Genomic DNA, 72,089 nt, shown 5'->3' with positions numbered 1-72,089 from the left:
CTATTTTTCCTAAATTACCCCCTCTCATAATGTGTAGCTATCCTAATTGACCTGTGCCTGTTTTTATTTATTTATTTTATACATTTATTAATTTTAATTATCTTTTGTTTTCCTTTTTCTTGTTTTCCTCCCTTTTTAATTTAATTTATATTATTATTTTTATTATTATTATGTAAAAGAGATCCAACTTTTTAATGTATGTTATTGTTGTATTATACTGGCATAAGTTGTTGTATCTCAATACTATTAATACTAGTATTAATAAAACAAAGTATTAAAAAAAAAACATGCAGACTTGCTGCTGTGCAAATGGGTACATTAAGCCAAACATGATGATTGCCCTAATAAGTTAGGCAAACTCCTAGTAATATGCAAACTACAACGTCATACATTTTGAATAAAATCCTAGTTATCTCGGTAATCAAATAATTGATCCATTATTATAATTACTCTAAAACCCAAATATGTTTTCCCCATGTTAATAAAATTTAACCTAAGAAAACATAATTTTTAATGATTTAATAACAAATACATTGGTCACAGTGTAAAAATCAAGTAAATTTTTTATTTGATTAAAATCACCACTTATACACCACTGATAAAATAGAAAATATCATATACAAAATGAAAACGATAAATACCTGAAGAAACATCTTTTTTTGTGAACCCTCAAATAAAATGTTAGTTTAATATTAGCCAAACATTTCATTCTATTATTCACTTAATATTTTGTTTCACCATTATTTACTATACAAATACTATAATCAGTGGCATTACTTAAAGGAGCTGTATGTAAGAAATCTATTTCAATTAATCATAAAATTGCCCTGATGTGTCACTAGACATTAAGAAATCATGTTCATTTCAAATACTTATATCACTGACAACAGTAGTATGGCTAGGATATTGTCATTTAAAAAGTGGACTTGCAGCCCTCAACTGATGTTGATGTTGTCATTTTGTGTTTTGGCCTGAGCGCCTCCCTCCACCTATCGACCAATCACGAAGTCAGTAGTGTTTCGGGATCCGGGTTGCCAGCTTTGCTCTAACCTAACCTACCCTAACTCTAGTCGGATAAAAATGTCTAACGTTACTAAATCAAAAAGACCTCGTTATAATTCAGAAATTCGTTGTGACAAAGTCCGAAATAAAACCAGAATTTGTATAGGAGATGCTTTTGAAAGATGGAGACGGCTGAAAACGGAGAAGAATTTGAACACAGACGCCAACGTTGCTAATTTTCTCCTAGACAGGTAAGATTCATCTATGCTTGGCTAACTTGTACTGGATGTCAATGGACATTTCATATATTCATGACAGTCGAACAAAGTTATGCGTGTTCAAGCAACGTAACGTTAGCTCACATGGACGTATGCATTTGCAATGCATTATAGGAGCCCGTTTCTCTGTCATTATGCTGAGACGCTGATGAAAACATTAGCACGACCATTATGGCAATTTGAAACGTAATTGAGACAAGCCTAACTTTACCTCAGAAAAAAATATTCGTCATTCGTTCTTCATGTATATCGTGGACTAAGTTACACATGCTGCAAGTTGACCTGTATGACCATTGCTAATGTAATTTAGTTACTCTAACAATATTTTCTGATGGGACTGAAAACAACCCTGTGATAGCCATTGGTGATATTGAATTTGTCCCGTGTTATAATTTCTGTGGCAAATGTTTATTCTGTTTTTAGCCTATAATATGACAAAAACTTTAGCACTTGTAAATCAAGGTTTTTTTTTTCGTATTGAAAATTAAGGAAGTATTATTTTGTTGTTTAAGTCTATGTTTTTTTGTTTTCTTTTACTATTATCCTTTTTTTTTTCTCAGATTTTTTTTGAATTGTAATTGTATTTATATGTTCAAAATAAAGAAATCAAATCAAATTAAATATCAAATCAAAAACGCTTATCTCTTCAGCTATTATGGCCCCAGCACCTCAACAATTAGTAATTTTTTAAAATAAGTAATTACTCATCAAAATATCTCTCATAAAGCATAAACACAATTGACAGAAAAAAAAAACTTACTGTGTACGTCTCGTCATCACTTGCCATTGGAAGCTCATTGAAGCAGCCTACGTTTCATCCTGCAGCTTATCTGGCAACCTCGAGTCAGGGGGGAGGGGGAGGGGATACACGGCTCTACAGTATTTTTAAAGTGATTGCAGTACCAGTTTTGTCCACAATCCTACATACGGTACCTTTAAACAAGAATATTTAAGCATTAAAACATGAAACAAAGTAAAGTTGTAATTTTTATTTTGAAAAACAATGAACAATTATTCTCATATTTCAAACAAATAATCCTCACAAAACAAAGAAAATATACATAAATATATGTATATACTATATATATTTAAAGGTGCATAACGCAAGTCTCTGAGTTTTTGCAGAACTATGCCCTCCTCTGGCGACAAATGAAACTGCAACACTGCAACTGAACGCGCATGACGTCACGCCCAGTCTCAAATTCGGCCCGAATCCCTCTTATTTATTTTACTGTACAGGATTATAGAGGCAATCGCAGTGATCAGAGAAGAGCTCATTCAGCCCATCAGGCAATTGTTTAAGCATGTATGGGTTAGAAAAACGGGTATTTTTAACATGAAAAGTTGCATAATGCACCTTTAAATATCAAATATAACTAACAATTGACCATCCTTTATAAATGCACCAACTCTAAATGTACATCCATTTAAACATTTAACATTAAAAGTTACAAATACAACTGCACATTTATACTATGACTAATTATATAAACTTAAATTAACTTCACATTATCATTATATAAACATTTGCAAATTCCTACATTTTAAACTTTTATACTTTTTTCCTCTAACCTACCTACCTTTAACTTGAACCTTTAACAAACTCATCCAACTCAAAAAATGTTTTACAACTCAAGTGTTTAACACTTTTCAATGAATATCCATTTTACTAAAATATTTACAACTTAACAAACAAGATTTTTCACTTTTTCTTCACTGAATATTTCACATTTCGGTCACATTTGGCATGCTTTGGACGGACTGATGCTTCCAGCTCTTTTTCACACTTCCTTCAACAGACTCTTCTCTTCTCATTCAATCAATCATGTTACCTTTTCCATCCTCTTCAACCTTCTCAGTCTTTTCATTAACAATGTCCAGGGAATGCAACTCTTCACCACTTTCATTCCTAAAAAAGTCCTCCAACATGAGATCATCTTCCACTGACTCCTGAGGTGCTGCAACTTGCAGTTGGGACTGAATCTGGTGCCTGATCCATCTACTTGGTAGTCTCAGTACATGGAGGCAGAAATGCAGCTGTGTTAATACGGTTACCTCTGCCCTTCAATTGGATTCTGTCCTCCACAAGCAGCTTTGACACAAGAAGATCAGTTTCAAAGAACCTTTCACCTCCTAAATTTAGCAGTTGGCACAGCACATAGTCATCAATGACATATTCAATCATTTTGCCAGTAGAATCTTCGACAGTCACATTAGAACGCAAAACTGCAACAACAGCTGCAGTTTTACAATACACCCCACACTGTTGGCATCTTGTGATTGCAGTTTTGAGGTTCACATTCGGCAAAACATGTTGATTTGGACACAAATAGTTCACTTTCGCCTCTGTGGTGACAAGGTGCCCTTCAAACACCTTCAAGTTGTTAACAACTCCTTGTACTTCAATATCAACATCTTCTAGCAGTGTTGATTTTGACTGAGCTGTAGTGGTTATATAAGTTTCCCCACTGAACTGCCTCACAGACACATTTTTCATGTTATAACACTCGCCATTTGGCAGAATTTCGCCGACCCATACGCACAGAGATACTGTGTGTTTTGTCTGCCACGTCATAACATCGTTTCATCTTCTGATGGGATCTTGTGACACACTCCCGATCTTCTGTCATTTGAAGAATCTTCACCGTCACATTTACCTAAAAATTCCACACAAAAAACCATCGAACCACTTAATCCATGTGACAACAACAAACACATATACAAACTTACACATAACTAAAACTTTACTGCCACACAAATGCAAAATACATAACAGATTTTGTGACAAACGATTCATTCAGTTCTATAGGACATTTAAGACCTATTTTATGATGTACATAATTATTTTTTGTTAATTTGTTGCTGTTTGTAATCAATGTCATTGTTAAAAAAAAGTCAATATAAATAATCAAAATTTCTGCACAAACCATGGTAAATTACTACAGTACATTCAAGGTAAATATTTGTAAAAGTGGTGATTAGTCTTCTAATTTTCATTCATGGCACAATGTTTTTCCTGCTTTCCTCATCAGTCTTGTTGGGAATGTTGAGGCTGTTTCATCCGATTTAATACTAGTTAAATCATCGAATGATTTGTGGTTTGTAACAAAGAGGTGTTTATCAAATTGAAACGCTTCTCAGTAGTTGTCGCAACGCTGTTTAATAATAGTGACTGGGACCCGGTAGCGCTATTTGTTGTTACTGTACTAACCCGAGAAACCACTTCAGATAATTCAGTGACCAAGCAGTCCAAACGAATTCGAATAGTTTCAGACCGTTATGCAAGCGTGTTTAGAAAGAATCGAGCCAAAAGAATGATTAAATCATGAATGATTAGTTTTGGTTCAGTCGACAAGAATATGGGACACGCATAATAACTGCTGAAATTCGCACGTCAAATGTTTCTCAAGTCGCATATCAAACTAAACTAGATTAAAAAGTTTGTTGAGACAAACTTTAAGTTGGCTTGAGAAAGCCGGACCAACAGTTTGAAGAAGTTCGAAGTTTAAAGTATTTTGAAATTTAAAGTAGTTTGTAGTTGTTCAAAGTTTAAAGTATTTTGAAGTTTAAAGTAGCTGAAATGGTGTTCCTATGCTGTTGCTAGGGTACTCTGGGTGGTTGCTAGGCTGTTGCTATGTGGTTGCATTCAAAAACAAGCTTCCATATTTTATGCAGTCCAAGACTGGTGCAAAAGATGTTTCTTTGGTGAAAACCCACAACAATTTCTGTATTTTTTAAATGAAGGAGCGGGTGTTGGTAAATAACATTATCAAATCTATTTTTTCTATTCCCCTACATAATCAAAATTAATCTATTACGACTGTCACTATTGAAGTGAAATGTGAAAATAAAGGAAAAGTGTTGTGGCATTACAGTTAAAGATGCTCATGTGGCATGCAAGTTTTCTTTTTAGCGTTGAGCATTACCACCAATCACACACATTTCTTTTGAGCTCATCAAGCAATAACCAATCAGATTTTAAATATACCCCTGAGGATTACTTACTCCCGCTGGAGTTTTTGCTGCATTCAACACCATGTGCTGCTCACCTCAGTCAGTCAGACTTGGAATTATGTTGTGAATTAAATCAGTGTCAAAATTAATCTTTGCAATGCTGAGGAAAAAAAAAGATTTTAAAAAAGTCTATATAAAAAAAGATACCTTTTTATATATATATATATGCCTTAAATAGTTATATTTCTGATCATTTCATGTGATAGTTGATTAGTCAAACCTTTAAGAAAATACATTTTCCCACCTCAGGCATGAAATTCTAATCGATATTGAGTGTTCTTACTTAAAGTTGTTTTGGAGTTCAACCCTGTCACAGACCACTTGGACCCTGTTTAAATATGATTTAAAAAGATTTACAAGTAAATTATTGTAGAAGCTTTTCAATGAGATGTCCCTTGTTTGATATCATTTATTGCATGTAGAATTTTATTTTTAAATACTTACCATTTGAATACCAAATCAGGTCATGAAAACTGTATCTAACATTGGTCTTCATATCTTATCACAAAATATGCATTAACATTAGGATTTAATCAGGCTTCATATTTTTTTCTGACTGTCTGTAAATTCTGCACACAATAAAACTATCAAATAACAGGGTTGAACTCTGCATAACGGGGTTGAAAATGATAACGGTTGAAGTGATGATCATTATTTCAATATAGTATGGATTTCTTACCGGTAAAATTAATGAATTTTAATTTTATTAAAGTTGGCAAAAAACAAACAAACATTTTAGTAAGGATTTAACATTAAATCAAAAGCATTAAGCATTAATTAATCAATCGATCTTTCCATTTGGTCCAAAAAATCCCTTTATAAAAACAACATAGGCTATGGAAAACTACCTTGCTGCGATCTCATTTTGATTAAAACTTGTTTTTAGTGCTTAACATTGAACTTTGTAAACAGGACTGTAAGATGTCCATTAATTCATTCTTTATTCAGAAACCCTGGCCCAAACATCTTTTTGAATTTCCATGTGCCGTGTTGTCACTGGCTTAGGAGGTGGGATGAGCTCAAGCACATCATCAAAAACATACCAAAGCACATCCTCACGAGCAGGCCACGAGTATGGTACGACCGTTTGATTGACGAACTTACTGTCCAATGATTCTAGGTGGTCTTGGAAACGATTGGCTGGAGTTTTTCGAGTCCTGCCCGTTCCACAGATGATTAAATTGCTTAATTTTCATTTCAGTGCTTCTAACTCAGTGGCTGTAAGTGGGTTAGGAATAGGATTTCAAGTGATTTTGAAAAAATTGACATAAAAGAGAATCACATACCCCACCTTTAATTCTTCTTAAACCGTTGTTTACTATCATTTAGTCATACAACAGAGTTGAAATGTTGAGCCTGACAATCTTAATCTGACAGTGAAAAACATGAAATATAGGTAAGAAAAGATACGGACACGTGCCTTTCTTTGCAGCATGTTCTTCAAGAGACTTGTGTGATGTCACTTCCTGGATGTGATGCCACAGGGATTGATCCATTATTTTTATAGGGGGATAAATAGTATGGCGTGACGGGGTTGAAAACACACTTTGAGGACGTGTATAAATATTGCAATTTTGTATATAATTAATGCATTTATATATATATATATATATATATATATATATAGTGTGTGTGTGTGTGTGTGTGTGTGTGTGTCTGTGTGTGTGTGTGTGTGTGTGTGTGTGTGTGTGTGTGTGTGTATATTTTGGTTAAAGTAGACCAACTTTATATTAGCAGCAACATTTTGGTATTAATTGCACTTTTTATTTGTTTGATATTCAATGAAAATGTAATGATGGTTAGTGAGGACATGCAAACATGCTTGTTGCCTACTACTTAGACAAACCATTATCTTAAAAAAAAAAAAAAAAAAAAAAGCAATTGTGTTGCATTATAATGCAAAGGCACCTGGTTCTATTAATTGCCATCCGTTAAAATGCATTTTGTGATTTCCTTCAATTGAAAATCTTTGAAGTAAGTTTGGGGGACTTGAAGGGCACCCAATTCAGAGAATCGAAATAGCATTATTTAATGCAGCTCACATGGGAATTAGTATAAATTGGACATGTCACAAGATAGCCCTGTTTTCAGTATTTCTGATGCTTTCGATTATTCGAGTTTTTGATATGGGTGTGTGTAATTTTACTCCTAAATGGAAAAACCCCATTCTAAAACACCATAGAAAAATCTCAAGGAACCAGTGGGGCGGGCGGGGATTTTTACTTAAAACATGCACCACTCTGCCCTGCTCGCGGAAAAACACCAGATCACGATGTGATAAAAGTGCACTTTGTGAAACTAGTTTTAAACAATCTATGTAGGATTAATTCACCTCCATGGAAACCTTCATTACATTGCATCGCAACAGGCAAGTAAACCATTGTTAACCGTAACTGTATTGTTACTGCATTTTGTGAAAGGATGTTGGTGTTAATTCTAGCATGTGCTCCACAGTTGGATATGGGTAATGTTTAAATTATGTTGGTCAAAATATCAGACTAACAACTTTTGGAGTACAAAATCTTTTATAGAACATATAAACAGACAATAAATAATGATTTTAAAATGAAAACAAAAACATTATTAAATTCAAAACATTACTACTACAACTATTAAAATCTGAAAACTAAATTACTACTAAAATCGAAACAATATGAACTGATTTAACTAATAAACAAATGAATAAATTAACTTGATTACTAAACTACTTTTTTTTTATATATATATATTTTTGAGCAAACCCAATGTTAAGCACACGTTTATTAATGTGCTTAATTTGTAGTGTTGTTGGCAGTGTTGCAATTAGCTCATCTACGCTTTCCGTGAACATTGTGGCTGGTATGGTGCACTCTTCAAAGTTGCCGCAGAGAAGAGTTAGTGAATTGTGGTCTTCACAAACTCCAACCACTTCAATCACCTCCGTCAATCTAGTTAATGGGAAACACAGGGACAGTTACACCACCCCGTTAAATGCATGACAAATACGAGTCTGTTGATATATCTCAATTAATGCGTTTTGAATTATATTAATTTACTTTCACAATTATGTAGCTTGAAAAGTGTACCTCTCTGTTTCTATTCTCCAACAGTGATGCCTTTAAATGAGTGACAGGGAAATGTCCGCGAGTTTCTGGCCACACCTCTATAAAACCTTCATTACATTGCATCGCAACAGGCAAGTAAACCATTGTTAACCGTAACTGTATTGTTACTGCATTTTGTTAAAGGATGTTGGTGTTAATGCTAGCATGTGCTACACAGTTGGACATGGGAAATTATTAAGACTGTTTTAATTATGTCTGTAAAAATATCAGGCTAACAACTTTTGGAGTACAACATCTTTTATAGAACATATAAACAAACAATAAATAATGATTTTAAAATGAAAACAAAAACATTATTAAATTCAAAACATTACTACAACTACTAAAATCTGAACACTAAATTACTACTAAAATCTAAACAATCTGAACATTAAATTACTACTAAAATCTAAACAATCTGAACACTAAATTACTACTAAAATCTAAATCTAAACTGATTTTAAATGTGAACTAATTAAACTAATGAACAAATTAATAAACTAACTTAATCACTAAACTACATGTTGTTGTTTTTTTTTTTTATTGTTCTTTTTCAGTAAACCTGATGTTAAGCACCCGTTTATTGATGTGTTTAATCTGTACAGTTGTTGGCAGTGTTTTTATTAGCTCCTCCACGCTTCCGTGAAACATTGTGGCTGGAATAGTGAACTCTTCGAAGTTTCTGCATAGAAGAGTCAGGGATTTGTGGTCTTCACAAACTCCAACCACTTCAACCACCTCCGTCACCACCTCCCTCTCGGCAGTCTGAAGATTTCAACAAAAATACAATATACAGGTAGGTTTACATCCCCTAAAAAGCACAGTGAATGTATGAGCGTGTAGATATCGGTGACATTGCACCCTATTCATTACACACACACACACACACACACACACACACACACACACACACAAAATATTGCTATAGCAGAATTATTGATATTATATCAACTCATGTAACCATATATATGGTTAATGCTACAAATGTAATAATATTAATCTAAATATTTATTTGGTGCTTATAACTTAATGTTGGACTGAATAACCTTCCTTCTAAATTGTGTGAAGATATAGCCTAATTGACGCAATCCTCACACCCCAAAAAAGATATGTATATCAGCCTTAGCCAAAATTAGTTAAATGTTAAATATTGTGCATCCCTAGTTATGGAGAAGAAGCTAATGTGTTTTTATTATGTTTGTGTACCTTGACAGTAGTGTATGATGAGGAATTCAGTTTCCCCCTCCCACCGTCACAGATGAACGCCTTGAGGTGAGTGAGCTCCACCTCGTCTCTGAGGTAGAGCTCACTCACGGCTTTATCCTGCCAAAGGGAAACATCCAGGACAGTCTGGCCACATCTGAGGGGAGAGGTCCAGGATGGGGACACGGTTTCCACAAACCTCTGTCATCCTCACTGCTTGTATCTGCAGAATAATAGTTAAAGGTAAGTAATTCAGGTCAAATCACCCTCTTTCAAATGTATGGTCTAGATTTGAGTTGTGCAAGTAATCTGTTTATGGTTGAACTGTTCATTTTTACTGACTTAAAGAGTTACTGTTTCCAGCAATTTAAAAAATAATAAACTGGCCTTTTTGTAAAGATTCTCATTTATCTTCAGTTATTCAGTTGAATGTTTCCCTGTTGCATAAGGACCCGGTTTCACAGACAGGGCTTAGCTTAAGCTAGGACTAGGGCTTACATCTATTATGATATAAAAAAATAAAATAAAAAAACATTACTGGTATCTTGAAACAAAACAATGGCACTGACATATTTTAAGATGTCAGTGAGCTAATTTAAATTAAAGGGATAGTTCAACTAATTTTTTTTTTTCATTTACACACCCTCAAGTTGTTTTAAACCCGCATATATTTATTTGTTCTGCTGAACACAAAGGAAGCTATTTTTAAAAATGTTTGTAAGATACATTTGTTGACGAAATATACCAAAATGTAAGTTTATCAAACTGTTATATAAAATCAATATCGCATTTGTAATCATGCTGAGTTTTGAAGGAAAAACTACTCTTTGTGTGAGTTAACTTATAACCTTTTGAAGGACCTTTAATCTTTTGATATTCATTGATGACATTAAAATAACTCACTTTTTCCACCCACCCTTGCAGACTCAGATAGTCCCCCCTTGCGAAGATGTCCGCTTCATCGCACGGGACATGTTGTGATGATGGACACAGGGCCTCTTTGGCAGCCTTTTCGTCCTGCGCTGTTAGCGCTAGTGGAGCTGCCCTGAATTTACATGATGACCGGCAAAATGTCGCCAAAATAGATGTTCTGCCAGCCGTATTTGTTGTTCATTGTTATTTTTATTTTAAAAATATGTTGCACCCTCTTCAAAATTTGCCTCTCCACTATTGGCTGTGGACAGATAAACTACATGTCCATCACTCAGCGCACTAGTGGTTCTTATTTATAGATGATCTTGTCATTATTTTATCCTCTGTTTTAAAGCTTGCTGCTTTATTGGTGGCCCTGTTTGCCACACATTTGCAGCGAATTTGGTGCTGGCCGTTAATATGGACTTGGTGTTGCCATCTTGAGGGTAAGAGAAAAAAACTGAAAATGCTTAAGAATACTCATTTTTATTAAAAACAAACAAACATGTATCAGTGATTTAAAAGAATAGTCCTGTCAGAGATGACAAAAACTATAATTGTATGTCATTAGTCTGAACAGTTATCAGAACAATAATATTTAAAAAAAGCTTTTGTTTTTATAACATTAAATGTATTATGTATATAAAAAAATCCTATAAATTAAAGCTGTTTTTATGAATAACAACTTTCAATTAAATCAATTACGTGAATACAAATTTACCTCAGAAAATGAACTTTACTGTCAGGAAGTGGATTTTTTTAACTTCATATTTCACAGGAATTTATTCATTTACTCATAACACCTATAAAATACATGTAAATACTACACAAGTGCAAGAAAAGAAAAAAAAAATCCAAGTTACAAAAATCCATGTACTGTCTTGTCAGAGGCCCTTTTTCACTGCCTGACAGTTCTTTTTTTTTTTTTTTTTTTTTTTTTTGGTAAATTACTTCACAAGAAATTATCAATGTCTTTTAATTAATAAATAAGAAATTATGTATTGAAAGTCATTGATAACATTTCTTTTGAAGTAAATATTTACCTCACAAACTGAACTGTTCTGGCAGCCACTGAGAAAAAGTCCTCTGACAGGATTTCTCTCTGTCTCTTTCTTACTTCAAACTGAGAGAATATTTTTTTACTTCATACTTCACAAGAAATGTTATCAATGACTTTCAATAAATAAATACATTACATTAATAAGTTAAGTAAATATTTACCTTATAAATGTCCCTCAAAAAAAAAAACTGAGTAATTCTTAACTTAAAGTAAATCTTTACTTCACAATAAATATTATTAATGACTTTAACAATAAATTAAACATATACATTTATTTATTATCGAAAGTATTTATTTAAAGTCAACAATTATACATTATATATCTTTCCATCTCACCTTTAAGAATGTGTAGTTGTGTGGGAGCGGTCTCTGGAGTTCTGACTCTGGGTGCGCAGGCGCGTTTTGATAAATGTTTAACTTGTAGTTATTTTTATTTATTGTAATAAATATTTTTAATTGTAATTAATTTATATTTTAATTGTATGTATTGTAATGAATATGTTTAACTTGTTATTCATTTTATTTAAAATAGAAGGCTTTGCACAGCTTTTAACTGGCTGCTCGCATCTCCTGCTCTGTGTGTCCACCCTTTGATTAATATTTTTAATTTGATTTATTCTTGTTATATTTTAACTTTTAATGACTAATTTAAAATAAATCCCTATAACATCTATTTTTTCCTTTTTTTTATTAAATTAAGGATGATTAAAACCGATCTACACGGATTTCCTATTACCCTTTTAGCTGACTTTTAACTTGTCTAGTTGTTGCCTAATTAAAGGGCATATTGCAGGTTAGAAGACCCAACGAGTCAATGTATAGAAAATAATGTAGGAGTTAGATTTTCTTTTTTTAAAAAACAACGTATACAGTGGCTTCTGGAGTTGTTTTTGTGAAAAAATTTTACTTGGGCAAATTTAAAATGAGGGTGACGTAGCATGAGGGAGAGCGGTCGATTCAAACAACGGAAAAAATGGATCGCAATGACGTTTCGGACGCTGAGGAAATCGGTCATACTTACTCGTATGACGGACCACAGCCATACAATTATGAGCCTGCTAGGCTGCCAAGAGAGCAGGGACAGGCCAGGATTAATGTTAGACAGAACAACGGTCAGAGGAGACAAATTGAGTTTTGGTGTGAGGAGAACCAGTGGAGAACAGGGCAGGTGTCTTGGTGAGAGACCAATGTTAGCTTACAGATACACGTTCGCTAATGATATACACTGTGCTCACAATATTGTACAGATTACCATCGTATATCAGTTAATAGCAAAGCTATTATTGGTCATCTAGGAGTATTGGAACTTACAATAACAGAAACTGAGCTTTGATCAGGTGTTGGTCATGCTCATTAATATCCGCCCAGACTAACGTTACGTGATATAACTTAGCGGTTTCTCATCGAGAGACATTTTTATTCCTGAAACAATTTTTTGTTCTATAGGTGCTTGTGTGGGAAATGCGAGGCAATGTTTACAGCTGAGGAAAGTCAGTGTTGCAGGGAGGTGGATGCATACTGGGCCTTAGTGGAAAATGTCACACCCAGACTTGATGTATAGTGCCTGACTCTGCACCCAGGCTTTGAGGCTTGCTGTCTGAACCCATATGTGTTACAGATAGCCTATATGCACTTCAGACAGGAGCATAAGTATGTTTAGGGTAGAGATCATTTTAAAAGACATGTTCTAAGTGATCTCTCACGTTTTTTAGGCCAAAACATTATTTTTTTTCACATACCACAAACATCTCCTCACGATCCGCTAGCTGCCTGTCCCCTGAACACACTGTAAAGAAACGCGGTCTCTGCAGACAGCCTAGTCTCCACAAACGCAGAGACTCCATGAGGGCTGATGCATATGCTGGGAGAAGGAAGCAAAAGTGTAGATCACATTCATTGCTAACTCGTGGTCTGACTTGCTTAATATTTAAGATCTGACTGAAACTGCTCACCATATGATGGCTTTTCCTTAACAGGACGGACTACCCAGCCACCATTGCGGAACCTTGGGTAGCGAACCGCATAACACGCCTCACCATCACTGGTTCGAGCAACTTCTCTGCTGCCATTGTGTTTGAAATGCAGGGCTGCCAAAAGAAGTCTGTAGAAAAAGTGTCGTTTTTACCCATTACAAGTTGTGCATATGTAAATAAACCTAGAAGTAAAAACGACATATAGAAAAAAAACAAAAGCATCGCTTACTGCACATTTAATGAAATTTGGTCTGCTGTGTTAGACTGCATTAGTTTCAGAAAATACTCATTCTTTCTTATCACACACTTACCTGCTGTACATCCCAAGAAAGGAGAACCCAGTGTGCTTTGGTGCAAAGTGCAGGATCAGGGAGTGAAATGCCTCCAGTGAAAAAGTCTGATGCTGTGGGGACAACTGCCGAACATCCTTTACCAGCGCTGTTCTAGTAGCTACACTTTCCAGTTTAACTGCTATAGTTGATCCTGCATAAACAAACATTTTGTTTTTAAGATGAGTCATGATTGTACGATCACAATGAGGTGTTCTTTTTTTCTTTTCTTTTTTGCTCTTAAAATGGGTATTTGGTGCGCTAACACTGGATAGTATGTGAATCTAGAGTATGCGAGAAATATCCAGATGCATTCAAAAAGTTTGTTAAAAAAAACATTAAAAATACTGTTTCAAAAACAAAAGCACCTCTCGTTCATATTATCTTCATTGTGTTATTAATCCAGTATGTTTATTTTGTAACGCGGCTAGCTTGAGAGCTGCTACGACATCTCCAAAATGTCAAACTGTCGTTATTTGGAAAAACAAGCACAAGGAACATTCACTATACATTTTACAATAAACAGTAGGGATGCACCGAAACCACGTTTTTCAGAATCGATCCGATACCAAAAGTTCTGAGTATCGACCGATACCAGCTCCATTTTAAAAACAAAAAAATCAAGTAGAATTTATATAACTGTGTGTTGAACTGATAATCACTCTTTTGTGTGTTAAACACAATCTACTTAATACAGACAACTTCATTATAAAGAAAAACAACACATCCCAAAAATAATTGATCATAATCTATGACAAAAATGCTATTATAAACTAGATTAATGGATAAATCAGCAGTAAAATTTAGTCTAGAAAAATCTGAAAAACTTAGTGAAGAAAAATATATATATTTAGTGGGAAACAAATAAGGGACAATAAGTGTAACACCTAATCTGGTAAAACTTTACCCATTGCTCTTTGCATTGTTGTAAAATACATAAATGAAAAACAATTATTTTATAGCCTACTATAAAAAATGTTTATGTATAGCACAGCTGTTTAATGAGGCAGAAACATATGATAGATAGAATAGAACAAGAACGGCTATTAATAATATTTCATTGCGTCACTGTATTATATGAAAGGCTCCAATACAGTGTGGCACTAAGCGCTTATGCGATACCCGATCCGGCAAAAATGGTAGTTTTGAATCCGATACTCAGCATCGGTATCGGCTCGGTGCATCCCTAATAAACAGTATTTTGTACCTGGTTCCAGCCATTCCTTGTTCCTTGCTTCACCCTCCAGAGGTGGATGTGCACAGCAGGAAAACGTAGGAGTGCCATGTTCCTGAACGTCATGTTTGGGACACAACTCCTCCCGCACCCACTTGGCAACCTGAAATGTTTTGAAAAAAAAAAAATAGATTTTAGCTGCAAATATAGTCAGCGGCAAGATTCATGTGCGTTTCTTTACCTGCCGATTTCTGTCTGTGATGAGGGCTGACACTTGCATATGTTGCTGAGTCTGAAAACTTATGCTGCGCTTTAGGCCCTCTAACTCACACCAGGTGCTACTTGGGACCTCGGAGCTCTGTAAAAAAACATTTAGTCATCTCGCTGTGTAACATTAGACAGGTGATATATGTGTTTGATAATATTAACTTACCTGGACAAGTTGAAGATCTAAAACCTTGTTGATTCTGTCCTCAATCAAAGAGTATGTGCCATATTTTGCACAATGGCATGGAGAATCTGACCTATGAATGTCAAAACAGTTTAATTCATATGGTTAAGCACAAAAACTAATACATTAAACTATATTATCCAGTTTAGACTTGTTTTCTAATTTAATTATATAAGCTGAAGTGTGCTACCTGCAGTCACCAGACAGGATCAGTCCGCCCGTCATCTCTTTCAGATCTTTGATGATCCCTGCCTGCTCATTCTGCCACGCCTGCACGATTGGTTGGAATCGTGTGCAAGCGCTGATGGCGAAAGAAGGTGCTGGCACTGATGCTCTAAAGCCCAAACAGGTTCAACATCCTGATGGTCTGGGTAGCCATGCAACCTGAAAAGTGGATGGCCCCATTCAGCAATTTCTGCTAAATCCTTATAAACAAACACGACAATAAATTACGAATTAGCTGTGATGTTTAATACATTTACTTTTGAAATAATTTTAAATTTAAACTAAAATTTAAATGTTAAATTACAACCGCCATTAGGTGGCAGCAATTCACTTTTATTGAATGAGTCATTGAGATTTAACCAGTGTTTTTTAAATTTGTGTTTTCGGTTCATCATGAAGCTGTTGTGGGCCAGATTAGATTGTGGCTGGTCGTCAACGGTTTAGTTAATGGGAAACTGTTAAATGCATGACAAATGTATGATTTTGTTGATTTATAATTCAAAACACATTAATTGAGATGTGTGTAATTTCACACTCGTGTAACTTGAAGATTGCAGTGTTGCATTCAAATGAGTGACTAAGGTCCACGAGTTTCTGGCCACACCAAGATGAGAACCTTGCATCACAACAAGTCAGCAAAACAGTGGTACTTTCTGTAGGTAATTAGAGGGTATGCATTGCTATCAAAAAATATATGGATGATATAGAAAAGACAACTCTTTGAAACATGTAAAATGTTATCATCTTTAATAAGGTGTTATTTTTTGGAACAAACTATAAAAAATAAACAAGAACAATATATAAAGTCTTAGAACATAAAAAACTGGATGATGGAGCTGGCTAAACTACTGGGTTCTCCGTCTCATTCATGGCACGGATCTTTTTCATCAGCAGTTTGGCGAGGAGGTCGTCAGGATTTTCAGAGAAGATGGTGACTGGAATTATATACACCACCGACTCACTGCTGAGGAAGTGGCAGGTGTCGTTGACCTCCGAGATGCCAATGATGTCTGCCTCTGTCTCCTGGACCTGCCCCTCTGGGATCTGTGGAAACAAACCGGTATGGTTAGTTTCAGTGTATTAGTACTGAAACACCTCACTGAAAGTATTACTTTTTGTACAATTTTGCTTTTCTGTGTATCAAATTCTTGTTTATTGACCTGTTGTATTAAAAAAAAACACACTTGCAACTCTAGCCTATAATCAGATTACAGTCAAGCTTATATTCTGAACAGTTATGCTTTTGTTCATGTGATACTTATTAATTGAAATTTAGGTTTACGACTCAAAAATGCATGTTCTACTCCATTTCAGTGTGTACTAGGCAGCAGTATAGTGTTGTGCATTATGTACCTTCACAGATGTGTAGGCCGAGGAGTGGAATTTCCCTTGGCCGTTGTTGATGATGCAGGGACGAAGGTGTGTAATCAGCACCTCATCACCTACATATAGGTCAGTCAGCGCCTCATCCCTCCACAGCGACACTTCAAGGAACTTTCCTCCACATTGCAGCTGAATGTCCAGAATGCGTGTCATCCTCACGCCACGCAACTGGAAAATAAAAATTTATGGGTGAGTATAATACAGTTCTGTTTCTTAGTTATGTTTCTGGAGTTCCTCAACATTGCACATTTTGAATTTTTATTTTATTTATTCAATTTGTTAATTACATGAATTGTTTTCCAAATAAGGGAAAAATCCAAAATGTGCAGCGTTGAGGTTTCCTGAACATGCCATAGTGATAGACTGATAAAGACTGTCAGATGGAAAGATAGATAGTAAAACTGGGGGAGAAAAAGTGTATATGGTGTCACCAGTCTTACTCAACTGTTATGTCCTGTTAATTTGTATGTTGACATTTTCTTATAACTTTGAATCACCCATTAGATACCAAACTATTTCAAAATAAATATAACACAATGTTGTAATGTATTAAGTATTTTTATGAGACTATTCAGCTCACAAATACAAAATCAGCAATATAATTGAATTTGGCACAGGTATTTGTCACAGGTCGGGGTGGAGCGCCAGCGGGCCGCCCACCCCTTTGCCTGCGTGCCGCCCATGAGGAGCTGGCCGTGGGCACAAAGGGAAAAGGCGGATACAGCATTAAAAACAAATGTTCTTTAATAAATAAATAAAAACAGTGTCTAAAAAGTCTCTTCAGCATTCTCTTCTTTTGGAGAGCAGGTTCTTCACTGGACTCAGAGAGTGGAGAATACGTATAACTCACAGCATTAGCAGGCTCTTCACTAGCATTAGCAGGCCCTTCCAGCATTAGCCGGCTCTTTCAGCATTAGCAGGTTCTTCATTGAACTCAGGCAGAGAGTGGAGGATACGTGTAACTCACAGCATTAGCAGGCTCTTCACTAGCCTCAGACAGAGAGTGGAGAATACGTATAACTCACAGCGTTAGCAGGCTCTTCACTAGCATTAGCAGGCCCTTCCAGCATTAGCAGGCTCTTCACTAGCATCAGCAGGCCCTTCCAGCATTAGCAGGCTCTTCACTAGCATTAGCAGGCCCTTCCAGCATTAGCAGGCTCTTCACTAGCATTAGCAGGCCCTTCCAGCATTAGCAGGCTCTTCACTAGCATCAGCAGGCTCTTCCAGCATTAGCAGGTTCTTCATTGAACTCAGGCAGAGAGTGGAGAATACGTATAACTCACAGCGTTAGCAGGCTCTTCACTAGCATTAGCAGGCCCTTCCAGCATTAGCAGGCTCTTCCAGCATTAACAGGTTCTTCACTAAACTCAGGCAGAGAGTGGAGGATACATGTAACTCACAGCGTTAGCAGGCTCTTCACTAGCATTAGCAGGCCCTTCCAGCATTAGCAGGCTCTTCCAGCATTAGCAGGCTCTTCACTAGCCTCAGACAGAGAGTGGAGGATAATGGTATTTCCCCAATGCAGCTGTAACTTCACAAGGCTCAGATAAAGGAGAGGTTAATGAACAGCTGTGATTGCGAGCGAACAGCAGAAACAATTCCCACACTCACATATCCACCACACACTGTAAGATTTCACTCGTGCTCATTTCCACAATAAAACTGCAATTCTCTCTCTCTCTCTCTCTCTCTCTCTCTCTCTCTCTCTCTCTCTCTCTCTCTCTCTCTCTCTCTCTCTCTCTCTCTCTCTCTCTCTCATAGAAATTTACTCACTTCTATGATCTGCCCCTGGAGGCTGAGGTGTCCTCCCTTTGAGAATATGTCCTCTTCTTTGCCACTCATCATTGTAGAAGACGGACACAGGGCATGTTTTGCATTATTCTCTGCCTCCTCTGTGATGTCTTGTGGAACCGTTTTAAATTTGAGGGTTCCAGGGCCAACAAACAAATACGTCGGTCCATATGTTTTGGACGGGGTGTATTTTTGTAAAACATAGCTAACCCCCTCCTCAAACTCCGGGGTAAACCCATCTTTTTTTATTAATGAATGAATTTACTTCATCGCTAAGTGCACTTAAACTTTCTGTCTTAATTTTTGCAATTGCAATTTTTCCTACCTTTGTGTAACTAAGGGCTCTCGCTGGTTTGTCCGTGTTGCAATGCACTTGCAATGCAAAAATGCTGGCAGAGAAGTTGGAGTTTGCATGCTGAAGAGAAAAGGCAGAGAAATGTACATGTAAAAACTCAAATATGATTTTTTCTTTACTTTTTGTTTTATTGATAAAATTAAAGTCAAAGCAATGTTTTGAAGGAATGGTTTACCCAAAAATAAAACACTACTGTTTATTTATTTGAAATAAGTGGAAAAATTACTTCAGAAAATAATTCTCTGAAGTAATTTATACACTTATTTCAGTCAGAACCCCTTCTCTGAGACCAAATCCTGTCAGAATATATTTTATTATATATATTATATTGTTTTGTCACTGTCATATAGGCCTTATTGGAAGAAATAATTTAGTTTGATAAAGTAAAAAGGATCTCACCTGAAAAAAATATATACTATGGAGGTCAATGGGACCAGTTAACTGTTTGGTTACTGACATTCTTCAAAATATCTTGCTTTGTGTTCAGCAGAAGAAAGAAATTCATACAGGTTTGAAACAACTTGAGGGTGAGTAGCCTATGATGACAGAATTTTCATTTTAAAGTGAACTATCTCTTTAAGCGCACATTTGAATGCACATCGTCTCAAACAAAATCAGCACAATGGACAGCTCTCTGATCAATGAACGACAACTCTTTTTGTTCACGGAACGCATAATAACACATAACAGTCAACTGCATTAAGGCATGTTATCAGATCAAACAGATTTGCATTACTTTTTTTTTTTCAGCCACATAAAATTTCAGATTTAAACAGCCAACAAAATGCACCATTCACGTCATTTGCACGTGTCATTCACGTCATTTGAAATTTGAACTTTGAATTTAACCGCCCATATCAGTGGGAACAATGAGGACGTGCTTTTGATGCGCAGAGGTGTTCGATGCGGGGCTGCACTGCAGAGAGAAATAAACGCAAGTCGTCCTCCACCTGCAGCCTTGATCTGTATTTGTTTTTTATCATGGTCAGTGCGGAAAACCCACACTCACACAAGTAAGTGGAGGTGAAGGGGATTAAGGACTTTCATAGCCTTAATGGAGATCTGGCGGAACTCGCTCTCCACAGACAACCAGAAATGTGTGATCGCCATTTCTATCAGTCTCTGCTTCAAGTCCACATTCGAGCTGAGATCGACCAGGGCCTCCTCCTCCTGCAGGCTCAGTCCATCACTGGGTCTGGCAGGGAAAGAGAACGGATTTCTCACCCACTGATTTCCCATTGCGTCCTCTCCAAAATACTCGCCAAACTGTTCACGCAACCCATTCAAATGCGCAATGATGACCGGTTGGACAGAATTAAGAGGCAGCCCTGTCTTCTCCGCAACATCCTCCAGGGTTGGGAACATTTCCACAGAACCTCGTTCAACACGAGCACACCACAAGTCCAGTTTTTTCCTGAACCCAGACTCTTGGTCGTGTGCCTAAAAGACGTGGCACTCTTTGCCCTGGAGAGAGGTGTTGAGGGAGTTGATCCTATCAAAGATGTCGGAGAGATAGGCCAACATAGCAAGCCAGTTCATGTCTGCCAGATGTTTTGCCAGTGGGGAGTTAATCTCGGTGAGGAAGAGGAGGACTTCTTCGCGCAAATCGCACAGCCTGGTGACCTCGGAGTGCAGGAGCAGCTGCTGGAAGTTAGCGCCCATCTCATTGCAGAGAATTGAGAATAGACGGGCGTTTAAAGATGAACTGAACTGAAAGAATCAACATTGATAATGTGTTTTTTATGACAATTAAAAGTAAATTACACAAAAAAATGTTTTTTTAAATATCAATATAGCTTTTTTATAAGTGTAGCAGGGTGAAGTGTCTGTGTTGATTATTGGCCAGTGTCATGTGAAAACATTGAACCTATCGGCAGTCTGGTGTTATGGTATAAAATGGGGAGGTTTTTGCCACTTGCGAAGGCGATGCGTCGACACCCGTACCGCCCCTTTACGGAGGCCGCCATTTATGAATGGGAGAGTAGGAAGTGCTGTCTCGGCTCTGTGCGGCCGTGCACAGGCTGCCCCGGGCTTTGAGTTCTTTGACGAGCAACCGGCGGCATGTTGAGGCCAGCGAACACGTATAGTGCTGCGCTGAGAACGTTTCCGATTTGAGTGACGAGAGCAAGGGTTTCACCTCTATATTGCGGGAAGAGATGCGCGTCTGTTGATGTAACGCACTGCTGTCTTGCCTGAGCTTAGTTTTGTCGTCGTTTCGTTGGAGCGAACTTGAACTTGCATAACAGCGAGCCGGGACGATTGCTCGCCGCAGTGTGCGAGTGCGTGGCTGTTTCCTCGCTTACTTGTTCTGCTCTGAGTGTGTGTGCGGCCGACCGTGGCATGTTTGTTTCATTTTGATTTGTCTCTTGGTTTGCTTCAAATTGTAATTTAGATCTCTTTATTTTTGGGGCTGGTTTTTGACAAAGAAAGTGTATCGAGGAGGGGTTTAGCTGCTGTTTAAGGGGTTCACATTGAGTGCTGTGCTTGAGTGACTTGACTTCAACAGAGTGGGTGTCTGTGGATATTAAGTGTGTTGTGTGAATTGAGTAGGGCTGCCCCCAAATAGTCGACTAAACGTTAGTCGATATGAAGAGGGCTTGGTCGAATACATTTTCATTAGTCGGTTAGTCGCAAAAAAAAAAAAATCACGTGAAAAAATTACGCAATCAGGGGCTGCGCAGTCAGTGTATGACATGACATCAAAGCAACTAGAGATCAACGAGATCTCGTGCCTCGCGGTATACCAAAGCGCACTTGCACAGACCCCTCGTTTTTTCCAAGCGCGTCCGCGTCGCATCGAGATAGAAACATCTCAACTTTTCAGAATGCCGCAAGCGCACCGTAGGTCACGTGACAACTGTAACGGAGAGTGCAGCTGATGGTTGCTTAGCAACGACAGACGCCTCCAGTCCAGAGCGCAACCGCCCTAGCGCTTTCGAAAAAGGAGAACGCGGCGCGCCTAGCGTTTTCTACGCGTTTTTAGCATAGACTGTAAAAATAGGCGCGATATGTGAACGGCGAAAAGCAGCTAAACGCCTCCACTGCATCCACTCCATCAGAGCGCATCTTTTCAAAGGCCGGCTTCATTGTGATCAAGTCGAGAAGCTCCCTTCTTCCAACAATGTGGACAAGCTGGTGTTCCTCTCACATAATATGAAAAAAATCGAATTGAAAGCTTAGGTAAGAATGCTTAATTTCCTTTTTGTAGTGTTTCTGTTTGCTATCCGTTAGGCTATATTAAAAAAAACAAACAAAAAAAACGGTTAGGCTATTTTTATAACGGGTAGCCTAGGCTATACAAATAAATAAATACATATTATTTTTATTTATTCGTTTTTATATAATGCAGAAGTTGTTTTTTATTCTGTAAGAAAAATTAGTCTGATGTTTGCAATTTGTTGTTTCAGGTCAAGAGCCATCCGTCGTCTTAATGCCAGTTTGCGGCTTTGCTCTGATATTTTTTATTTGTATTTGTGTTCTTTAAATTATTCCACATTTTGTCTTAAATATAGTTGTTCTAAACAATTTAATCAAATACTTAGGCTGTTGATTTGTTTGCCGCCTTCTTTTTTATTCTAAGTTTTGGCGTTGTGCGATGTGCCATGTGCATTTATTAAATTGATCGTTTTTGTTAATTTTCCTTTATATAACAAACAGCGTTTTTGCTACAGTATTTAAGGTTTTTTTTTTTTTTGCCTTTTGTACTAGGCCTAAGTTACTAATAAGTTTATTTAATTTATTTTAAAGAACGAATTTTATTTTATTTTATTCAAAACTGTTTTTTTTTTTTTTGACATGTAACTGTTACAGTTTGTATTTTTGATAATAAATTATTAAAATGCACAGGCAGTCTGATTGCTGTTTTTATGTTATAATTAGCCTAACGTTCCGGCCACTGATTTTTGTGTCCGTTAGCGCTGTTTACTTTAAACGCTTTACTATTCTGTTTTAAGCACTTAATTTTTATTTTGAACGCGCTAATATCATGCTTTAGCATTTTCTGTCATATGGAAGTGTTAAACTTCAACTTGGACTATACCTTTCCTTGTATTTATGCAAGTTTTTATATTAATATCATAAATGAACGATTATTCGACTAATCGCTAAAATGCAGGAGTGTTAGTCGACTAGGAATATCTTTAGTCGGGGGCAGCCCTAGAATTGAGGGTCACTGCAGGCCATCTCCCTCCTAATTAAGCTTTCTTGTGTATTTGTATTAGTGTATTTATTATTTCTTTATTTTAAAGGTTTGTAAAGTGTTTGTTTTCCTTTTCTTTTTGATATGTGAATATTGAGCCCTTGATAATGTATTGATGATTTTAACTTTTGTATTTGAGTAAAACTGCCTCATCATTGATATTCCCTGGCCTATGTCTCTCTGTACCCCCATTTCTTTTGGTAACGAACCTGTGCGCTCCCTGAGTTGGGGCTGATAGTTCCCGGTATATACCGGGTGGCGTAGTCGAAATTCTTTCTACCTGTAATACCGATTCATCGCCACATAAGCAACACAAAAATTGCGTTTGTTAGTATAAGAACGCTGGCAATTCTGATGACGTCACCGGCATGGTAGAACCTGCGAAGGCATATAGGCAGCTGCAGCTGCATTTCCTATACACACGAAAATGAGTAATTTTAATGGCTGCATGGGTTACGCATTTGAGCCTGTGAGGGACAGGCCAGTAGTACGTGACTACAACCACATGGAGGACGATCAGTTTCAGGCTCCACCTACAGTACAGGATCGTTTGGGGAGAACTGACTGGTGTGGGTGCGGGCGCTGCCGGAGCATGGACACTGCACCGGAATCGATCTGTTGCAGAGAAGTCAACCTGGAACATTTATTGATAGACGAAATATGCATCCCCATGCACCGTTCATTTCGGATGCTGTGCGGTGAGAGAGACGTGTTGGAGGTGGCTATGCTATCTCTAAGGGATGTCCGAGCTGAGACGCTGGAGCGCCCAATAAGTAGCAGGTATGTAACAGTGTATTTTATGAATTGGCGACAGGGCTGGGCTGGGCTAGGCTAGGCTAACTTGTTATATCCTTTTCTCAGACTGTTTAGGTTAACGGCGTACCGGCAGTTCACTCTTTGGGCGAGGGGACATTTGGGAAGAAGGAATAGGATCCCGATCCCATCCTGTGCAGTGAACTACATCAGGGATCCTTTCCCCTCAGCCGAATATCAAGGATTCGAGTATGCGTTGGACTTGTAGTCAAATTTAATAATAAAACACTTCAATAAAACAAGTCAGACGCGTCATGTAAAGTCACCATTTTATTGGATAATATCAAACAATTTAAAAGTAACTTTACTAAATATATAGAAAAAAAACATTTGAACTGATATTGCCTAAAGGAATTTGGTTATGCAGTAGGAGGACTATTATAGATGAACATAAATATTATATGTAGGAATAAGAGTTAATAAGAGATAATAAATTATACATTTTATATATATATACATATATATATATATATATATATATATATATACACACACACACACACACACACACACACACACATATTATATATATATATATATATATATATATATATATATATATATATATATATATATATATATATATATATATATATAAAATATGGGTGGGTGTGTGTATATGTATATATATATATATATATATATATATATATATATATATATATATATATATATACATATAAAAAAATATATATAATATATGTTGTAAGGATTATACAGTATATGCTAAATGTTATTTTGATTTGACGGTTTAATTTTTCCTACTTAGTGAACTGGCTAAGGTGTTGTGCCACAGAATGCTCTTTGTCCCGTTTGGTAAGCCCTCTGTGTTGACCCAAGGTAGGGTGAGCTTCCTGTTTTTGTTCCTGTAGGGTAGCCTGTATGGTGCTGGACTCCCTCCGTCTTAAGATGGCTCCATTGACGATATCCTTTCGGAAACTGTAGGCTTTCTGCTCTTTTATTTGTGCCACCACGTACTGACCGGCAGCCTTTGAAAATTGTTGCCTAAATCTGTGTCCACCTGTCTTGGTTGTTGCCCTCTCTCTCTCTATGTTGATGTTGTTGTCCAGTGCAGCCAGGCGAAGACGCGCTTCAAAGCTTTCATAGCTGAAGGCCTTTCTCTTTGTTGCATATTTATTATAAAGAGCATGAACACTCTCTAATTCACCTGTGTGGATGCCCTCTGTCACCCTGTCAAGATTTTGGAGGAGCTGCCTGTTCAGGACAACCTTTTGGAGGCTATTAAAGGCTGCAGAGTCAGGACGGAGCCACGAGCGCCTGCTCTCCTCATCTGGGGTGTAGGGAGGGTGGTCACATTTTGTTATTGTTTCCCCGGTCACCCACTCATGAACATTTGTTACGTGGTGTAGCAGAGATATCCACCTTTCCCTGAGTCTTACTCTATCTCCCCCACAAGAGGAAACAGAATACCACAAGTGATTAGTTATCATCCGGATCCACTCACTCAGATCAGGATTTTTGCATCTTAAAATTTTCTGTTTTACATTCTTGACAGTGTGCCACAGATCATACTCATGTTTGATTTCCTGATGTTTCTCTCTTAGTACCTTCTGCACAAATGGGTGGTAGTCAGTGGCCAACACAGAGATGCAGACCTCGTGGTCCGCAAGCTTGGCCAGGCATCTCTCCATACCCTCTACCTCGAGCCAGTAGCTATTTTTCACGTCAGTCACACGCACAGTTTCCTGAGCAACGATCATCTTTGACTCTGTGTCAAACAGAGAGTAGGTGCCGAATTGATGATTGTTGTAATGTTGACCAGATCATCAGTTAGTGTAGCTATGCTCCTAAACTGCTTTTTCCTGCCCTCATGAATGTTCTCCTCAACTATGTCTGTCTGGGTAACAACAACAGATAAACTGACACTAGCTTCACAGAGTATGTCCTGATCTTCCTCATCCCTGTCATTCACTGTTTCACTGCCCACTGTAGACATGCAGGCCTGTTTGATCTGAGAGGGGGGAGAGGGGGGAGAGGGGATTTGTAAGGAGCTCTGAGAAACCATTTATGCACTACACATTTACGAACTAATACACATTGTGCTGATTAACTACTAGTAATTGTTTTCTTGTGGTTTGTTATGTTTCCTAATGTATTATAACGCACCAATTAATTTTGTATCAAAATATTGCATACAATACAAAATTGCGTCTAAAATATGCATTAGATTGGTAGTAAGATTTTTACATTGTACCTGATTTATTTGTATTTGCTTCGTTAATTAAAAAAAAAATGCATTAGATTGTATTTGTACATAGTCAATTATTAATGGAGCAATAGTGGTTCATGGTGTTATAAGAGGGAAATGTGGTGGGAGGTCGGAGGGCTGCAGCCTGTCATGCATTCTCATTATTGTATCCAACCACATTATGCATTTTAGTAAATGGAGACTGCTTATATATGTCGTGTGCATTTAGAGAAAATACCAAAACATGGTTTGAGGTACTGTGCGTTTTAGAAAATCGAGGCAGATAAATGGAAAATGTGATTGGACGAATTCATCCCAATGGGATCGCTTGTTAAGGTAGCTGCACGCAAAATTTTAAACCAAAATACTGCACGGACAGATACTGCACAGATACCTCTTACTATGGACCTAGCAGCTAATTCTGCGAGTTGAACTCCCTGCATCAACAATGTTTCCTGAGACGATGAACATCAGCTAGCTTCAGGGTGAGTAGAGAGGGACATTAGATTCTGTTTACAGACCTGCTGCAGTTTAGTTAGCAACTAGTAAACGCGTTATTATCGATCTGTGATATCATCGGAGTCATGATTTATTTATAGGCAGTTTATATGGTCGGAGTGGTGACTAGCTTGTGGAGTTTGACAAAAGTGTTTACAATGTGTTTAGATCCTAGCCCTTTCCCTAGGTTGGATCGTTTGGTATCTAGCTTGGTTTTGTGACTCAATTTCAATGAATGCCGAGTGTGTCAGTCTCAGTTTTGTTGAACGCTATAAAGCCTGACGTTACACGTTAACTTATATGTGCGCGTAAGTGAATATGTACTGTTTTGTGTATGTGACAACATTACATCCAGCCCTTTGCTTAGTAGACTTGCTAGCATGATAACAGTTAACATACTTCTCTGTCCTCTGCCTGACGTGAGCGTTTCAGCGCCCTGTCTCTGCGGTAGATAGCATCGGTGGTGTTAGTACTTGCCGTTGGTCTATCTGTCTGCCCTGTACTATAGCCTGAAAAGTTGAACAGTGACGGAATGGCCTCAGGTTTTACCTCACCAGTGAACCTGTTGAATCGAAAGTACATCTCTCTAAATAGTCTGTCGCTAGAAAATGCTCACTACAGACTCGAAATCCAGGGGCTGTTGGAGGGTTAGCCAGTTTTAAGGCAGCTAGCCATGACTTGAGGACTGGTTTCCTTGTCAAAGGTAGCCTGTGAAAATGTATCGTAACCCCAGCTGCCTTAGCCCTATACAATTCATTGCTACAGCCAGGGGCAATACAGTATGAGCCCCCCCTAGACCTTTTGGTTTCTGTTTCCTCAGCCATGTCAGCTAGCTTCAGACTATTTACATGCTATGGCTGCTCTGCTTGTGTTGCTTAGCAACAGAGTAGCTTACCATGCCAGTGACGTAGCCGAATGTTGAAATCCAACATGGCGGCGCCCGTGTAACAACAACAACATTTTCAACGTACTATTTTATCCCTTTTTGACAAATTCTGCCATTTTAATAATTGTACCAATGAGAATAGATAAAATACATCTGTTATATCACCTTTACTCAAAATTTGAGTTCAGTTCATCTTTAAGGCACGCTATTTAATTATGTTCAAAATTTTGATAGCCTCATCAAGAACTGCACGCAATTCTTGGGGCATCCTTTTTGTTGCTAAAGCCTGACGATGGATAATGCAGTGCTTCCAGACAGCCACAGGGGCAACTGCCTGCACCTGTTTTACCAGACCGCTGTGACGGCCAGTCATTGCTCTTGCCCCATCAGTGCATATCCCACAGCACCGGCCCCAGTCAAGGCAATTAGACTGGTAAAAGTTATTCACGGCCTTGAAAAGTTCGTCAGCTGTTGTGCGGGCGGGTAGAGGAACGCAAAACAAAAAATCTTCCTGCACACTGAGGTCTTTGATAAAGCGAACGTACACTATCAGTTGAGCACAGTGTGTGACGTCAGTGGACTCATCCAGCTGAATGGCGTGAAAGGGGCTTTCACGAACACTGTCCAGGACCTGCTCTTTGACATCACAAGCCACGTCTGATATTCGTCGCTGGATGGTATTGTCAGAAATAGGGATCGCGTCAAGTTTAGCAGCAGCTGCTTCTCCCAGCATTACTGAACACATATCTCTAGCTGCAGGGAGCAGCAATGTTTCGCCGATGTAATGGGGTTTGCCTGCCTTCGCTATACGTAGCGCGACACGATAAGATGCTTCTGTCGCCTTTATGTTAACAGTGCCAAACGACTGTATTATTGTTTTTTGTGACTGCAAATCATCACGCTTCCTCTCAAAAAACTCAACGGGCTTGTTTTCAATGTGACGCCGAAGTTTGCATGGTCTTATGCAATCATTTGCCAGTACCTCCTTGCAGACCACACACTGCGGCAGAGGTGCGGCTTCGGACCCCGACCAGGTGAATCCTAACTTTAAGTATTCAGGATCATATTTCCTATGTTTTTTGCTGGGTCCTGTCTCCTCCCTTAATGCTGACTTCTGTTGACTTGGGACAAGGAAACAATGCATTTTTTAAAGATACACGCAGAGTTACAGATATCAATAGAGCTGTATGAATAGGCCCTTTTCACAATGACGTCAGAAAACTTCCGCTTTTCCACAAAGCAGGGTATACGTACTTCCGTTTTAACTTGCGCGCGCTGGTTGACGTTACTTCAGGAGAATACAAAAGGTGATAACTAACAACACGAAAGGTAAAGTTTAAAATAATAATGTTTACGTGTTTAGCGTTATTGGTTCTTATATTTAGCATATTTTGATAACGTTAATGATAATTTCCAGTAACTTATAGCATTCTTTAACGTGTAACTGTCGTGGAGGGGAAAGTTAGACTAGCTAGCAACAAGATAAATCGCGGTCAGCCTGTGTTGCCACAAGTTTACTAACAAGTGTTCAATTTTTATCAAAGCTAAATGTCAAACCATTTCCATATGCTGATGTGATTTATCATTTATTTATTCCTGTTTTCATTTTTCAACAGTTTCCCATCCAATAAGCATGGCACAGTCATCTTGTAGATGCTATTGTAGTGTTCCTTGTTGTTCAAACAACAAACATAAATTTCCCTATTTAAGTTTCCACGATTTTCCAGTGGAAGCTGAAATACGTGCCCGTTGGGTTAGGGCGATCAAAAGAGACGAGGGACCGAGTTTTAAAATACTCCGTGGGAGCACCTACGTGTGTAGTCAGCACTTTACCCCAGAGGATATAAGTACATCAAAGTATGTACACAAGTACGTTTACCAGAGAGCAAGGAAGCATTTTAAGGCTGCAGTCCTAGATGAATCTCAGGAGATGCCTGTAGGAGACTTCACAGAGGAGGCACTGCCTGCGGGTGGAGTAGCAAAAGATCATGTCTATGCCTACCATCCTTCTCTTGGTTAGTAATTCAAAAACAGATTAACAGGTTTTTCTATGTGGCAAAAATTTACTTTGTAACTATAGGGTTCGTCGGAAGAGCAGCTGTGCTTACTGTAAAATGCTTTTACAGGAAACTCAGTTACTCTGAATAATACCACACAATATGATAATGATTTGGATGGATTGAGAACCATTACAGAAATTACATTGTAATCTTAGTTATTGTAGTCTCTTCATTTCATAAAAGCCAAGAATTACTGTCAAGCTCACTAACAAATAACATCCAATAATGAAGACGAAGTGAAAACTAGTATATGACTCAATGATAAACATTAAGGTGTATGTTTTTTCTTGCTTTAAAGGTAAACTGGATGCTGCCACAAGGAGAATTCAAGAGTTGGAGCTTCAGGTTTTGTCAATAGAACGTGAAATCCAGCAGCTGACAGTTAAGCAGCAGCAGCCTCTGATTTTCAAGTTCTGTGTCACAGATGAGGACTTTCGTTATTACACTAGGTTCAGCTCAAAGGAGGTCTTCACTGTGTTTTGGGAGTCAGTTTACCCTTCTGCTTCAAGGCTTTTGTACTGGTCCAAGGCACAGCGAACAGCACAAGAGACACCGAGCCCTCAGCGAAAACTTCCGCTCATTGATGAACTGTTCATGTTTCTCTGTCGTGTTGCAGCTGGGCTTCAGGAGAAAACCCTGTCATCCATCTTCGAGGTCAGCTTGTCAACGGTTAGTCGCATCATCTTAACATGGACAAGCTACCTTTACCAGGTTCTTGGCTCGCTACCATTGTGGATGACGAGAGAGCAAGTGCAGGCCACAATGCCTGACAAGTTCAAGCTCTACTGCCCTCAGGTGAGAGTGATAATAGACTGCACCGAGATCCGTTGTGAAACAGCATCTTCTCTCTTACTAGTCTGAAACATTTTCCAAATATAAAAACCACACCACCTTTAAAGGTCTAATTGGCATTGCCCCATGTGGGGTTATCACATTTGTATCTAAATTGTACACAGGCTCCATCTCCGATATAGAAATAACTCGCCAATCACAGATCTTGCAGTTACTTTAACCAGAAGATGGAGTAATGGCTGACAAGGGGTTCCAAATTGAGAAGATGCTGTCACAGGTGGGGCAACCCTCATCATCCCTCCACTGAAAACATCAAATCAGCTCAGCACAGAGGACACAGGCTATTGCCCGCCTGAGAATTTTAGTTGAGAGGGCGATACGCAGGGTGAAGGAGTACCACATTTGGGATGGGCTTGTTCCTCTTTCTATGGCAGGTTCAGTCAATCAGCTGTGGGCCATCTGTTGCCTACTCTCAAACTATCAGGGACCTCTTGATATCAAAGGGGACAAACCCGTCTGAAGTGTTTCCTTTCTTGGGTGAGACTAATTCTACAGTACTTTTAGCTGTTTGACACTGTGTAGATATACTGTAAATATAAGTGCTATGTAATATATTTTTAAATTTGACACTGTGTAGATATACTCAAAATACAAGTGCTTTGTAATATATTTGTAAATTTGTTACATTTACTATCTTTTCTATGAACATAGGGATTTGTATATGTTATTAATAAACAATGTTGTGAAGCATTCTGTAAAAAGTTTATCCAGAGATAAATGCATTTACACATTAACCATTAAAAGAACAACAATATTTTTTTTATTTACATATTTGGTAATAGCATATAAGTGAGGTGAATGAAACTAATAAAAAGCTTCCATAGCAGCTCAAAGCTACTAACAAGATTGGAAGCAGTTCCTTGCAACCATGGAACATAAGCAAAAAGTGACCAAGACAGACTATAAAGCCCATATTTACATACATTGCAACATTGACTTAAATTGTAAATTGAAAAAGTATTTACAACAGGAATTACATGCATCACAGATGTACCAGAGTTTCCGCTAGAAAAAAATGGTGCCGGTCAAAGTGACCGGCAGAGGTTTCGTTTTCCGGACATTTCAATGATATGCCGGTCAAATATCGCCTCTTAATTAGTCAAGTTGAGGAAAACTGGAGGCAGGCTATGTAACTTAAAAAATGACATAATCAGGCCGAATGCAACATGTTTATTAGCCTAACTTTCAAATAAAAAATAAAAAAAACGGGGGAAAAAACATGAACGTCCTTTTGGCGTCAATCAACGCCAATTGTTAGGGTTTCAAATTCATAGTTTAACAAACCAATCCCCCTTCTCCACATAAAATATCTGAAGCCTATTGTTTTTACTCAAGCGAACTTCCCAGTGTCTCTCTACAACTTGCAGTGCGCATAAGCCGCGTAACCTTGTTCTCCGCAAGGCGACTTTACTGCTTCGTCTTGATCCGATTCTGCAGCGAGAACCCCCTCTCTGCGGGAACACCCGAGACCCATTTTCTACGTTTCTTCATTCGGATCTATTTGCGATCCATTCCATTCTAAACAAACAACGCAGTTTATATGCTTCGTCCTTGTTTCATTATTCATTAAGATAATAATTAGCCTAATAAATGCGCGCATAATTATCAGTGAACTTGATAAATGTTGCAGATATGTTTTGCTATGCATGCACAAACAAATGCCTTTCAACTTATGTGTGCAAAATTCAGAATAAAATGAATGTGCAGCAATTACAAATAGAGAGTCTGTCTACTATACGTGTTGTAGCCATTAAATAAGCTCATTTAGTTTAATATTTGTTAAAATATTATAATGTTATTTTTTAATTTATGTTGATTATGAAAAGTGAACAGCACGAGTAAGATAAGGATGCGCAATATCGAGAGACATGGAGCGGGTCAGACATGATTTTGACCACTTAATTAAGTTTAGGCAACCTCCGCTTCGCGTCGGGTGGTTCTTCGCCTCTACGTCGTGCATTAAAATCCTTTAATGCATGGCTAGCCGTGGATTATCCCTTACATGTCATTACAAAATTCTAGTCCAACATCATTAAATGTAATGAATGTTAAAATATTACATGTGTCCTAGGCCGGTGCCAGGTCTGCAGAGAGCTGGTGCATGACCGTGGCAATGGCACTGTCTTGAATCCCATGGTACAGTAGTGAGCACTTTGAAACAATAATGTCACAATGTGGTTGCACAGTGCTTTCCCAGCAGAGCAGGTACATGACATGAATTTCACTACCACAGGAACCTCTTTCGCATGAAATTTAACCTGATAATAGAAACACTACCATAGGAACCTCTTTCGCATGAAATGTAACCTGATAATAGAAACATGAAAATAAGTCTTTGCTCACAACAATTTTACATTTATTTGGAGTAATTGAACAAACTTAAGGATTAAAGGAAGTCTATGAACTTTGAACACCAACTTTTTATAACTTATAACACAGAATATTTATCAGCCTTTAATCAGGGGTGCAAACACATGTATGGTCAAAAAAGAGAGAGGTAATCGAAGCCCTCGTCCCGCGGCAAATATCCAGATACTACATTGCCACCATCCCCAACCCACCCCTATAGGCACATAGAGTCAAATGAAATTTAGAAAAACTATCTTGCACTTCTTCTTCTTGCTTTACTGCTACTTCCTGAAAACAATTTCACCTGATGATTTGAATAGCTCTTTTTGTAAAGAATTAATAATTCTAGGATGATTGGGGTAATTGTGTAGGGTAGGCCTAGTGCATCTGCATAGAAACTAATAAACAAAATACAAATATAAATACAATAAAACACAAATACACGAGAAATAAAGCAGTGCTTTATGTTTTTCAGGTAAATTAACTGTATTAAGTATTAATACCGTTTATACCATGGGCTGTTTAAATACTCGATTCTGATTGGCTGGAAGGTGTGCAGTAAAACCGTTTAATGCACAGGTAGTTCCAGTCAGTTTGATTACAGTTCGAAATTAATCCGCTACATTGGTAACCATAGTAACACAGATACACTTGCAAGCAGAGTGAGAGACGCATATGAAAACGTTTAGGTAGGCTAAATGGATGATTTTTGAATATCGTTTAATTTGTATCAGTGTTGCCTGTCATTCATAAATAATTGTAATAAATCCATTAAAAAATCATTAAGTTAGCTATATGCTTAAGCAACGAGGGGACTGTAGCTGCTAGACTTTAAAGAAGAGATCGACGCACACAGGTAACTCGCGCACGCATCTCTCTCTCTGTTCCTTCTCCTTCAGTTCTCTGTCTCTCTCTTTTAATAATGAATTTAAATGAATGTGAATTCATTCAAATAAAAGCAATCCGATGGCTCTACTTTATTTAAAGCGGATGGAGTGCAAGAACTGACGAGCCTTAACTTAAGAAATAACCGTCATTTTTACACGTCTGTTAAAAAATTACACTGTAAACATCAGTTACAGCTTTAACATATTTTTAACTTGGCAAATAACCAAGGTATAAGCGGGATAATCCATGGCTAGCCATGCATTAAAGAATTTTAATGCACTTCGTAGAGGCAACTGCTTCGCGTCGGGTGGTTCTTCGCCTCTACGTCGTGCATTAAAATCCTTTAATGCATGGCTAGCCGTGGATTATCCCTTACTTATCTTTTGACTAAACTTTGATTAACTTTGGTGACACAAACAGCTGCAGGTATATTGGGTGCTGTCCCTTGAAGACGAATGCACGTATCTAAGACAGGTGTTGTGCCGAATTTCGACTCCCTGCCAAATTATTACCCCCCTCGTTGAAGTCAGTATCTGATTGCCTAATTCTAACCCCACCCCTAATCCTAACCCCTCCCCCACAACTAATCTAAACCTACCAATACTAGGGGGGTAATAATTTGGCGGGGGGGTAGAAATTCGGCACGACACCGGTAATGACACACGTCAGTTTTATTTTGACTGCGTTTACGGGGAAACTCGTTGAGACGGATGTCACAGGTCGGGGTGGGCCAAGCCAGACTGCACCCACCCCTGGGGACCGGGCACCGCCTCGAGGAGCGTGTCAAGGAGCCAGACAGAAAAGAGGATAAAGGAATAACAATTTCTTTATTCAGTTAAAAACAGGTAAATTTGAAAAGTCCTAATTAAAAACTCTTCTTTCGCCAGAAGCAATTCGATGGGCCCCTGGACCGGGGCGGGATGGATGGTCGTGGACACCCTGCGGCTCGTCAGAGAGGAATCAGAGGATGGACGCACACCACTCAGGTAAGCCACTGGGCAAGTACTCTTTACAAGGCTCTCAAGGACGTCTTGGCTACACGGACCCCATTCAGACTAGAACCAGGTAGGTATTCGCAGTGGGGATGGAATGAATGCCGGAGGCTGCCCAGAGGTAAGTACCCAGAGGACGGGGATCCTCGACTCGGACGGATCACAAGGACGCAGGTGGCGAGCGGGCCGGGCCAGGAGGGGACCATGAACAGCAGACAGCACTTTAATCGAGACACGTGCCGTAGTTACTCTCCTTCCTTCTGAACAGTAGCAATGCTTTGCAGCACGGGCACAGAGGGCCACCCGGCAAGTGAACACTTCACTTTGGCTGTGCCCTGCAATGATACGACAGGGTTCAATGGTTCAACAAGATGCGACGTTCAACAGTGATACCTTCTCTCCTTCTGAACAGACGGAGGCTTCCAGTGGGGACAGGTGGGGACCACCAGGCGGAGAAGATGCTTTGAGGGAAACACTCCACTTGACTGCACACTGTATCCAGGTAACAGGATTTAACTTCCCAACCGCATATGGAACGTTCAATTGAAATACCTTCTCTCTTCTGAACAGGGCGGAGGCTTCCCGTGGAGACAGGTGGGGACCACCAAGCGGAGAAACGCTTTAAGGGAGACACTCCACTTGACTGTACACTATAACCAGGTAACGGGATTTAACTTCTCAACAGCATATGGAACGTTCAATCGAAATACCTTCTCTCTTTCTGAACAGGGCGGAGACCTTCACTAGGGCATGCGGAGACCACCAAGCGGAGAGGACACTTGAGCAGGACACTCCACTTCGGCTGTGCACTGTAACCAAGTAACAGGGTTTAACCATTCAACAGCGTATCAAACGTTCATTTCAAATACCTTTTCCTTTTCCGAACAGGACAGCGACTTCCGATGGAGCATGTGGAGACCACCGAACAGGAAGGATGCTCCAAGCAAAACACTCCACTTCAGCTGTACACTGTAACAATGCAACGTGGGTTTGACCATTCAGCAGTAATGAAACATTCAGCTGTAATACCTTCTCTCGTTCCAACCGGACAGCGGCTTTTGATAAGGACGTGTGGAGACCACCAGACAGGAAGGATGCTTTAAGCAAGATGCTCCAATTCAGCTATGCGCTGTAATAATGCAACAGGATTCGACCATCCAACAGTAAATGAAACGTTCAACGGCAATACCTTCTCTCGTTCGAACCAGGGCAGTGGCTGTTGATAGGGACGTGTGGTGACCACCAGGCGGGAAGGATACTCAAGCAAGACGCTCCAGTTCAGCTATCCGCTGCAACAATGTAACAGGAATCAATGGATCAACAGCATTAACAGAGCGAGGCTGCCTCGAATGGTAAGTTGGGCGCTTAATGTGACAAACCCTGTTCAGGAACAGCGGGTGAAAGACTATAGAGGAGAGTGCACAGCAGACTATTAATATTTCTCCACACGATAAACTTCACTCCATAACACCAACCGTGTGAATCGTCACTTCAGGCACTGCATCCCACTCGCACACCGTGCATTCGGGCCAGCACTCACCCACCGGTCTTTCTCCCACCGGATCGACTCTCGTCTCTCACACGGCTCAACTTCTCCAGAGGCAGCCAGAACGGATGTAGCAATCGTCACATTCAGTGAAGGGAGAACAAAGGTTGAAGACAGATCATTAATTCACTCGGTGTAATAATCCACTCGTGCCACACGCTTTCCAAACGCTCCACACCACTTCAATGTCAGTGCATATAAACCACGGATCAAATACTCATCACTTTGCGTCTCTTCCACAGCTGACGATATCCCTTGGATTTTCGTTGACAAAACTTCACTCTCTCCTTTCCATTCCTCGGCTTCAATCTTCGCCCCGCTGCACAGTCCAGCTTCAAATATAAGCAACCCGCCGACAAACACAGTATCTCATGGGAGGAGAACCACACTCACGGTCTGTTTCCTCTCTTTTTTAAAGCCCCATCTTAATGCGCGTTCCTCTCACAACACTCTCTGTAATTCTCCTCACCTGCTGTCAATCAGGCAATTGGCCTCGCTGCCATGGCAACAGATTTCGCGGTGTACTGAGACGACCATCCACAAGAGGTCTCCAAATATTACTGCCTTCACGAGGATTTACTCTCTCTCCTTATCCGGCCTTTGTCACACCGTGACACGGACACTGGCTTATTTTTTTGTGCAAATGTCTGTTCAAACACAAATAGATAAGAAAGAAGGGAATTCGGTGTTCACGAACTTCACGTGCTGTCTGCGACTGCGTGGCTCTGTGCGCCGACAGACCATCTACATTTGGATGTTAAACAATATATATAGCCTGATACAGCAAAGACAACGTCGGCAGTATTGACGGCAAAATAGGCTACAGAATATTTCGTTCTGTAGGCCTATAGGGCTTGGGCGTTGTGACGTCATACTTGGCGTGGCGGCCATGTTGATGGCCTCGCGAATGTAACTATACTGTCTATGGAATGTAAACATACAGCAAGTCGAACGAGGAGAAGCAGAGTTTGGAGAAAGAAAAGAGATATTAAAGTCCCGAAAATGATGTGGAATTTACGGGGATACGTTAAATAGGGAAGCCAGGGACCAGTAACGTTATGTAGACAAAATCGGCAAAAAAGTGTAGTTAGTAGCTGTCAACCCTCCCGTTTTTTCCGGGTTTCTCACGCATTTGAGCTCTTTTCCCGCTGTCTTCCCGTTTTAGTATTTTCCTATAAAATATCCCGAAAAATGAAAATTTCAACATTCATCTTTCTGTTGCTATCCCTCTGCTGACAGCAAAAATTCGTACTACAAAACTGCAGCATTAACTAAGCGAGTTGTGAAGCTAGGTCTAACGTGACTTTGCTTACAGATTGGCATGAAATCGTGCTCTCACAACAACCACGCTGTTATCTTAAAAAGGCCAATATCACGCTAAGGTTGCCTTCATGTAAGCAAAACGATGCTTTGAAAACATCTGTTTCGCTGGAAGGGCAAGGGGTTAGTACAGTACAGAGACTGACAGGTCCGATGGAAGGGCTAACGTTAATGTTATGAGAGTAAGGTATTCAAATACGGGATATTTTACAGAAAAATTTGTCCACATACTGGTCCCTGGTTTCCCTATTTAACGTATCCCGGTAAACTCAACATCCTTAACGGGATTTTAACATCTTTTTTCTTTCTTTTCTTTCTCCCAACTCTGCTTCTCCTCGTTCGACTTGCTGTATGTTTACATTCGCGAGGCCATCAACATGGCCGCCACGCCAAGTATGACATCACGACCCCCAAGCCCTATTGACAGGGGCAATATTTGAAAATCGATAATTAGGCCTATTTTTTAAATTACAATTATATATGCATTTGTCAAAACCGAGAGACTTTCAAGCATCAAAATGTAATTTATGAATATGTATTTGCACCTTCTATTTTGTCTGAAAACTTCCAACACTCGTGCGTGTCGCGTGAAAAATAGGCGTTGGTTGCGGTTCTATTTCTAGCACGCGGTTTCGGCGCGGCTCGAGAAGTGTGTGTGTCACGCAGGCATTGTGCTCTAACACAAGCTCTAACCAGTTAACATGAGAGCCGACATAAAAACGGACACTCCACGCCACGCAGAGAGAAATGTGATGCAGTGGCAGATCCAGAGTGAGACAGAAACACTAGTGGTTCACGCTTGCGCACATACTGCTGGTTTAGCGCGCAGTGTTCTGATTCGCTTATTTCCTATTTACTTGTTGGTGGACGCAATCCAGAATTACTGAAAAAAATGCTTACCTTCATATGCAAACAGGTACTGCTCAATGAAGAATTTGTATCCTTTATCAAGTTTGGAACGTGTGGAGAGTGAAAATTTGTCGGCAAGACGATGTACATCATCCAGATGTATTTCTGGCAGGTGTTGAAGGGACTGAGTAAACTCCATAGCGTAGCGGCGGAAGTAAACATACACTGCTTTGAGTCAGAACGGAAGTTGTGTGACGTCGTGTGAAAAAGGCCTATTCACAACTTTCCCGAAAACCTTTCAAATGATCGCTATGGCAACATAGAACAACAAGCCGATAACAAACTTCCGGTTTGCGTTAGCCTGAATTACTGCTATCAGTTCGATTTCGACAGTTATATTCAGTGAATTGTTAATGTACCTTGTTTGTTTTTGTTAAAGCTTAATAAAAAAAGTTTGATTTCGACATAATAGCATGCGTGCTGAGAGTGTGTGCAACAAGCAAGAATAAGATGTGCATTTGTAAATCCGGTGACACTCGTGCATTGATTTGTATTAGTAAACTAGTCTTTTCTGTCGGCTGCAAAAATTAAGTTGAAGATCGCCATCTCCGTATTGAACGCGCCTATAGAGAGAAATGCACATCATGGATTACATTGAGTAACGTTAGCCTATTTCTTTTCGTTTTGAATAGTTTCGTTTAAAGAAATGTAAAGCTTTCTTAAATATTTTTCATGTCTAAGAGGCATAAACTGAGTTTCGATTAATTTATCATTTAAATTAAAGAGATACAGGGCCGGAGTGGGGCCACTTTTCAGCCCGGGAGTTTCAGGCCCAAGACCGGCCCACTTTTTCCATGGTAGAATTCCAAATTAGCACTTTTTCCAAATTGGATAAATGAAGCAACAGTTCAGCTCTTACTATTGTGTAGTTTACTAATACCATGGTTCAACAAATAATGTAAAGGTTAAATAATAATTCACTTAGACTTTATAAGAAGCAATTGCGACTTTATTTCACGCAGTTCTGACTTTATATCTTGCAATTCTGACTTTATAAGAAGCAATTGCGACTTTATTTCACACAATTCTGACTTTATATCTCGCAATTCTGACTTTATAACATGCAATTGCGACTTTATATCTCGCAATTCTGACTTTATAACACGCAATTGCGACTTTATTTCACGCAATTCGGACTTTATATCTCGCAATTCTGAGAAATAAAGTCAGAATTGCGAGATGTAAACTCGCAATTGTTAGATAAAAAGTCACAATTATCTTTTAAAATGTTTTATTCTGTGGCGGAAACAAGCTTTCATACCTCCTGGCCTCTTCCTCCCATCCTCCCTGACGCGTACCGTTACGGTAGGGCCGGCCCAGCTATCGGTAGGCGCCAGCGGTGCCGCGGTAGCCTACCTGAGAAAACGTTTTGGAAAAGACGGACTATGGACCCAACCAACTCTATAGGAGGGGAGGGGAGAACTCCCTCACATGGTACAACCCATGCAGAGGCTGTGCGCTGCGGTGTCAGAATATATATACAAAAAAATATATATCTCAGAAAGTGCACTCTCGCGCTGCGCTGGACTTCCCGTATCAGCTCAGCTTATAAAGCCAGGATCTAATCCTGTTAGCATGAAATAAGATGCTCCTGAGCAGGTTTAAACTTGCGCACCTGTTGCTATGACAGCAAGTCAAGGATGAGCGTCGAAGAACCAAACAATCCAAGATCATGCCAAATCGCCAACAATCAAATCCAGCTAACTGAGTTAGCGAAGAACGGGCCCCAGAACTGCAGTGAGGGAAATACCTGTTTAAAAATAAATCCCAATATATTATTATAATTATTATTAATGTCTGTAAATAAATTATATATAAAAAAAATTAAAAAAACATGACCTTTGATTTATTGCTGCTACCTTTTAACAAGTGCAATTGTTCACACTTTGTGTGCTCAAACTTTGCACCTACACCCACAGTTTGCACATATCAGCCCACAATTAGGGCCCACTCTAATTTGTGGGACCCCACCTGGACCCCATAGTGTGGGGCCACACGTGCCCCGCATTTCCCGCCGGTATATGGGACCACAGTGGGCTGCCCGCAATGGCCCCTTTCGGGCCCCAAAGGAGCATGTTTGCTGGGTATCTGTGTCATCCTCAGTGTCAGTCTTGGAGAGGAACATTGTGATCTTTCCACCTCCACTGACTAATCGCAAACACTGTTATACCATCAACCTCTGGTGGGACAAACATTAGTTTTCTCTGTCCTGATCCACCTTTGAAGACAACAAATCTGATTAATGATAATAACCAAATACATCACGTTCGGAATTGTCACATAATCACATTATATCATTAATATTTACACATATCTGTATCTGAATTTAAATTATATACATCTATATTTCGATATTGATTAAACTAAACTATATTACAAAGAGCCTTGTGCAAAAGCCACCCTCCAGTCAAGTTAGTATGTTTTGGGTAATGGTCCCATCAGATACCTTGATATCTACACAGAAAGACAGATTCGATTTTTGCGTAACCATATATATATATTTCAAATGCACACGTTGCATTTTTAAATACTGAAGAAAGTGAACAGAACGCTAACATAATATACAGTGCCAGTCAAAGGTTTGGAAACATTACTATTATGTTTTTGAAATAAGTCTCTTCTGCTCATCAAGCCTGCATTTATTTGATCAAAAATACAGAAAAACAGTAATATATTGAAAAATTATAACAATTTAAAATAATAGTTTTCTATTTAAATCATCTTTAAAATGTTATTATTTCTGTGATATTATACCTCTGTTTTTTGCATGCACTATGGACTTACATTTCTATTCACAATACGGGACTTTTATTTTGATATGACTGACGACGTGACGTCACAAGGCTGCGCCGCGCTCCAGTGTCTGTTATGATACGGTTAAAGAAAGGTTTGTGTTTTTAAGCATTTCAATCGTTTAGGCAATTGTTGTATGTTTTTTTTTAAATGAATTCAACATTGTTGAAAGTAACATTGCAATGCTGCATATAACATAAATGAACGTTATTTTGTGTGAGTAAATCGCATCCACACATGATTAACAGAAAAGATGCGTTTCATTTCGCTCCCAATATCGAGAATCATTTTTTCATAAACAAGAATTTAACACAGTGATGAGAGAAGCTGAGCTTTACTAAACTCGAAATCGAATACTTACCGATATATTATGCAAAACACCGTACGCAAAAAAAGTAACTTGGTATGTCCGAATGTCATTCATACTAACGAAATACTGTTGAACGTACCTTTTAAAGGTCGCGAAGTAGCCTAGACTGTCTGTAAAATGCATTGCTTCAGACAGTGCGATTTCGGACGCAGCGCGAGTCAACTGAACCAAATGCTTCGAAAATGATTCGGTGATTCTTTTGAGACATGATCAGAATCAGAAAGAGATTTATTGCCAGATATGTTTGCACACACAGTGAATTTGTTTTGGTGACAGAAGCTTCCACAGTACAAACAGAATAATAGTTACAGGACACATATAATAAAACAAAAATAGAGACAATAGATGGTATGTATGTACAAATGCAAGGAAATGTAAATAAGAAGTGTGGTGTGTTAAATAAATACATTTTTTAAATAGTGTTGTGTATTGCACAATGCACATGCTGATCAAAACAGTGTAAATGCAACCAGAACAAACAAACGTGTAATGAGAACTTAAAACAACTGCCAATGCGTTCATAAAAGTGCAGTCTATTAAATATAATCTACAAATGATTGAATAATAAATATACATCGTAAATGTATAGCCATGCAATGTCTGTATTAATTTATGTTCTTTATTTGTAGTGTTATCTTTGCGTGTTTTTAGTCTAATCAGGTGATTCAAGTCTCTTACCAGTGCACTGAACTACTGAACTAGAGCCGATTGAGACACACATAGAGATTTAGTGTGAATTTACTTTTATTTTTGTTAATTATTCTCATCTTAAATGCACAGAAAAACTCCTGGTGAAGCGACTGAGATCCACGTGACACTATTATAAAGATGGCGTTTATTAAAGAGGAGAGTGAAGACGTGAAGATTGATGAAACATTCAGAGTGAAACAAGAAGAAACTGAGGAACAAACAGGTTGGTTTCATTCTCAAAGCTGAACTCAGTCATTTGATCCTTATTAACCCTCTGGAGTCTGAGCGGTTTTCTGGGCCCTTGAGATGTTCTGACATGCCCTGACATTTGTGCTTTTTTCAGTTGCTTATAAACATATTAATGGCAAAGGTGTAAATTCACTCTATAAAGCACAAACAGGGCTACCATAATATGTGAGCCACGTGTATGTACATGTTTTAATTTTTGAGAGAATAATGTTTATGCGTGGATATTGAAAAAACTAAAAACTAAAATTTCTGAAATAAGGCCACAAAACACATAGTAAATATGTGTCAATAAGACTTTTGACCAATGGATGTCGTCGCCTATAGTTTTTTCTTCAAAATTATGTGAAAATAGTCTTGCTTTATCGTTCAAATAAAACCATACATTGATTTAAATTGATGTAAAACAGGTTTTGCTTGGAAAGCCAATATGCGAGGGGGCGTGAACGAGGAGTGGTTTACACCTGAATTACCACCCACTCTGCATAATGATGAGCCATTCACACAGGTGTGAAACTGGCTGAGCCACAATGCTTGGACAAAAGATATTTAGAAGAAGACTTATATTGACCATTTAAGATTTTGCTTACATCTATCTTGTACATATGTTGTGCTATTTTATTAAAAAGGTTACAATTACAACAATAATTACAATTTCAACAATATTTCAAGTGTACTCTTTCTTTGTAAAAAAAAAAAGAAAGATTATAGGCCTACATTTTATCTATGTATTCATTACTTTGAATATAGCCAACATTGGAACAGCTAACATCTTAGTTGATGACTTTATTTTTGACAAAAATATTAGGCTATTTTATATATAGAAATTGCTAAACAAAAGCTTATTTGACGAGGCAGTATATTCTACAGTAAGAACTGTACCCAAATCTACTAAACAAAATGTTGTCTTTCATATTTCGCCTGACTGTAAAGTTGTTTTCATGAAATATTAGGGCATATAAATGTTAATTTGCAGTTTACGTTGCTTATACAAATAGCCAACATTTTATTTCAACATATTTCAGTCGATTTTTACTCATCTCAGTATAGCAATACAGTTTGCTAAAACATCATCATTCGTTGACGATAGGCTTATTTACTTTAAATCCAGGAAAGTTGTTAATGAAAAAATTATTAAAATTAAGATACAATTGATACAAAACGAAATTCGTTTTAAAGAAAGGATTTGTACTTTCTGTTTTGAGGTCTCTGTGAAAGTTTGAAAGTCTTTTAGTGTTTTTTTTTTAGAGCTCGCGTCCATAATGGAGAAAAAACAGAGCGCATGCCGTTCATTCGTCAATAAACAGAAACCCGAGAAGGAAAAACTTACTAGTATTCCTCAGCTCCTATTCCTCGTATTCCTCATTATTCCTCACAGCGCTGCAAGACGGTGTAAGCAAGTAATGTTCTGAATAAACTTGTGTTTTGGTTTTCTCGAGCTGATGGGGGCGTTCACAGGATTGCGCGGATTACCTCAGCCATTTGCGTTTGAATAGCGCACGCTCTCCGTGGGCGGAGTCACATTACATTTGAATTAGCTCTAATTAGGTCGACTGGAATCGCTCTCTTTTAATACAGATTTCACAATATGAGAATATTTGTTTTTTATATAAATTACTTCATTTAAAAGAAGAGATTTCAAGCTTCATAAAGACATATATCACGTGTATGTGTGAGAAGTATTCACTGAGTTATGGTTCATTTTCGGACGCGTTTCAGAATGGACTACACGGACAGAGAGAAGGCAGAACTCGCTTCGTGTTTATTTTTCTTTATTTGTCGAAAAGCACAACACTATGTTTTTATTGTGAGTATACACAAAAATAATACACATTTAACAGAATCGATTGATGTATGGAACTCCTATGGAAAATCAAAGTCAACAGAGTATTCATGAGTTTCTTTTACACTGATAAAAAAAAAGCAAGCTGGTATCGCCGGCGATACCGTCGACCTCAGGGGGTTAAAATCTGCTGCTCTACAGAAATTAATGATATTTTTGAAGAATATCATAGAATGTCCTAATTTAAGTGGTGCAGGTATGACATCACCGTTGGTTAAAATTATGGACCTCCAATACTTAAAGGTGGGGTAAGTAGTATTTGAAATATGCTGTTTGGAAGTTAGTCGGATCGACACAACAACAGACGTGTAGCCAATCAGCATTAGGGGGTGTGTGATGGTGGAGGAGAGAGAACGAGCAAGAGGGAGATTTGAACTGAAGAAAGACTGTAAGATTGTTAGCGCACTCGACTCACATGCAGGGGTATAGAGCTGGTAAGTCCCGCCCATCCGTAAAACCCCACTGGACCTCTAGGTTGAAAAATCGTCAATGCAAGTGAATGGGAGAAAATAATTATTTTCTGGTCCCGTTTGAATTGTGCCATGAATGTGAACATATGTTGTCTGTAATTTTTTATATAACTCTTCATGTTATGAGTTTGACAGTATATGGTATGATTCTTCGCGTAGCAGTTGTGGAAAAGACATAACGAGAAAGACTACTTGTCGCCTATGTGACGTCACCCCATAAAGTTGACTTACCCGTGGTTTTCACCAACATCAACGATTTTGTCCTCTCCCTGAAAAAAGGCGGTGAAGTGCACCAAAGACACAGCCATGTTTAGCGGGATCCGTGAGCTAGTGTCCGTGTGCGAGTGGTGTTGACGTTTCAAACGCGTCGAGAGTTGTAGTCAACAAAGTGCTCTCACTTAAAGTCTAACCGTATCAAACTTCTACCCGCTAAATTGTATCATTCTTTACACGAAAAGTTATATAAAAAATTCACAGACAACATATGTTCACATTCATGGCAAAATTCAAACGGGACCAGAAAATAATTATTTTCTCCCATTCACTTGCATTGACGATTTTTCAACCTAGAGGTCCAGTGGGGTTTGCGGAAGGGGCGGGACTTACCAGCTCTATCGGGGTTCGAGACCGACTAAGAGCAGGGCTGTTAGGATTGGAGGCTGAGTTGTGGGGGCAGAGCAATGAAGAGAGGGGTGTGTTTGTTTGGGTTGATTTCAAATATTAACATTGTCTAACAGTGTTTTAGAAATACCACTTACTTACCACAAAAACATTTTACCAGAACATTTGAGTTAGAATAGTTAATAAGAGCACAATTATAATCATAACGATGTTCCAAACTGATATGACCCTAACTTGTTTGTGGCAGTATTAGGCATCCTGAGTAATTTAGGAGACTATAATAATATTATATATTATGGTTTGGGGAAGTATAAATATATATTTATCTCGCATGGGTACGAGTGTGATAATGTGTTTATACAACAGTTCAACGGCACACGTAAGTAAATAAGACAACAACGGAGTGTCTTTAAAAACCCTCTTTTGTGCAGAACTAGCTACTTCCTTCCGCCACGGATTCAAGACTCAGTTTGACAGTCAGGCTCAAGCCTCCGTTACTAATTCTGCAACGTCATTTTAGAACTAGTAATGAAGGAATGTTGAGTCGCTTCATTGAAGTTTGTTGTACTATGTAGACAGAGTGTAGTATTATGGTATTATGAGAGAGATCGACTAAACGAGTGTATTACCTGCATCTGATGTAGCATTTATTCTTCAGGTCGATGTCCATAATATTATATCCAAAAATTCAGTTTGAATATCCTCTGAGGAAAGCGATATGTTCATCTTTGTCCTTCCCATGACAGCGTTCAAACAACTTCCTTGTTCTTACTCACTCATAAAGACAGTCTTTGCATCTAATGGCGTAATAATGTAACTTTCACTGAAGTCCACATCACAATCCTTTCTCAATAGCAAATACGGCATATTATTTATTGAAAAACAATTTTTAAATGTACTACAATAGTCATTATAAAAGACAATAGGAAATAAACACAAGCAAACAATTCAATCAAACGTATAAACAGCACTCTATTACAGGATTCAAGTGAAATATAGGCTAAATATAATTATGAAACTTAATTTTCCCCAAAATCGATTTGTTCTGAAATAAGTTATGTAAGGGATAATGTATAGAGAGGCGGTCGTTATAGCGAATAACAAGCCCGACAGGCTGAACGAGAACCCGACGCGAAGCGGAGGGGTCTTGACAGCCTGAAGGGCTTGTTATTCGCTATAACGACTGCCTCTCTATACATTATCCCGCTTATTACATGGCTACCTACAAAATAAATAATTAATTTGACACAAATTATTGATTTAAAAAGGAGTTTATTGTTTTAAAAACGATTGTATTGCTTCCGCCAAAGAAAATAGTCCGTTCCGCGTCCATAGCAATGCGCTGTTTTGCATGGCAACGGTCTGTTATAGCTCACAGCGGTCTGTTATCAAGAAATAACAGACCGCATTCTACATTGGAATTCAGCCAAGCCATGTAATAAAGATTAATAAGACCAAAGATTGCCGTTTGATATACCCCAAATTAATCTGATCTCATGTTTAACCACTATCTACATAAGAGCCAGTGGCAAATTCCCGAAGGACTGGCTGAGATGAAGCTGTTCTCTGCGGGAACATGAGCGCTGAACGACCGCTGACAGCCTGGAGCTCGAACCTGGGAAAGCGTCTCAACAGATCGTAAAATAGGCACTAAGATTATATCATCATCATCATCATTTCTCTTCATCCCCTATGGGACATAAGGCTTCAATGAGCACTCTCCATTGTATTCGGTCCCTGGCAGCATGTTGGGCCTCTCCCCATGACAGGTTCATCTGTTCCAGCTCTTGTGTCACAGTTCTGCGCCAGGTGGTTTTGGGTCTCCCTGGTTTTCTTTTACCAGGTGGTGTCCATCTTAGGGCAACTTTTGTGATGCTGTCCTGCTCCATCCTTAACACGTGTCCTAGCCATCTCAAGCGTCTTCGTGTAATCTCCTTGGTGATACTCCAGCTTCCCGTTTTCTTGTACAATTCATTGTTTGAGATCTTATTAGGCCAAAATATCTGGCATATTCGTCGGAGGCATCCATTATGGAACACTTCCATTCTCCTCATATCAGTTTTGATAACTGGCCAGCTCTCTGAACCGTACAGCAGAACAGACTTTACATTACAGTTATATAGGATCATCTTCGTTTTAAGGCTGTATTGTTTTGATCTCCATATAGAGCGGAGTTGGGAGAAGGCACCCTGAGCCTTTCCGAGCCTTGCTTTGATATCTTTAGATGCCCCACTGTCCTTACTGATGAGACTGCCCAGATAGGAGAAATTTTCCACACACTCAAGTGGTTCCTCATTAACAAGGATGGGTGCTGTGGGGATGGAGTTGACACACATCACTTGTGTTTTGGAGGTGTTAATACTGAGCCCAACTTGACTGGCAAAGTTGTTCAACCTATCAGTTTTAGCCTGCATGTTGTACTGGTTGGTTGATAGGAGAGCAAGATCGTCGGCGAAGTCAAGATCTTCCAGCTGGGAGAGCAGAGTCCACTGGATGCCTCTGGGTCTGTCTGCTATGGTGTTGGTTGTGATCCAGTCTATGGCGACCAGGAAGAGGATAGGGGAGATGATGCACCCTTGTCTCACTCCGGACTGCACAGGGAACCACTCTGAGAGGTGATTTCCCATAATGACACAACACTTAAAATGTTCATAGAATGTTTTTATGATTGAGATGATCTTTGATGGTATTCCATAGGATTGCAGTATCTTCCAGAGGGTGTGTCGATGGACACTGTCGAAGGCCTTCCTAAAGTCCACAAAGTTGATGTAGAGGGGTGTATTCCATTCCAAACACTGCTCTATGATGTTACGCAAAGCAAATATCTGGTCCATACATCCTCTTCCCTTCCTGAAGCCTGCTTGCTCCTGTCTAATTCTGGTGTCAATGGCTGTCTCCATGCGGTTGAGAAGGACTCTGCAGAACACCTTGCTTGGGATAGACAGAAGAGTAATTCCACGCCAGTTGTCACAGTTCTTAATGTTGCCTTTCTTGGGTACTTTGACAATGAGGCCTTTGGACCAATCTTCAGGGATGGTGTTACTGTTCCAGATGTTTTGGAATAGGTCCGTCAGCACTCTTGTTGATGTTAGAATGTCAACCTTGAGCATCTCGGCATGGATAGCATCTATGCCACATGCCTTGCCCCTTTTCAGGGTTTGGATGGCAGCTTTAACTTCAGCAAAGTCAGGGGGGTTGGTGTTAATTTCCAGGATATCCTCTGTTATTGTGATGTTGGCTGGTTGTTCAGGCTCAGGGAGGTTGAGTACTTCCTGGAAGTGTTGAACCCATCTGGCTGCTTGTTCACTCTCTGATGTACAGATGTTGCCATTCTTGTCCATAACATGGGTAGTTTGGTTTGTGCATCTGCCGCAGAGTCGCTTTGTGATTTTGTACACTGTGCCCAGATTTCCATAGGCTGCAGCTTTTTCGGCTTCACTTGCCAGGTGTTCAACAAAGACCCTTTTGTCTTTTCTAGCACTCCTCTTCACCTCTCTGTCCTTGTTTTTATAGGACATCTTGGTTTTCTCGAGGAGTCGTTGGGACTTGGTGTTCAGCATCTTTGCCTTCAGCTGTTTCCTCTCTTCGATTTTCAGCCAAGTGTTAGCGGATATCCATTCTTTGGCCCCTTTCTGTTTAAAGCCCAGGACTTTTTGTGCTGTTTCAGAGTATATGGTTTTGATAGCATTCCATTTGCTGTTTATGAGGTTTATGGTGGGTTCTTCTTCTATTTCACAGGAAGCCTCTAGCGTGCTGAATCGGTTTCTGAGTTCCAACACAAACTCCTTGTTTTTCTTTGGGTATTGGAGTTTTGCAATGTCCAGTTTCTTCTGCCGATGGCCTTGTGGGATTAACTTCTTCAACTTGAGTTTAATGGTGGCAGCGATTAGGTAGTGGTCGCTATAGGCATCTGCACCTCGGTAGGCTCGAACATCTTGCAGTGACCTGCGCCATTTACCATTAATGATGATGTGGTCGATTGACCATAATGGAGGATAACAGACCCTTCATGCAGGACTTGACGACTAGAGCCGATCCAGTGACTCTCACTTATCCCCAAGATGTCCAGATGGTACCTTTTCATCTCACTGAGGACTTGTGCTGTCTTGGTGGTCTCCCACATGGTACGGACGTTCCATGTTCCAATGCGAATCTTGGTTTTAGGTCCTAGTAAGCCCTCTTTCGCACTCCTGACTTCCCTACGGATTTCATCAGGGGTGGTCATACTGCCATCCGAAGAGTTTGGGTGGCCAGGGTCTACTATGGGCCTGATGTAAGTAGTATTGCTCATTGTAGTTTCTGTAACAGTAGATTTTTTTTACAGGGTGGCATTGTTAGCGCCACGCCCAACCCCCAACCTGGAGGGCGAGGTGCTGCTTTTCGTCTCACTCCTCACCCAAGACCAGTCTGGTATGGTTGAACCTACCAGGAGCCATAGGCTCCCTCCAGCATAGCTCTCAGGATCATAGAAGCACGCAAGCCTCTCCACCACGACAAGGTTGCAGCACACGGAGACTAAGATTATATATTAGTCACATATTTCAGGACTAAATAACTACATTCTTGCCTAAAAAAACTCTTAGAACTAAATTTCGTGACACAACTACAGTAGTAGGATATTTTTAAAACATATGGTGGATTCGCGCGACCGCCTTGACAGTAGCCGCAAGCGGAGTGATATAAACGGTGAACTGGTTAGAGTGCTGTTACTGCACAAATATCGTACGCCTGGAAAAGGCTCTCAGCCAATCAGATTCGAGAACCAGAAAGAACCGTTGTATAAATATATAAGTGGCGGGCGGTGCATTTTACACCTAGGGCTTCTGTGGTGTCCTACATAAATTAATCCACCTCTTAATGCACTTTTAATAGTGCACAGACTCTTTATAATTGTTGATATTGCTATTTTATTTTGCACCCGCAGTTATAGGGTTAATGCGGTGAGTTCGGAAAAGGCCGGGTAGATATAACAAAAGTATGATTGAAAAAAAAGAAAGAAAAAGAAAAGAACGTTAAAAAAAAGTCTCGATCATAAATTGACAAGAAAAATTAAGAAAATCATATTCAGCACGTACAAAACAGGGACAAAAATAATACTCACCAAACCTACTGATTATTTTTACACAAAATCCATCCTTATTTCTTTCCTCAAGAAGACTTCAATTACTCTGTTGTACAGGTTATCTGTGCGTTTCAGTTCCAACAATGAGTCTTTCTATCGAGGTTAATGCTGAAAGTCGAGTCTGTCCCCTTGTATTTCTGGTATAAGTTTTAATTTGCTTTAGGGCTGAGAATGTCCGCTTGACAGAAGCCGTAGACACAGGGACAGTCACCGCAAAACATGACGATGTGTACACAGCTGACCCATGCTCTCAAGATTGCAATCAAGGCTTTAGCCAATTTCAGCTCATCTGCAGTGGTAAAGCTGTTTGAGACAAATACACAGTAAGACACATGCAGGAAATCACCATGTGTTGACCTTTTTCTTTTCCTCAGTATTTAATGAACCTGTGCGCTGATATGCTGAAATCATATTAGGCACCTTCCTGGGGCCTCATTTATAACCGTTGCGTACGCACAAAACAGGCCCTGAAAAAGGCGAAAATGCCATTCTCATTTAAAGGTGCCTTGTGTAATGTCCGCCAAAAATCAATTCATACTCCACATTCCATACCAGATGGGGGCAGTATACCTCCAGAAAGTGAGTTGGTCTACTCTAGAGTAACAACTGAGAAATGGCATAGTCTCTATGCTCCGCCCCTACCTTCACAACAACCCTAGAGCCATAGCCAAAGCCGAGCCAACTCATTTACATTTATTCATTTAGCAGACGCTTTTATCCAAAGCGACTTACAAATGAGAACAATAGAAGCAGTTAAACTAGCAGTAGGACAACAAAATGCAAGTGCTATGACCCTTCTCAGTATAATTCAACGCAATTTTTTTTTTTGTTATAGAACAGAATAGAGTAATAGAGAGAAAGTGTTAGTATTACTGGATCAAGTGCTGTCGAAAAAGAAGTGTCTTCAGCCATTTCTTAAAAGTGGCTATGGACTCAGCCGCTCTGGTTGAGTTGGGCAGATCATTCCACCAGCAGGGAACAGTCATGGTAAAGGTCCGAGAAAGAGATTTTGTGCCTCTTTGAGATGGCACCACAAGACGCCGTTCACTTGCAGAGCGCAAGTTCCTGGATGGCACATAAGTCTGAAGTAAAGAGTTAAAGTAAAAGGGAGCAGAACCAGTGGTTGTTCTGTAGGCAAACGTCAGTGACAAGAATTTGATGCGAGCGGCAACTGGCAACCAGTGCAATTTTGTGAGGAGAGGAGTGACATGTGCCCTTTTCGGCTCGTTAAAGACCACTCTAGCTGCGGCGTTCTGGATCAGTTGCAGAGGTTTGACTGTGCAAGCTGGAAGACCAGCCAGGAGAGAGTTACAATAGTCAAGTCTGGATAAAACAAGCGCTTGGACAAGGAGTTGAGTAGCATGTTCGGATAGGAAGGGTCTGATCCTCCTAATGTTGTACAAGGCAAATCTACATGACACACCAAGGTTCCTGGCTGATCTAGATGGAGTTATGGATGACGAGTCTAGCTGAATGGTAAAGTTGTGGTGAACTCCTAATAGAGGACGTTTTGACTCCAGAGGAACGTTGGTTGATGTCAAGTGATTTTGAAATATGACATCTTCAAGCTACTCCCCTTCACCTTTACCAGTGAATATGTTCATATTCGTTTTGTTCATATTACATTTTTATTGTTAGTTTGAATTACATTAATTTGACAGACAGCATTCGCTGATGTTGACCAAGCTAGCGCCAACGTAACCAGAGCTGCCAACTCTCACGCATTCACCATGAGACACATGCAATTGACACTTTTCACATGCTCTCACGCCACACATCAATTTTCTCACGCACAGAAAAATCTTGAAGCAAAGAGGACACAGAGACCGACAGACTAGACAGAGCAGGTTAGTTATGATATAAAATAATCTCAGTTCTCAGATTCTGTCAATTTTATTATGCAATTCAATTCATTTCAATTCATTTTATTGGAGGATAACCCCTTGAGGTGGAACATCTCGTTTTCGAGGGGGTCCTCAAGATAGCACCAAACAGTGCAAGTTGCAAGTAAGTTAAAAGGGGTGACTTAAAGAGTGGAAAGGAAGAGATGGACCTTAAGGAACAAGGTAAGCTGTTCCAATCAGAGGGGGCTTTAAATTTAAAAGCACGCGTTCCGATTTCTTTAGATATATTTGGGACAGAAAAAAAGAGATGATCAAGGTGTCTCAGGCCATAAATTGATATAGGACTAAATGTTGCTTCAAATAAAGAGGATAATTTAAAAAGATACATTTATAGACAAACTGAAACCAGTGTAGCTGTCGTCTGGCCTTAGGTGATAAGAGATTCAATTGTTGATACATATGACAATGATGGGTTAGAAACGGACATCTCAACACAAATCGAAATAGACAACATTTAAGGATTTAAGGTGTGATTCTGTTGTACTCGTAGACAAAGTCAGCATAATCAATAATAGGAAATAAAAGCTGAGTTACAATTCTTAATCTAATCAATTGTGTGAAGCAATTAATTGAACGGTATAATAGTCTTAAATTTTAATTGACTTTTTTCACTATAGAGTCAATATGAGGCCTGAAAGAGAGGCTGGAGTCAAGCAAGAGGCCCAGATATTTAAATTCCTCAACATTCTCCATAAATGTACCATCTGAGAATTTAATTGTTAGACTATTACCTTGGGTGCAGTGTGGAGAAAAAATCTCTGGTAGCCGAGGCACTCCTTAGTTAAAATGTCTTTATTAAAGAAATGACATGTCCTAAACGGACAACTTTAAAATGCCCACGCGTAGCGGCATGGGGCCTTCTTCAGGGCATAATGAAGCAGATAGAAAACAGGTATTATAATGACAGAGACACACAAGTAGAAGCTAACACACAGGTGCTAACAATCAATGTTGAAGATCTGCAGGTAATTGCTAGGACACGCCTCTCACATGGCTCTCAGCACCAAAGCTACAAGTCACAATAATTAACAAAAACACAGGCACCAAATAGCATGCATATATATTCATGCATATATTGCTAAGGCACACCTCTCACATGGTTCTCAGCACTAAAGCTGGTGCCTGTGTTTTTGTTAATTATTGTGACTTGTAGCTTTGGTGCTGAGAGCCATGTGAGAGGCGTGTCCTAGCAATTACCTGCAGATCTTCAACATTGATTGTTAGCACCTGTGTGTTAGCTTCTACTTGTGTGTCTCTGTCATTATAATACCTGTTTTCTATCTGCTTCATTATGCCCTGAAGAAGGCCCCATGCCGCTACGCGTGGGCATTTTAAAGTTGTCCGTTTAGGACATGTCATTTCTTTAATAAAGACATTTTAACTAAGGAGTGCCTCGGCTACCAGAGATTTTTTCTCCACACTGCACCTTAGATGTTCTACCTTGGACCGAAGAGCACCCAAATCAAACTCAAAAGGAATTGAGCACGCCATCCATCCTGAATCAAAATGTCGGGCAGACCTAGTGGAAAATAACATACTATATGACTTACTTTTATTCAGTATAAGTCCATTATCTGAAAACCACTTTTGAGTAGTATTAAAATCAAGTTGCAGTGAGGATTGAATCGAATTAATATCACGTTTTGAAAAGTAAATAACTATCATTTGACTGTCAGAGCACATTTGTGGGAGGTCATTAATGAAAATAGAAAATAAAAGAGGGCCTAAACAAGAACCTTGTGGAACACCCTTTTCCATTATCATAAACTGAGAGAGAGAACTGAGTTAAACCATAAAATGGACTGTTCAGAGAGACCAATGTTATATAATTTATCAAGGAGAATATAATGATCAACCAGATCAAACGCTTTGGTAAGATCTATAAATATTGCTCCAGTGGACATATTATTGTCCAAAGAAGATGTAGCATCGATCAATTCAAACAATAAATACCGTTTTGGCGCTTGTAAATGTTACACGACAGATCCCTAGCACACGTGAACCGATCATCTCTAGCTAATAGTAAAAAACACGAACACTGTTGAAAGATACAGTAGGCTACAACTTACCAAAATGTATTCCTCATACATAATATCGACCAATCAGTGTTTTTTTATCAGCGTGAAGAGGTCAATAACATAGCTGGAGAACAATTATGTCAGATTTACTTCAGGAAAGCCATTTAATAAACATATTATAGGTCACGTAGTTGGCAAGAAAAAAAGAGCTATAGAGAGTATTGTGCTTTATATGTGTACTTTATTACAATACTACATATTTATTATATTTTTACTTATATCAATGGCTTCAGCCATTCTTCCGCTCTCTTCCCTGAACTGAAATGTAGTAGTGGGCTGTACTTTCCACATGATTGACATCAGGTTCAAGTACGCTCCACAAGCCGTGCAAGTTATACGTGAATTGCATGTTTGGCTGGTGGTTATGTTGCCCGCATACCGCCTCCCATGGCCGAAACTGGTATTATGACACCTGTCGGGCTGTGGCTAGTAATTTAGCATGCTAATTCAGGTTGATATCTCTGCAGCACTATAACTTGTCATTTTTTTAATGACATCATCGCCCTTATTTCTTCTCATTCTTTTGATGCGTGTAGCTCATTTTTTGGATATTTTTACCTCAATTCTTACACATTGCACCTTTTAAAGCACTTAAATTACATGAAATCATTACCAAGAAGTTACAACATTTTTTATATTATAATAAATATAAATGTGTAGTGGATGCAATGCTTTTGAACACTTTTCTTGTGGCATGCTGTGTTTTAACTACAGCAAGGGTTGCTTGGTGCATGATATGGTCTGAGGAAATATTTTTGCACAAATAATGATCAATAAAGCACAATAAGGCCTATCTGTTTCCATTAAAAATATAAAGAAATTAAAAATACTATTTGGCCAGTGGAAAAGATAGAGAAAAAATTTCTCTGAAATGTATTTTATACTACTTTGATTTTTTATTAAAAAACAAGGCAAGGATAGGCTACTAAATTATTTTCATCAATGTAATGTGATGGCACATCTGTATCTCATATTTTCCAAATGTCTTGTACCGTTAAACATGTTATTACGTGGATGAATATGCATATGCTGAGGATATGCATAGTAAAACTAGGTGTTGTAAGCTCCATATATTGTTATTTCAGGGAGGAGATGCATGTGCGCACAATCTTCCGCTGACTGGGATTAATAAAGGGAATTCAGCGCAGGTTCTGGCGTACGCAAGGTTTTATAAGTCTGAATATTTTTTTACGTACGCCATTTTTGGCTTTTGGGTGCAACACATGCACATTTCTAGTAAGGATCCTACGCACAGTTTTATAAATGAAACCCCAGTTGAGGTGGGACTGCAATGGCAGAGTCTTCAGCCTAATAAAAGATCAAAATAATGCAAAAATAAAAACTAAATTTGTTTAGAATGCTTGATTTGGAATAATTGAATGAATGATTTAGTGAGTTTTACTGCAGTGCATACCTGGATAAATTCAATCTGGTGAGAACTTAGGAAATTAACCAATCTGAATATGAACCATTTTGTGTGTAATAAATATAATGTTAGACACAATGCTATTTATAATACACCATTACTGGCACAATTTCTTTGTCAACGTCTAAAATCAAGTAAAATGTGCAGTCACATGTAAGATTGACTGAAATTTTGTGTGTGAAATCTATCAGGGATTTAAAAAAGTGGAAAGTGGAAATTTAATTTAATTTTATCCGTTTCAAGTTTAAAAAATGTGGGTTTGTATTTACTGCGTTGTCCAATAGAAAGCTGCTTAATATTAAAGTACAGCTTAAATCAAAGAATCTTGCTAGCAGTCACCGGCGCAAATCGTCTACTCCCTGGTATAAAGGTGGTTTTGACGTGAGGGGTAATCGATTAACGTAATGAAGTGATTATTGTATAAATGTTTTATTTGCAACAATATGCAATGAAAAACAAATAGGCAAGTCTCTGTCATTAACAGACTATGGACTGACTGTATTCTGCTGTGGGTACATTTTTAAGTTACACATAAATGTGAAAGATGGGAGGGCGCTAGTGAGCACCGTATGGAGTAGTTGTGTTTTTCCAGGGCTCCTCTCCACGTTTGAAATAATTCGGTTATTTACTTAATATTTCACCTAATTTCCCGGTTTCGGCTCAAATACTTGCATCTAAGTGCCTCGAGATGACAAAACCAAAACCTGAAAGAGGGAAGCGGCAAGAGAAAGCCTCAAGTGAGGCTGATGATGGCCAGCCATGTGCGAAGCTAGCTGCTGCAGATCCGGAATTAGCCAACGAGTCTGCTCTGGAGTCTGAATCGAGTATCCTCGCAGCTATACGAAGTATGAGCAAGACGATGAATGACCGATTCAACGACTTGGAGGCATCTTTGGCATCCACCCAGGCAACGCTGGCGAGTCTCGGTAACCGAATACAGGAGGTGGAAAATGCTAGCTCGGAGTATGACCGCCGTCTCTCGCTTGATGAGCAGCAATGTACGAAAATGCAGTCGGAAAACGAAATGCTTCGTTTGAAAGTAACTGACCTGGAGGCCCGCTCCCGGCGGCAGAATATTAAAATCATCGGGTTGCCTGAGAAAATCGAGAACGGACGTCCAACAGAGTTTTTGGCCAAGTTCATCCCTGAACTGCTGGGCGCTGACAACTTTCCCAAACCGTTGGAAGTGGACCGGGCTCATCGGCTGGGAAGACGGCTCTCTGAGGACGACGCGCGCCCGCGCGTATTGATAGCACGGATTCATAATTTCCAGCTGAAGGAGAAAATATTACAATTGGCCCGCCAGCAGTTTCCTCTGCGCTACAACGGCAAAGCGGTTCACTTCTTTCCTGATTATCCAGCGGAGGTGATGAAGCAACGACAGGCATTTGATCCCGTCCGCAAACGACTCCGAGATGCAGGTGTGAGGAGCGGTTTCATCTACCCGGCACGGCTGCGGGTCTCCAGTGACACCATGGACAGAGTTTTTTCGTCCCCGCAGGATGCTGAGGCTTTTGCAGAGACTTTGTCTTGACTTTTGGTATGTGACTTTTGTGCTGTTTGTACATCAACCGGGACATTTATATAACAGCTTGTAAGGTATGTGTGTAGGTGCGTTAACATATATATTTTTCGCTGTTGACTTTCACAAACACTTGTCCTCATTAGTGGAGAGGGCGCGGGGTCCCTGTGTTAACTTAGTGGCCGGTTAGTTGTTCCTATATGGTCCGGCAGCCCCTAAGAGAGTATGTTGGGTTTGCAGTCTCACTTTGTTTGGGAAAGTGGGAGGGGGGGAGGAGGGTGATGTTCTTGCTCGTTTTTATGTGTTCCTCTTGTCTTTCTTATCATTTTATTAGGGCATTTTATTTGTACGCTGCTATTATGCAAAATCGGTATGCATCCTGATACACTTTCGCCAGGTGGTGGCATCACCTTTACTAGTTGGAATGTGCGTGGGCTGGGTCACGTTCTCAAGCGAGCTAAAGTGTTCTCTCATTTAAAATCTCTGTCTGCTGATGTAGTTTATTTGCAAGAAACACACATCAGACCCACAAAGGAAAAGTTACTCAGATGTAGCTGGGCCAATCAGATTTTTCAGTCCACATTCTCTAGTAAAGCCCGGGGAGTGGCAATTCTGATCCGCAAGACTGTTCCCTTTAGGCATGTTTCTACTGTGAGTGATCCAAATGGCCGGTTTATTTTGGTAACTGGCTACATTCACTCATTACATGTTACGCTCCTTAATATATACGGTCCAAATTTTGATGACCCAGCTTTCTTCCGTAAGATATTTAGTTCACTGCCTGATCTCTCGGATACACATTTAATTGTTGGTGGTGATTTCAACTGTGTGCTTGACAGCCGTTTGGATAGGTCAGCCCAGTCAAATCACTCATCTACCTCCTCCATGGTTTTAAATGACTTAATGTCTTCTATGAATCTAGTTGATATTTGGAGGCTTGGACATCCTACAGATAGAGATTATTCTTTTTTCTCACAAATGCATAAATCCTTTTCGAGAATAGATTATTTTTTAATTGACTCTAAATTGATATCCAACGTTATTGCCTCAAAATATCATAACATTCTCATTTCTGACCACTCTCCTACTTCATTGGTCCTTGATCTTAAAGGCCATGTTGCAGGTTAACAACCACTGTCGATTAATGGGTACATAAATCACTCAAGATATGTATATCATTTTTAAAATGTCCCAAAAATGGCCTTAAAGACTAGTTTTTTACGTTTTTGGTATTAACGGTTTTTTTACGCAACTCGGTGATGACGTCACGTTGGGGAGAAGTGGAGGAAAGGTAGCCTCAGCCTAGTATTATGGTGCGTTCAAAGTCATCTCGTATAGATCGTATTTACGAGTTGAACGCCACCACAATGTCGTAAATACTTAATAATTAAATGCATGGTCCGAGGAGAATGAGTGGAGAGTTGGTGAAGTGTTCTGGTGAGTTGCTATCATTTAACAACGCAGCAATGAGCACTGGAGCTAGTCTACGAGCAGCAGTGCACAATAACGCCACTTTTTTTTCTTTTCATCTAGAAATAGAAGGCATCATGCTAGCTATATGGGTGTTTCTAAGCGTTTATCTCTTCCTCCGGTGAAAATGTTGTTGCAAACGTAGCCGCCGCATGTCTGTCGCTGTGTTTGGCAGGTGCTTGTCTGGGCGCCGGCGGTGCCGTCCCATGGAAACTGCGCTGGAAAGCTTGTGCTGTAGGGAAGTGAGTGTGTTTTGGTCGCTGGTCGAGGAGCTCACCCCGCACCAGATGTGACGTGCCTCACTCAGCATCCAGAGTTTTTACACCCAGCACAAACAGTAATTCACCATTGTCAATCTACCTAATGTTATATATTTCTATATATTTATCTATCTAGCTGCTAGCTATCTATGCTATTGCAAACGTTATGCTATCTGGCTGTCTGCCTATCTCTCTATACTAGCCTATCTATCTATCTATTTATATGTCTGTCTATCTATATCTATTTATTTATCTATAATCTGCGCTAACGTTATCTGAATACTCTCGTCTGCTACTCGTCTCTCTAGTCACTCTCAATGCGGGCCGCGGGCTTTGGTAAATTCTCTCCCCAACGTGACGTAATGGCATTGTGGGGGAAAGGAGAGTCGTTGCAAACCGCTCTACTTTTTCGTATTATATTCCGCTTTGTGATACCCAACGACATAAAATACAATGGATAACAGTTTAAATGTTTATTACCAACAAGTAAATAGCACAAATTCGATGAAAAAAAAAACCTGCAACACGGCCTTTAATAATAAAAAACAGCAGTTTACCTGGAGTCTCCACCCATCATTGTTTTCCGATGCATCATTCTGTCAATATATATCCACTAAGATCTCAGAATTCCTAGAGAGTAATGACAATTCGGAAGTCACAGACTCCACTTTATGGGAAACTTTTAAAGTTGTGATTCGGGGTCACATAATATCTTTTGAATCTTCTCTGAAAAAGGAACGGCGAAAGCGACTGTCAGAAATCGAAATTGAACTATCGCAGCTGGAACTTGTCTACAGGACTTCCTCCAGCCCTTCCACCTTACAAAATATTCTTAAACTCAAATATGAATATAACACTATCCTATCCAGTCAGATATGCGATCAATTGTTTAAGATCAGGCAGAAACACTTCGAGTTGGGGGATAAGCCCCATAAATTACTGGCCCAACAGTTGAGAGGCTTGCAAGCTAGTAGAGCCATTCATAAGATTAAATCAAAGACTGGAGAACTAGTTATTGATCCTAAAAGTATAAACAATCGTTTTAGGGAATATTATGAAGAGTTATATATGTCAAAAGCAAAAGGGAATGTTTCTGACTGGCTAGAGCATCTAAGACTCCCTAAATTAAGTGCGGCTGCTCGTGAAGCTTTGAATTCTGACATTACCACACAGGAGATTCTGGATGCTTTAAAATCATTTCCCAATGGCAAGGCTGCTGGCCCAGATGGTTTCGGAATTGAACTGTATAAAAAATTTTCTATGAAGATTGCTCCTCTTCTTTTGAGGATGTTCAATCATTCATTTGGAATCCGGAAATTTCCACCCACATTGTATGAAGCTAATATTTCACTGTTGTTAAAAGAAGGTAGGGACGAAGCTGAACCTTCATCGTTTCGTCCTATCGCACTACTGAACTCAGACATTAAAATTTTTACCAAGTTATTAGCAAATAGGTTAAATAAATATATATCATCCATCATTCACACTGATCAAACTGGCTTTGTCCCAAATAGATTTTCCTTTTTTAATGTCAGAAGATTGATGAATATAATGTATCATAGGTATAGTAAGGGCTCGAGGGTGGCTGCCCTTTGCCTAGACGCGGAAAAGGCATTCGATCAAGTGGAATGGGCATATATGGTAAAGGCCTTGGAGGAGTTTGGATTTGGTCGTCAATTTGTATCGTGGATTATAATGCTATATGCTCATCCATCTTCCTCCATTCTCACGAACCAAGAAAGATCATTGCCGTTCCGATTACACCGCGGGACACGCCAGGGCTGCCCCCTCAGCCCATTGCTCTTTGCCATTGCCATTGAGCCTCTTGCCATTAGTATCAGGAATCACCCTTCTATTGAACCCATCCGTCTGGGTAATGTGGATCACCATATTTCCCTATACGCGGACGATGTTGTTCTTTTTATATCACAACCAGAGAAATCAGTTCCTGTATTGCTGGATCTTATTAAAACATTTGGTGAAGTTTCCGGATATACAATTAACTGGCAGAAGAGTGAGTTCATGTCACTGGGTGCGGATCTCAACACTGAATTTTTGCATAATCTCCCGTTCAAAATTACAAACAGGCTGAAGTATCTTGGTGTAGTTTTGCCGAAAGACCCTAAACTAATTTTTAAGCTGAATTTTTTTGAGAAACAGGAGAAACTGAGGAGGGACATTGAAAAATGGAGGACTCTTCCTCTTTCTATGGTGGGTCGTATAAATGCCATTAAGATGGTTTCCCTGCCGAGGTTCTTGTATCTTTTTCAAAATTTACCTATTTTTTTGGCACGATCTTTTTTCAAATCTTTGGATTCGATTCTTCCTTTTATTTGGGGCTTTAAAGCACACAGAATTTCAAAAAACTCATTTACATAAACCAGGGAAAATGGGTGGGTTAGGACTGCCGAATTTTCTGCATTATTACTGGGCAGCGAATGCTAGAGCCCTGGTTTATTGGCAGGAAGGATATAATATGGAGGTATCTGCCGAGACTCCCCCCTGGGTTGCCATTGAAATGAGTGATGTCAAAAATAGCTCTCTTCCGGCACTTCTTTTCTCAACACCCAGACCTCCTGCAACTGTTAAGATGGATAATATGATTATCTTTAATTGCTTAAAAATATGGCAGCAAATTAGAAAGGACTGCAGACTACCAGACACTTCTATCCATGCTCCAGTATATCGCAATCATGCATTCTCTCCATCCCTCTCGGACGGGTCTTTTAACAGTTGGAGGCTAAAGGGTGTGGTCACTTTGAAAGACCTGTATATTAATAAACAGTTTGCCACATTTGCACAGTTACAAAATAAGTTTTCTCTTCCCGCAACACATTTTTTCCGATATTTGCAGATTAGAAACTATGTTCGTCAATGTGTGCCTAACTTTGAGTCTCTTCCGGAAGATAAAATGATCTATAAGCTTTTGTTGGGCCCACTTGATTCTAGAAAATTGGTCTCTGGCTTTGTAAATATATTCTCTGAACGAACAGTTTGTTACACACTCTTTGAAAAACTCCTGGGAGGAGGAGCTGGGAATGCAGATTGGAGATGATGTTTGGAGGGAGGGTCTTGGTAGGATCCGATCTTGTTCTATTAGCACCAGGCATCAGTTAATCCAATTTAAGGTGATGCACAGGCTTCACTACTCAAAGACCAAATTGCACAGAATTTTTCCCACCATTTCATTGCTTTGTGACCGATGTAAATCTGCAGAGGGCTCTCTGACTCACATCTTTTGGACATGTCCAAAACTGAATAATTTTTGGTGTAGCATATTTAAGTGGTTTTCTGACATGTACAACTGTGTATTTGAACCTGACCCAATGATTGCATTGTTTGGGGTTTCTCCTTCTCTACTTAAACACAGAGTTTCGATGCAAAGCACAATTATGTATGGAATGGTAGTTGCAAAGAAAATGATTTTAAAACTTTGGAAGTCAGATACTGTGCCTCAGTTTAGGATCTGGTTAAGTGAGCTCATTGGTATATTGCATATGGAGAAGGTCCGCTATGGCATGATGGACAATCTTAATAAATTTTCAGATATTTGGCAGCCATTTTTGGCTCACCTTGACAAATACAACACTGATTTTGACCAGCAAGGGAGTTCATAGTGTGCCAACCACCTTTACCATCTCTGTTTAGTACTTGTGTTGAGATTCTAGTGTCAGCGGTGCAGCAGTGTACTTAATTATTGTTGTTTTTAAATATGCCCTGTATTTTTTTTTTTTTTTTTTTTTTTTGTGTGTGTGTCTGTGTTCTGTTTTGCTTGTGGTTTCTATTTTGTATTTTTTTTTTCCTGTCTGTTTTTTTTTTGTTACTTGTATACAAAATTCTAATAAAAATATTATTAAAAAAAAATAAAAAATAAATGTGAAAGATTATTTCTTCTACACGTTTTTATTTAATACTGACACAAAATTGTGTAAATTAGTGTTGCACATAATTTGTGAAACTTTTCTATAAATTCCCTCTAAGAGTGTAGGTTGTGAAGAACTATTGAACTGAGTATCATTTGCATCAGTGGGAAAAAAAAGAGAATGTCGCTCAGAGGAAGAATATACAAAGAGAAAATTCAAAAGGGCATGTTACTGAGCCCTGTGGTACTCCATACTTAGGTTTGATGAGACGTCTCTTCATTTACACAGACAAAATGGTAGGAGTCAAATAGATGGGACTTAACCCATGCCCATGCTTGTCCACAAATACCAGTATACATCATTCTCAAACCATCTTAGAGAATGGTGAGGAATGGAATGTTGTTGAAAGATGTAACACTAGGGAAAAAAAGATCAATGATCAGATGCCAAAAGCAGGTAATTTGTTTCTTTAAGTACAGGTTTTGTGCTTAAACCCTGATCAATGTTTTTTTCACACTTACTGTTATTCTGCAAAACTGAACAGTTGAGAGTACACTATTTTTCTAATATTATAGACATATAACACCTCTTTCTGTAGCTTAGTGCATATGGGATCTAGCAGACATGTTGGTTTTGATGTTTGTTGATTCATGCCATTAAACTGGGGTTAACTTGTATTTCTCTTTTTTTTACCCTAGACCTGATAACACTGAAAGATGAGAGTGGAGTACAAGATGAGATGGAAAAAAAAGATCAGTTTGAGAAACATGATTTCATAACTGGAAAAAAATCATTTAGTTGCTTACAAACTGAAAATACTTCCCCTCAACAAAGTTCTCAAAAGACAGAAACTACAAGATATTTCACTTGCCAACATTGTGGAAAGAGTTTCACTCAACGTGGAAGTCTTACTGTCCACACGAGAATTCATACAGGAGAGAAGCCTTTCACCTGCAAACACTGTGGAAAGAGTTTCAATCAACGTCGCAATCTTTTAGTCCACATGAGAGTTCATAATGGAGAGAAGCCTTACACCTGCCAACAGTGTGGAAGGAGTTTCAATCAACTTGGAAACTTTAGAGTCCACATGAGAACTCACAATGGAGAGAAGCCTTACACATGCCAACAGTGTGGAAATAGTTTCACTCAAAAAGGAAGCCTTAAAAAGCACATGAGCATTCACACCGGAGAAAAGTCGTACACCTGCCAAGAGTGTGGAAAAGGTTTCACTCAGAGAGGAAGCTTTAACAGGCACATGAGAGTTCACACCGGAGAGAAGCCTTTCACATGCCCTCAGTGTGGAAAGAGTTTCAGTCAAAAAGGACACCTTAAAGACCACATAAGAATTCACATTGATCCAAGTTCTTTCACCTGTCAACAGTGTGGAAAAAGCTTTAACAGAAAACACAGCCTTGAAGTCCACATGAGAGTTCACACGGAAGAGGGCTCTTTCACCTGCCAACAGTGTGGAAAAAGTTTTAACAGACAAAAATACTTTAACTCCCACATGAAAATTCACACTGGAGAAAAGCCGTACCTATGCCAACAGTGTGGAATAAGCTTCAACCAAGTAGGAAACCTTAACAGGCACATGAAAATTCACACTGGAGAGAAGCCGTACACTTGCAAGCTGTGTGGACTAAGTTTCAATCATAAAGGAAGCCTGGAAAGTCACATAATAATCCATACTGGAGAGAAGCCTCATACATGCCCTCAATGTGGAAAACATTTTGCACATAAACCGACTCTTAAAGTCCACATGAGAATTCACACTGGAGAGAAGCCTTACACCTGCAAGGTGTGTGGAAAGAGTTTCACTGATAAAGGAAACCTCAAGGTGCACATGAGAGTTCACACCATAGAGAAGCCTTACACCTGCAAACTGTGTGGAAAGAGTTTCACTCAAAAAGGAAACCTTAAAAAACATATGAGAATTCACACCACAGAGAAGCCGTCCACCTGCAAACTGTGTGGAAAAAGCTTCACAGGAGCGCTAAACCTGAAACAACATTTGCAAACTCATTCTGAAAAGAAATTGCAGAGTTCTGAAAGTGGTAAAACATTTAGAAAAAGGAGCAATTTCAAAAATCATCCGTCTATTCACTCTGGAGGAAGGCCATTTAAGTGTGATCAGTGTTATAAAAAATTTCTTTTGCCTTTACACTTAAAGATACACCTGAAAAGTCATGCAGATGTGAAACCACATTCTTGCTGTTCATGTGGAAAGAGTTTCAAATGGCTCAGCAATTTAAAATGGCACCAGAAAATACTTATCTGTTTAAAGGTCCCATATTGTACACCTTTCTGAAGTTTTATTTTGGGTTTTGATGTCCTTAAGAATATATATTTGCGATATAAGTACCAAAAACCATCTCAATATATTTTTACAGCTCCTTTCTCAGGAGCTCTGCCAAGAACAGGTCGATTTTGGCCTGTCTAATTAATATTCATGATCCTCTCTTCTGATTGGCCTGTTGTTTTCTAAGTGACGCACGGCCAGGCCATTTTGGCAACAGTTTATTAAAGCATAAACATTCACAAACCACTGTTAATTTAACATAAAAGCAAGCAATAGGCTACTATGTGCATGGTTTGGCATGACAGAAATAGCGCAAAGTGCGCTCCTTAATAATTCCTATAAAGCTGATATCAGTTCATCGCAATCTCACAAAGCTCCGTTATTATCAGTGAAGCTGACTGCACAATAAATCTTTCATAATGGCAACACTTCGTTTGTTTTAATCAGAGGATTTGCCAGCATGTAGCCTGGGAAAACCCAGACTACTTCCGGCGAATTTTAATTCTCTCTTCAGGATAGTCTGGAGAAGAGCCCATTCAAACTCATTACTGTGCCGCTGAAATCGCGGCACCAATCAGAAACGTTTGGGGAGGGATTTACATGCAACGCATTCTCATCCTAGGGCGTCATAATACTGACGCTTTTGAAATTTCTTTAATATCCGATGCAAAGGGCACCCTTTAGCGTCAACATGTGACGCCGGAGTGCAGGTCTCTACATCCATCGACTGAACATCGTTTTCTCAACATGTTTCCGTGTTGTTGCTCAGCAACAATGTTGTCTGGGGGTTGGGCAAAAGGAGGGAGGGATGGTGGGCAGTGCTTGGGGTGGGACTGAAGGCGGTGACTGAGTACTTCTGACATCACATTTTTACAGAAGTCACAACGGCTCGTGAAAAGGCACAGCTACTTTATGCAGGCTGTGTGCATTTGTTTGTTGAATAATTGTTTTGAAAATTATATGGCAGTTACATACTCCCTAGACCTCTGTTATCATGAAAAAAGCCAGGAAATTTCATTTTTGACAATATGGGACCTTAAAAATCAAGGCTGCATTTACACTGCATCTGAATGTGAGCCAAATCTGAACATTCCTATTAAAATGTGAGAATTAAAAGTGAGAATTGCGAAAGCAACAGAAGCATGCAGTTCTGACAAACTATTTGTATCACCACTGATAACTTAATTACGCAATGCAACTGGTTCGAAATAGACATGATCTGCATTAAGTGAAAATGCACAAAAGCATCTGGGCAACTCCGCAAGACATCACCGTTTTCACAGATTCCGTAGTGAAATTTTATAGTTTACACCGAGACGGTAGCAGTATCGTTTTCAAAAACTTGCAAGTTGAAACCCAACCCGTTTTTATTTTATTTTTTTTCACCCTCAAAATGCCATTGTGTTGTTAATGAACAGCAAAACCACATAAAGGTTTCAATTTTTGCGTTGAAAACAATGTAATGTAAACGCCCCTCACTTTAGTCCTAAAGTTGATCTAGTCTTCCAGTAAATCATGGTCATCTGCCATGTTCTCCAAAGGTTGCTGGCTCTCAATTATACCCGTCATTAAATCTTACTGGTCAGTACCTTTATTTGCAGGTCCTCTTAAACCTCTCTTTGGGCATCAGCAGCGTTTGGAGGTTTATTTTTATATTCTTCCACAACACCTGTATTGAATAACTATTGTAACGTTAACACACACATTTCACAAAACAGTAAGGTAATAAAGCTGATTCTTAACTGAAGTTGCATTGTTCTTGTGTGTTCATTTGCATTGAACTAATTACAAATACATTTCTAGGCATTCCTTTTCTTTGACTTTTGGTTCAGTTTTTGGCCCTGTTTACACGAGAACGCTCACGGGTGAAAACGTAAAAATATTTTATCAGATGTGCCTTTCGTTTAGACGGCGACGGCGTTTTTGGGGCTTAAAAACGCAAAAAAGTGAAACCACCCTCCAGAGTGGAAATCTTAAAAACGCTCCACCGTCGGGTTTCCGTCTAAACGGTAAAAACGCAAAAGTCTGCTAGACAGTGAAGGCACCGATCAGTGCTTCACATTGCCACCTAGCCGCCTGGAGTGCATACTACATTGAATTTCACACACTTTTGCGTCACCGTATGCACGCAGATTTCCCCCCCATAACGCTCGTCTAAACGCAGAATAAAAAGTGATCACTTTTGCGTTTTCTCTTCAGATCGTTTCCGTGTAAACGTAGCCTTTATTTCTGTCTGTTATCTGTCACTTTCTGTCTTTGATTGTGATATTGTGAACACCTGTTGTGGATGGGCTGTGGGTATTTAAGTGTGGGATGTGGTATGGTGTGGGGTTGTTTGATGCGCTTTGTTCTTTTCTTGCGTTTCACGGGAATGACCACGTGACAGCTGCTCTTGGATTCAAGCTCCTCTATTATCATGAGATCTTAATTTGTCCCATCCACCTGTTGGCCATGGTTAAACTGGTCCGTGTTTGAATTTTTATTTAGTTATGTTTTGATAATAATAATAATGATCAAAATGATGTGTTACATTTACATTGCGCTTTTCTGGACACTCAAAGCGCTTTACAAATGGAAGGGGGGAATCTCCTCAACCACCACCAATATGCAGTACCACCTGGATGATGCGACGGCAATCATTTTGCACCAGAACGCCCACCACACATCAGCTTATTGGTGGAGAGGATACAGTGATGAAGCCAATGTAACGAGTTAGCTCAAAGAGGAAATATTTATAATAACTCATAACTTGTTATAATTAAGAATATTTGGGTCAGTTAATTGGATTAACTTGATGTAGCTACATTAATATTACAATAAATTAATCAGTTCGTCCAACGAACTCTTTTGATTATTAATTTATTCTAAGAAAAGCGTATCTTTCAGGGCCACAGAAAAACAATTACAGCACTTAGAGCATGTAGCAAGATCAAGATCGTAAAATAAACTTTGGTTCTGATTCTCTGCTTGCAACAGATACGTACTGTATTGTGCACAAGTTTTATTAACTGAATCACAAACACAATTAATCTAAACACACATACATGCACAGGTAAAATGGTGAGTGAAAGAATGGAACCGAAAGGTGGAAATGGAACTATGTAAAATATCCATTTAACTATGAAAAGAATCATCAGCTTATCATTTCCAGAGCACATCATTAAATGTATACTTGCATGGTCTGTGCAGTGGAAACAATTCTTGAAGTTGTTGGAAAAGGATGTTGATGGTTTGGTGAGTGTCAAACGTGGAAGTTGCAATCGTTTTCTTCTCCGTTGGATAATGAAGATATGATGAACTTGAGTGGTTTGTTTGACTCTGTTCTGATTAAAGGTTTTCTCTCTCCATGAGCACATGGCTGACCACATGCAGATTGTGACCTGCCGGCCCTGGGCCGGAGAGGCCATGTAGGCAACCAAGGAGTGAGGAAGTCAGAAGATGGTTGCCCATTCAGTGATGGTAAAGTTGCAGTTTTCTCCTGAGTTGAATTGAAGAAAATATAGTCTGACTCCTTTGGGAGAGTGAAAGGATGGTAGGCTGTGGTCACGGGGGTCCCCACAGTATCAACCCGAAGAAGCAGCAGTGAAGGCCAGAAGAAGAGAGAGAGGATCACTGTGAATTTGTCTCTAATAAAGCTTGAGAAAGGCCCCACCTCTCCAGATTTGCTTGCCCAATGAGAAGGGTGGAATTTCCAAGCGGGAAAATTCCTCTGTGGTTGATTTATGAATCTTTGTTTTAACCCGTATTCACTTTATAGCCCTTAATTCTGTTATTGTGGACAAATGTGGTCACAGAGGACTCAGATGTGATCCTATTTTTTATTTATTATAAATGTTATATCACTGTCTTCGATAACATTTTGTCCATCCATTTATGGTGTGTTTTTTTATTTTGGGGGTATTTTTGAATTTATTTACTTCAAAAAGTACCATATTTTCTATGTAAATTATGCTTATTTTTTTTAGTGTGAGTTTTTGCCATGATGAGAATGTTGTACAGGATCAGCCCTTCATTTGTTTGTATGTTAGATATGCATTGTATTGGATCTATTGATTTATTTTTACAAAAAAACAAGAAGAATGCTCTAAATTACAGTTTTTGCTCTAAATTACATTACTTTTACTTTCACTGTCACTTTCACTTTCAATATCACTTTCACTTTCACTTTTTCCCATTCATTTCTATGGGTGCCCATTTTTGACCCAAATACAAGATTAAGTATTTTTTTTCCCACCCACTTAACATTGTAGAATTGAGTCAAAAAAAATTGTGTGTTCAGGAGGCAAACTTAGGAAAAGTGGCCAAGTCTTGTACCGCTCAGATCAAGGGAAGTATTTTTTTAAAAATAAATCAAAATTATTTTGCCCACATTTGTCCAGAATACGGTTTTAGGGTTAAGCGTGCTCATTCGCATGTGCAGCTGGATTGGTTTCTGATGAAGAAACTAAGAAAGATTCTTGTAATACTAATATGTTGCACAGCTATCGGCATATCGTGTACACAATCATTTCGATCTTCAAAGTATCAATTTATAGAGACCAAACATGGTATAGGTGAGGTTACATTGACCGTTGGTTCTATCATAAAAAAACACAGTATCAAAAAAATAATAGAATTAAAAGACACTACACAAGACAGTAAATCATTCACACAATTTTCTGGGATGCATATTCATTTATAAATCAGTTTGTCTATAAATGAATGCAGCAAAGTCTGTTTTGAGGTCTGTTTCTGTCTTTCCTATGGTCTCTGCCTTGATCACATGACCACATTTTTAACAGCAATAAAACCAACTTATCTTATCATAGTCATGGTTACCAAGACCCTTCTTGCCCTTGTTGGGGGAATGGGACCATAAATCCCAGAGTGAGTTTTAAAGATTATTTGTTGCATATAACAAATAATTGTGTCTGATTTGTCTCAGTCGCTACACCAATGTTGTAGCTTGATTAGGATGATTAGGAGGCCATGATGGATGGGGGCCAATGGGCAAATTTGGCCAGGATGCCGGTGTTACACTCTTACTCAACTCAACTTATTTAAAATTATTTATTTTATTTTTTTTACATTTTTTTTTTTTAAAGGACATCCTGGGATTTTTAATGACCACACAGAGTCAGGACCTTGTTTTAAAGTGTCATCCGAATGGCGGTGCTTTTTGACAGTATGTCCCTATCACTAAACTAGGGTCCACACAGGCTCTACGTAAATACGCAGCACAAGCCGGTCAATTTTCCTTCCTCCATTTAAATTGTCATATTGTTTTGGTAGATGGGGTGAATATTACTTTTACATTTTTAAAGTTAGTCTCATGGGCGATACCTTTAATTAGGAATGGGCAGGTGGTTCTACATATAAAAAAAAAAGGTTTTAAAATGTTTGACATTAAATGTATTTGTTTTTATGAGGTAATTGATGATTATTTAATGTAGCAGATTAATTAGGTTATGCAGGTTTGATGTTAATCAAAAGGTGGGGACAAGTGATAAGTGATTAAAAAAATAATGTTATGTGCTAGGGCTGTGCGATATGGGGGAAATATATAATTGCAATTTTGAGCAGTTAAATAAACAACAGTCTCACTCCCTACTCGTCAAATGTCTGACGCATGGTCAAGGAACCCTGGCGTCAAGTTTCAACGAAAGAGGTGTACCCTTGACGTTGTTTTTCGACGCGGGGGTCCGTCAAATAGACATTCATGTTAATCCCTCATCGTCGGATATAGACTAAAGGAAATCAACTGTCCATCAGCGGTGATGCCGTCACTTAATGTGACGCTGATGCAGTCACTTTATGTGTCTATTGACTGTATAAATAAGTATGCGACGATCCCAAGGGCCATTGCACTTCTCAACTTCAAATGTAAGTACTACATGAATCACTTTCATTGGGACAGAGACTAAATGACCGACATATTATAACAGGTTGTTGCACCAAATAAATGTGCAGTTTGCTACACAGAAGACCAGCTAATAGAGGCCATTTGCTACTAGTTAGCTAACGCAAATTAAGTGTGTCGCAATGTGATTAGGTAGGCATAATGATACTGTGGCGAGCAGGACGAGGCCGAGGGCCGTGAGAGAGCGGCACGAGGCCGGTGACGTGGTTACTCTGATGAGCAACACCTGCGAGATGCACCGGTCTCGTATCTCTCACGGAGGAGCGGAAGCATAAAGGAGGAGCGACGACAGTGAAGAGCGAGAGAGGAACAGGCCTAGACTTATGTTGTGTTTTGTTTCTGTTTTATTGTAACAGCAGCCGTCCGTGGGGGGCTGCTGTCTTTTACCTTCGTTTTGTATTTGTTTTATTTTTATCATTAAATGTTTGAATGTTCGCCGGTTCCCGCCTCCTCCTTCCCA

General features: G+C 39.1%; 1 protein-coding gene across 1 annotated transcript; it reads left to right on the top strand.

Moving 5' to 3' along the window:
- The first annotated feature begins 41,588 nt into the window (after window positions 1-41,588).
- LOC308689554 (uncharacterized protein) lies at window positions 41,589-67,475 on the top strand. Its single transcript, XM_081363339.1, has 3 exons — window positions 41,589-41,640; window positions 42,697-42,829; window positions 64,130-67,475. The coding sequence occupies exons 2-3, from the start codon at window positions 42,745-42,747 to the stop codon at window positions 65,737-65,739; spliced, it is 1,695 nt and encodes a 564-aa protein (XP_081219465.1). The 5' UTR covers window positions 41,589-41,640; window positions 42,697-42,744; the 3' UTR covers window positions 65,740-67,475.
- The last annotated feature ends 4,614 nt before the right edge of the window (window positions 67,476-72,089 follow it).

The sequence above is a fragment of the Scardinius erythrophthalmus genome (genome assembly GCF_964197995.2).
Source record: "Scardinius erythrophthalmus genome assembly, chromosome: 4".
Taxonomy (NCBI): Eukaryota; Metazoa; Chordata; class Actinopteri; order Cypriniformes; family Leuciscidae; genus Scardinius; species Scardinius erythrophthalmus.
Note: the sequence above shows the minus strand (reverse complement) of the source record. Positions and strands in the feature narration are given on the sequence as shown.

Bases quoted from the DNA above. Each gene is read 5' to 3' on its own strand.
- LOC308689554 (XM_081363339.1), top strand. From the start codon at position 42,745: ATGGCGTTTATTAAAGAGGAGAGTGAAGACGTGAAGATTGATGAAACA. The intron at 42,830-64,129 runs GTTGGTTTCATT...TTTTTACCCTAG, and splicing joins AGAAACTGAGGAACAAACAG to ACCTGATAACACTGAAAGAT.